We start from the raw sequence: 72089 nt of genomic DNA, 5'->3' as shown, positions 1-72089 counted from the left end.
ACCTATTCCAGAATGGAAATGGGAAGACATCGACATGGATTTTGTGGTTGGGATACCTTGAATCCCTAGTGGTAAGGATGCCATAAGAGTAATTATAGATTCGTTAATTAAGATTCATTTTACCAGTCAATACTATAGAGACTCTGAGCAAACTTACTCTATTGTGAGAGAGATAGTTAGGTTATACAAAGTGCCTAAGACATTAGTATCAGATCGAGACCCAAGATTTACATCTTATTTTTGGAAGAGTTTACAAGTGGAGATGGGCACTAAGCTTAAATTTAGTAGTGCTTACTATCCCCAAACCAAATGATAGTTAGAAAGGACCATTCAGACGTTGGAAATCATGCTAAGAGTATGTGTATTGAATTTTAAGGGATCTTGGGAGAGCCATGTCCCACTCATTGGGTTTGCATATATTAATAGTTACCAGACGACCATCCAGATGGTCACTTACGAGGCATTATGTTGGGATGAAATAGGAGAATCTAGAGTGATTGGACCAGATATTTTCCAAGAGATGACAGAACATGTCAAACTTATATGAGCACAGATGGCTATGGCTCAGAGTAGGTACAAAAACTACGTTGATGTGAGAAAGAGAGAGTAGACCTTTGAGGAAAAGGATTGGGTGTACCTCAAAGTATCACTTATGAAGGGAGTTAAAAGATTGGGTTAAAAGGAAAACTAAACCCTCAAGGTATGTTGGACCATTCCAAGTAATGGAAAGAGTAGGCACAGTAGGGTATCGAGTTCTGCTACCAACAAAATACGAAGGGATTCACGATGTATTTCATGTTTTCTCATTAAGGAAAAATTTCAAGAATCAGCAACATTGAATATCACTTATGTAGAAAGACCGGTGCGAATCATAGACTAGAAAAAGTAGAGATTGTGATCAAGGTCGTATCCTTAAGTAAAGGTGCAGTGGGGAGATGCAAGAAATGGGGAGTTTACTTGAGAAACACATGGATCATGTAGGAACAGTTCCTAAATTTATTTTAGTCGTAATGAGTACGCTTTAATGCTCGAGGCTAAGGTAAGTCAGTCAAATTTAGAGCCTGAGTTAAGGCTATAAGTAAGCCTTTAGGTTACCCCTTTGGACCAAAACACTTAAAGCCCTTAAACTTGTAACCATGGTGCGAGAGAAAAGAACTGCATGAAGGGCAACTGTACCTCCCAAAATAAACCAGCGGTTCTCCGAAGCCGAATGCCAACGAGCATAGGAGGAACACCGCTGAGTCTCGAAGGGCAAGAGCACTAATAGTGGAGATGCTGGATCACGACAGTATGACTAGGGCACCTCAAGGAGAGAAATGAGTAGTTGTGAAGCTTGATGAATGAGAAATGGATAAGGGTGAGGATTCACTAACCTCCTATAATGTTGAACCTAGCTGAGGAGCTAGAATACGAGAGAGCACAACCAACGAAAGACGCGACATAAGTAGTCGGAGCAAAGAGCTAGTGCCCCATTAGTGGACAGTGAATATTCGCTGATAGATAGAGGTAAGGGAAGGGATGTGCTTCAAGCGGTGTCAATAAAGAACACCGAAGAACACCCCACCTCATGAGCCTCCCTTGGAAGGCTAGATTAAGGGAGAATCCTCACCAAGTCTCGAGGATGAAATTCCTTATAAGGAGGGGAGGATATGAGGACCTAGTGAAAAAGGGCAGACCACCATCCAGGAGCAAAAAGGAAGGTGAATAAGAAAGCCTTTCCTTGTCGAGTGGAAGGCAAAGATGATCATCCCTCAACTTGGTGGAAAACAAGGCTATGGTGGTTTTCAGAGTGCAGCTAGTCCAACGGAAGGTGGAGCAAGCACCGAGGTGAGTATGTGGGGCTGAAGAGACTCACAGTTCTAGAAAGGTGTCTTTCATACAAAGGCAAAAAATGAGCTTAATGAGAGCAATGATGAAGGACATGACCCTTGCAGACGTGCGAGCTTTTCGGGATCACACGAAAATACTCAGAAGGTGGCAATGTCGTATGCAGAAGCCCACATTCTATCTGAAGAGTCACATCCAGAGTGGTCTTGTAGAAAGGATACTCAGCATATCATATCGTCTGAACCCAGAGGTATTGTCCAATGCTATGTGGGAGATTCTCACTCGAAGAGAGAGGATTGAACTTAAGATATGTTGTAAGGACATGCAAACCATGCTCTGCTAGTTTGTCTTTGTCATCCTACAATGGGATGATCGGGACAAAAGGACCCATATTCAAGCACGTCTAGAGTCAAAAGAACATCAGAAGAACACCTGACGAACCTGTGCTATAAAAGGCTTAAGGTAAAAGACTTCTTACTTTTGAGATCGTAAACACCTGGGAGCCCTTGGAGTCAGATTCTATGAAGAATGCAAGCAACTTCAAAGTAGGCGTGGGCAGCAGGGCCCCGCCCCCGTGAGGCTGGGAGGATCACCATGTTCGGCAGATGCGGGGGGCGGGGCCACCCGCCCGCATCTGGGTCTCCCTCCAGGGGCGGGGGGGGGGGAGGATATAAAAAAAAAGCTTCGAGCATATTTGAGTTTATATCAAGCTCCCCCGGCCCTCCGGCCCTCCCTCCCGAGCCCTCATCTCCTTGGACCCTTGCGCACTTCTAGGGGTGTAAACTCAAACCGGAAAACCGGTCCGGACCGGACCGAACAGGACCGGTTTTACCGATTTTAAACCGATCCGGTCCGGAACCGATTTTTAAAATGTAAAAACCGGCCAGTTCCGATTCCGGAATTTTTTGGCCCGGACCGGACCGGTTGAAATAAAAAAATAAAAAATAATATTTTTATATATAAGTTTTATACAAAATATTTTATATATATTAAATATTAATATATATAAGTTTTATATATAATGTATAATTATAAATTTTTATGTGAAATTTTATATATAATATATATATTCATATATGAAATAATTTCTTATCATAATTTATAAATTATTACATAAAATGTTAATACTAAATCACTAAAAGTTTATAACTAATACTACTATATAACTTATAACTATACCAATAGTCTAATATTAATACTATTATATAGTCTAATATATTAATAAAAGTATAAAACAGTTTTTTTTTAAATCAAAATTTTTTTTTATAAACAAATTTTTAATGACAAATTGTGAAACTTACATTTTAAAAAAACCGAAAAACCGGACCGGACCGAAAACCGGTAAAACCGGAAGTACCGGTTTAGGAGGGTAACTGGTGCGTAATCGGTTTTGAAAAATACAAAACCGGTACATACCGGTCCGGTCCTAAATTTTATCCAAAACCGGACCGGACCGGACGGGTTACACCCCTACTCACTTCTCCCTCGCTCAGTCTCTCCCTCTCTCTGAGTTCCTAGCCTCCCGCACCCGGTCCCTCTCTCTTCATCTCCGTCACCGAAGGTAAGAAACCCTAAATTCAAAATTTAATTTTTTTTATGATATATATATTTAATGGAATTTGGAGGAAGGATGGGTTTAATCGGAGATAGAAGATGACATTTTGTGAATTGTGTGCTGTGGAGCTTAGATTGTACATGTGATTTAAACTTTAAATGACTCCCGTGAGTCCCGTTTGTTTGTTTTTATTTTTGTTTGCATTATGTAATGTGTGTGAATCACTGAATTATGATATTATTTGTGTCTAATTAATTCGGATTGGATCCTTAAATTAATTTAGGACTCCAATCTGAAACCCTAAATTAATTTTGGGGTTTGAAAGAAAAAAATTGTTATGCACTATGGGTTTAAAAAATTAATTTAGGAGTTTAAAAACAGAATTTCATGTTCCCTACCAAATTGAACAAAATAATAATAATAATAATAGAATGCACTAGGGTATTTCAAAATACAATATAATTAGTTAAAATGAAATATATATATATATATATATATATATGAATGTCAAGTGATACTTTTTTTTATTCTACTTTTTATTATATTCATTATATCGTTGCTATGCTTATAGTCTTTCAAGTCTAAGAAACTATCTTGTTAATATACTTTACTACATATATAACGAAAGTACTCAATATTTTTTATTTTTTTATCATGTTTTCGTAGTAGTTCTGATCCATTCAATCATGATATTTTTTATTTTTTTTATCATGTCCTAAATTAAAGATCATCAGGATGTTAATTGTTTGGCATGTTGCTATATTTTCTATAATTTTAGATTTCTTGTTTGCTTGAGTACATGGATATGCCAGCAGATTCTAGTGCGAGCTCTCATTTCCAGGTCGAGGGCACCCCTGCCCCTACACCTACACCTACACCTACCCCTCCTACTCATACCTCTACCCCTAGCCCTACGGCACCTTGCCCAAGCTCAGCAAAAAACTTGCTTCAATAGTTTGGAGTCATTTCACCAAACTAGAGGGTGGTGACCCAAGTAACCCCCAAGTCAAGTGTAACCAATGTGAAAAAATTTATGGATGTCACTATAGGAAACATGTCACCTCACAATTAAAGGTGCACTTAGAAAAGCAATGCAAAAAAAGTCCAATATTAAGATCATTACAAGAGAAAAGTCGATCTAGGCTAGAAATTGGACTTAAAAAAATGGAGGATGAGACTAGTGGGGGTGCAAATTTGAGGGGGTATACTAAGTATGATCTCGATGAGTGTAGAAGACACCTAGCTTGTATGGTCATCATGGACGAGCTACCTTTTCAACTTGTTGATAGGAAAGGGTTCCAAGCGTATTCTTGCTACTTAGAACCAAGGTTTAATATTCTTTTTCGCCACACAGTGGCAAAGGATGTAAAAAAATATTTTTACATTGAAAATGAGAAGTTGAGGGGTTAATTGGCGGATCAATATGTTTGTCTCACCACTTACACTTGGACATCGATCCAAAATTTTAATTATATATCTTTGACTGTACATTTTATATTGTCATTGGATATTGCAAAAAAAAAATTATAAACTTTTATAAAATCACTGATCATAAGGGTGAGACAATTAGGAAGTCTTTGGAGGCCGCAATAAAGGAATGGGGGTTGACCCGAGTTGTTACAGTCATAGTCGATAATACATTGTCTAACGATATCGCATTGGGACATTTGAAGACCTATCTTAGAGAGGCAAATAAGACATTAATGGGTGGTGAGTGTCTGCATGTGAGATGTGCGGCACATATTCTGAATCTGATTGTCACTGATGGTTTAATGGATCTTTATGACTCAATTGCTCGGGTTAGGACTGTTGTGAGATGGGTGAGATCTTCTCCTTTGAGGTTGGAGAAATTCAAGGTTGCTGCAAGATCTGTGGACCTAACCCCCGCCCCCCTTTGTACTGATATGCCTACATGATGGAACTCAACATTTTTTTATGTTGGAGGCGGCCTAAGAATATAAGCTGGCATTTGCATTATTGGGTGACAAAGACATCCAATATATTAAATATTTTGATGATCACGGGAGATTGGAGAAACCCGTAGATGACGATTGAGAAATTGTAGCTATTTTTGTAGAGTTTTTTAGGCTTTTTTACGATGTCATCACGAGGCTATATGGAACTTTGTACCCTACATCCAATGTTGTATGTCAATAAATATTTAGGGTAAAAGAAGAATTAGATGACATGGTCGCAGGTGGTCACATTAGGTTGTGGGAGATGGCATTGATTATGAGGACGAAGTTCGACAAGTATTGGGGAGATTTAACTAGGGCTAATATTTTGTTATATGTAGTTGTCGTCTTTGACCCGGGATATAAGTTGGATGGCATGATATTTGGATTGGGCCTTACGTACGGGCAAGTATGGGATGAGCTTATTGCAGCAAGGGTTCGAAAAACCCTTAGTAGATTATTTGATGAGTTTTCCACCCTACGGGGTGACAATATTGCGGCACCTACACCTACCCCCTCAGCCTCAGGCTCACAGTTTCCTGAAGTTGAGGATGGAAAAAGACATAGATTGGAGTGAGGTGAGAGGTATGAGCAGACCCATTCCTCCGGAGTTCTGTAGAGGCTCAGTCAGAGAAAGACAGATACTTGGCAGCAGAGATTTTACCATTTTCATGAGATTTCGATATATTAAGTTGGTGGAAGGTGAATGCTGTGAAATATCCCATCATTGGAGAGATAGCTCGCACACTTTTGGTCATCCCTATTAGCACCGTAGCTTTAGAGTCGGCCTTTAGCACCGAAGGGCATGTATTAGATTCATTTCGGAGTTTATTAGCTCCTACCACTATGGAAGCTTTGATTTGCACGCAGAATTGGATCAAGGGAACTCCAATTCATGTTCTGGATGTCTTGAGTATGAGGAGGCCGTTGTCAAGGAGGAGGGTGATGATCAGCCTGGATCTAGTATGTATTTTAATTTCATTTTCTAATTTCTTATTTTAATTTATTTATTTTCATTTAATTGGTATTCATTAATTTGATTTCAAATTTGATACTTATAGTGATACATGAGACGGCGTCTACGGCTACCTCAGATGCAGTATGACTTTGTATTGGACTAACTATTGCCATGGTTTGCACAATTTCTCTCTTAATTGTTTTTTGCATTTAAAATTTTGTTTCATCTTTATAACTTTTTAATTCTAACTTGTTTTATTTTTAATTTATTAATATTTCAGGTTTTATAACTTATTAAATTTTATGATCTTGATTTTCAGTCTCACAGCAGTCGACACACCTCACCACTCAGTGAACTCACCGCTACGGCTCCACCCCAAAATCAAATTGATCAAATTGAAAAATTATGATTTTGTTAAGTTACTATTAATTGTAATGTTGCTACAATAGTTAATTGTACAATTTGTAATATTTTTTTTAGAGGAGTTTGTAATAGTGTAATAGTTTATTAGTTCTCTTAATTTTTATAATTGTAAACTACTTATTTTAGCTTAGTGCCTTAGTGATAATTATTACTTAATTAGTTAATAGTTAAAACTTAATATATACTTAATAGTTCAATCTATATATATATATATATTTATATATATATATATATTTTTTTTTTCAATTTTTAAATTTATATATATTTTTTCAGTTAAATTATGGGCTCAAAGTGGCCCAAAAATAGATTCTAGGCCCAAAGTGGCCCAAAAACCAATTATGGGCCATTTAGGGCCCAAAAAACTGTATTGGGCCGAAGGCACAGTAGGGGGATGCGGGGGTGCGGACAGATGGAGGTCCACCCTTGCACCCCGGCTAGTGGACGGGGGTACCCCGCCCCCGTCCATGCGGGGGCGGGGTACGGGGAAAAATTTATGCGGGGGCAGGGGGTGGTAGAGGGGTGGCCCCACCCCGTATGGGGTGGGTATCACCCCTACTTCAAAGAAGACAAAAAAAGGAGGTGCACAATACCATCATAATTCTAAGACGGTGAAGTAGGTTAGCTTTTAAGATAGTGTCGAGGAATGGGAGGTAAATGTTGTATAAGAATGTTATGGAATTTTGGCATATGCATAATCATTAACCTCCCCATTTTCTAATCATGAAATAATAAATGTTTTGTCATTATATTTTTGAATTTTTTATCCCTTGTTTTATGAGATTTGAATGCATTTGTTTTCAGTGCTATCTTTGTGTGAGTAAACATATCGTGTGTCAATTATCATGGACGGGACAAAGGATTCCCCGGACCATTCCTGGGAAACGTCGCCATGAGCTTCACTTGAGAGATGGGATGAAGAATCCCTCGGGCGTATCACATATAGGTGTCTTCGAGTTGGTCGGTTGGGTAAACATTCCTTGGTGCAACAAGTATATCTATGTGTAAGAGTCGACCTATGTTGGGGACAGGCAAGTTAACTTGCACCATATTGGTTGGGTGGGAGAGATTCCTTGATTTTAAATGGTGGAGTGGCTCACCCCTGTTAGCCCATCTGGGGACGAATGTCTGTATGATGAATATCTATGTGATAACTTTGTACGTCTATGTGATTGGTATTACGTGTTTTATATGCTAGAGAAAAGGGTGATTCCTCACCTCTGCAACATGTACAATTATATATATATGTATATATATATATATTAAGATTTGCGTAGAGGGTAATTCTTTGGAGAGTGATTTCTCACCATTTATACGAATACATGTATTCTTGCCCGAAAGAATGGTTTCTCGCCACGCACTAATACATGCTCTCACGTACGTCATTACATGAAATTGTTCATTGCATATTCATGAGCATTGTTTCTCATTAGCGGTCTTGTCATAGCTGTCTAACCTGCCTATCAAAACCATAGATTTTGATGTAGAATTAGACCCAGGAGTGATACAAGAGGAGAAAGAGCCAACCTAGCCCGAGCAATAGGTGTGTAGGCCTGTTTCCTTTTGTAGAACTTGTTCATTTATGGGGGCTATATTTGTAATCATTAGTCAGGTGACCGTATTTGTTAGGTCGGCCTCATTTTGGGAACACGAATCAATTAGCTAGATATGTGTAATTACACGCCTAACCCGATTCGAGCCTTGGGTATTGCCAATTAACTGGAACCCTTGGCACCACGGATCATCACCAGGTCTTTTATCGAGGGACGATGTGCCACATCCACCGTAATAAAAGCGTATTTGGGTCTAATTTAGTTGAATAGCAAAATATGAGGGTATTAGGGTCTAATTCCCTTTTTCCAGGGGGTCTAATTTCATTTTTGCATAATACAATTAGACAAATACACATGTTCTGGGCTTCATTGTATCTTGGAGGTAAATTTGCTGGTAACCCTTGCTCATACCATTACTGGTGGGGACGAATATTGTTGTAAGGAAAACGATATTGTAACACACTTTGAAGCAAACTTTTTTATTACTATTTTGTATTTTCTTCTTTTATAGCCTCCTTTGCACCAATGATTTTAAGATAATATTTTATTTCCAATGGCACATAATTTGAGAAAGTTTGTTGTAGATTTCTTAAAACTTGAACATTTTAATGGAAACAATTTTCAATGCTGGCAAAAGAAGATGCACTTCCTCCTAGCCAGTCTCAGAATGGTGTATGCTCTAACCACTCCTAGGCCTTCTATGAATGAGGATGAGACAATCACTCCAAGTTGGGTAAGGATCAAATGAGAATAAGCTGACTATATCTGCAAGGAACATTTTTGCAATGCATTGTCTAATACACTATTTGACACTTACCAGAACAAAGCAACCACCAAGGATCTGTGAGACATACTTGAGGCTAGTATCTTTTAGACAATGCTACAAGTAAGAAATTTCAGGTTGCCAAATTTTCTACTTATAAATGATAGACTCTAGGCTTTCTTTTGAACATTTTAATGAAATTATTCATATTTTTTTATCACTTCACTCAACACAAAATGAAAATGGATGATTCTATATCAGTTTCGTCCATTATCGATAAACTTCTTCCGTTTTCATGTTGTGTTAAGTGAAGTGATTGTTGTCCAACATCTTCGTATAGAAGAAGAAGTCAAGCTTGGAGACAATAAGGAAGAGCATGGCCTTTAATTTCCAATATGCAAATGGTAGAAGAAGGTAAGGCCCACAAGCCGATACAATTCAATCAATTCGGATATGAAAACTGGAAGAGAAAGAATAACTTTGGAAGCAAACAAAATACTTCCAAGCCAAAAATAAAAAGAAACTGAGACTGAGGGGATGCTTACTTAATGAGATAAGATGAGATAAAATTTTTGTAAATAATAGTGAAATGATTTGAATTAAGATATTTTATTAGATTTTGGAAAAGTAGAGAGAAAAAATGAATAAAAAATATTATAAAGTTAAATTATTATTAGAATATATTTTTTAATATATTTTTTTTTAAATTTGAAAAAGTAGTATTATTTTTTATGTTTTATTTGGAAGTTTAAAAAAGTTGTAATAATTAGATAATGATTAAATGAAAAAGTTGAATATTTGAAATTAAAAGATATTTATTTTTGAGTGATGTTTAAAAAGAAAATTATGAAAAATTTTGAGATGAGATGAGATGAGATGAAGTGTATTTCCCAAATAACCCCTAAGAGCACTCTCATTGGCTTGGGCAAAGTCCAATGATAGCTAAACTTTAGCCAATATGTGCCAAAAAACCATCACATTGGATTAGGCATTGCTATAAAAATTCAGATATTAACTATACTGATGCAACAAATTTGTGGTGGAAATAGTAACTTAGCCAAATATTAAAATAATTATTTCTCACTCTAACCAAAATCGCGGGAATCCCTCCCGCTAGTGAAATCCCATTCTGGTAAAATCCTCCCCCTCACTACTGAAACCCAGCCCCTTTCTCTCATTCCCGAAATCCCTCTCCCCATTCTCTCTCTCACTTTACCACATTCAACTGCAAAAACCAATTTTCTTGTTTTGCATACATAAAATTTATTCTAAAGATAAACCTTTCACAACTCCTTCAATAAATCCTTTAGAAAATCAGAAAAAACACCAACCAAGTTCACAGGTGGCTAGAAAGACATTTGTTAGTAAACATAACCCAAGTAATGGTTGTCTCTGTATGGAATAGCCCATGTATTTTAACACGATCCGCTGCCACAGATAGATCAAAAGGAACATAAAACACCTAACTTTGACAAGCATCAAAGCTTGAAAATCATCTCTTGTGTTCCTGCTTTTAAGATGCATGTGAACATGTTTCGCTAGCGAAACTAGTTTAAAATGACATCAACAGAATGTGTTGAACCCCATAAGCATGTTCGCATGCATCTTAAATTTTATTAGAATTAGTAATTACTATTGTTGGGGGTGTCAGTTTAATTAAAGTTTATTTTTGTTTATAAACTTTTGTGTTCTTCTAGCGATACTACTTACGCTCTTTTCGTACACATCATCCATCTCAACAAGTATAAACTATTTTAATGCACAGTCATTACCTTTATTACTTATTTGTAATAAAGTTGCTTTTGTATCCAAGTTATTATTATGTTCAATAAATTTAATATTTTTTCATTCTTACTTGCGTATTTGTATTTTTCATGTTTACACTACCATTAAACTGTTTGTACTTGACTTTGGCTGTAATGTTGCATATATTAGAAACAAATACTTGCATTGCTATATTATCAATTTCTTAGCTATTCAACATGGATGATCCGAAAAACACGACCCGTGATCGTAAAATTTGGGGTGATGGCATGGAGGAGGTATTCATTGGCATGCTCTACTAGGACACCCTTCATAGTAGATTAAGGGCTGGAAAGATCACAAGTAGAGAGCATATAGTTTATGCTGAGCGGCTCACCGCTATTGGCGTAAAGGTGTTTGACGCGAACTAGATTCAGGGCAAACTCCAGAGGTTGAAGGGCCTACAATGTCTATTTACCAATCTAATGAGCCAAACCGAGATGAGTTGGGATCCCGACACGAAGACAATAGTGGCAAGATACAAGAGCTGGGAAAATGCCATCAGGGTAAAAATAAACTTATGATTTTATTATCTAACTAAGCATCTTTATTTCACCAAACACAATATAGTTTTTTCATTACTACATTTATTATTGACATGTGTTATTATGGAAATGTTAAGGTCAAATCGAAATGGGGGAGGTTTCGTACCTTTGCCTGCCCAAAGTATGAGGAGTTCTGCACCATATTAGGCGCTTCTATTGCATACAAGACTTTGCAACATGCGTCAGCACAACTTCCCCCAAATAGTGACGAGGAACGGCAACTTGATTCGGATATGAGAGCTCGGTGCCCTCCCGCATTGGGCAATCGACAGGGATTGCACATTGAGATTGATGACATGGATGAGTTGATAGGGATGGGGTCACCTTCAGGTGGTGTATCGACACATTCATCACGTAGGCATAATAAGAAAATCAACCAACTCTATCAAAACATCTATGCATGCCTCGAAGAGGTGAAACACACGTAGATCACATGACGTAAGCGGTATGAGGAGGTTACTGGTATGTGTTTACTGAAGCGCAACAAAGGATCAGAGCCTACTAAGGCCAGTGATGGGGCTTATAAATCCGCTGAGTCATTGTATGACATTGCTCAGTTAGATTTTCCTGAGATTGGAGGGGACAGTATGGTATCGTGCAGTGAAGGAGTTACTTGAACCTATTATGATGCGAGCCTTCTTGTTGATGGATATCGTCGGGAGGGAACTTTGGACCTGAAATTGTTGATGAGAACTGAGAATAATTGCTTTATCATCTATTTATTTTCGTGACTGCTACTTTATTCGTTTCATGAAACAATTATGTATGACTTTGATGAGTTTATGTTATTGCTAATTATGTTGTGTTAAAGTTTTTCTATGACATGCATTTGGTATTAATGTGATATTTATTACTAATATTTTTTCTTGACAAGTATATCTTGAATGGTTGATGAGAACAAGAATAAAAATATAGTTATGCTTTATGTATTAAAATATAATGTTGGAATTATACATAACTTAATTTCTAATGTTTTTCCTACGACAGTGTAGTAGAACTTGGTAGAGCATGGATGATGAGAATTGGTCAGCGGGAACTTCGTCGATGGATGTGAACCTTGATGTAGAGCTCATCTTCTCTTATGGGGGTACAGGTGATAGTAGTGATGAATTTACACAAGATACGGTTGAGATCATGAACCTTCTTGGGAATGTCCATCGCCGACGGGGACTGAATCTTAGACACTGTTACAACATAATATCAGCCTGTGGGAAAATCAATATATTATGGAAATTTTGAATGGAAATCTGACGAATTGTCAAAAGTTATTCCGAATGGAGGTTGAGGCCTTCCGTGCATTACGCTCAAAGTTACGGAACAATGGTTTTTTGAGGGATTCTAGACAAGGGTGACCATTGATGAACAAATAGGCATATTCAGCTCGGTAGTAACGGTGGAAAAGAACAACGCATTGTGGCTCAGCAGCTTCAACATTCAACAGAAACCATTAACCGACACATAAGAAAAGTCACACAGGCCCTGTGCGCGCTTGGGACACATCTTATTGGCTCAACACACACTACCGAGGTGCATCCAACAATCGCGGGCAACCTGCAAAATTATCCTTTGTTTGAGGTAAGTACTTCCCCATACAAAATAAAGTATCAATATTGATTATGTAGTAATTTTGATTAAATTATTTATTTGAAGTTATGCAATCATAATCAGATGGCTTATTCGTTTGCAGCAATGCATTAGTGCGATTGATGGGACCATGATTGACGTTGTTGTACCTGCTGAAGTACGTGAGGCATTTCGCAACCGGCATGGGCGAGTTGTCCAAAACGTCTTGTGTGTGTGTGATTTAGATATGAAATTCACATTTCTCTACACTGAGTGGGAGGGAACAGCACATGATGCTCGCTTATTCATTGATACTCGCGTATTCATTAATGCATTGAGTCAAGCCCAAAACCAATTTCCATGGCCTGAGGGTGGTAAACGTCTAATATTATTTAATTGTTTGACTTCATATGTATTTTGTTATATTTCCGAGTATATGGTTGGTAAGTAATTGATTTTTTGGTTGAAATGGGTTAGCAGATTATTATTATCTAGTTGATTTGGTGTTTTCATGTACTTGGGGATTTATGCCCCATATCCTAGAGAAAGATATCATAGGAGTGACCGTCAGGATCAGCGGAGATTTAGGGGTATAAGGATTATTTTAAGGGGTAATTACACTTTGCCCCTTGAACTTTTGCTCAATTCACAATGTGCCTCAAAAACTAATAATTGTATCAAAGTGGACCCGCTTACTTTCAAAACTTACCAATGTACCCATTCCGTCTACCACCAGTGTTAAATCTAACGGAAACTGCCTTCACGTGCTGCACATGTGCATAACATTCACTATAAAGATATAATTTTTATCTAATTTATTTATCATTGACCATATAAAATATAAAATAATATATACTATCAATTAATGATAATAAATTAGATGAAAATTATATTTTTGTAGTGAATGTTATGTACATAAGCAGCACGTGGAGGCAGTTTCCGTTAGATTTAACACTGGTGGTAGACGGAATGGGCACATTGGTTAGTTTTGAAAGTAAGTGGGTCCACTTTGATGTAATTATTAGTTTCGGGGGCACAATGTGAATTGAATGAAAGTTTGATGGAGCAAAGTGTAATTAACCCTTATTTTAATTATCATCATTCATCCATTTGTAACAATTTGGGGTCTTGAAATCACGGTTTAGAATTTTAAGACTCATGTATGTGTATTAAGTTAGGAGGCAAGGGCTCCTGATCACCTTATGCTATACGTTACACAATTTTATTAGAATGACGATGCCGAGCGACTTATTGTTCGAGCATTGGAGAATCGTGTAGCTCAATCGAAGTGGCCGTGCAGTTGGTGACGTCGCAGCTTTAGCATGTCATGCTGACATGACCGTGGAATTAGCCCGAGCTATAGCTACAATTAGGGATGACAATGTCATTTCTATGTGGGCAAACAGGGGTGGTCATTGAATGGTAAATTGCTCATGATGACATGTATATAATAAATAATTTCATTTACTTCAAGTCAAGTTTCTCTGCTAAATCTTTTTTTCTTTTTTTTCTTTTTCTCCCAATGGGTCGTTCGTTTTTTCACAAAATGACACTTATCTATTCAGATTCAAATACAATGTAAATTTACTAGAAAAAAGAAGGCAAGAGTAAAGGACCCAGTGTGGTGGAGGTACAGCTCAAGCGTATTGGAAGGGTACAAAATGATGTCTTCAAACCAACGAGTAAGATCTAAGAAATGTGATGACACCATTTCTGGAGTGTTTGTGTTCTTTGGCGCGCGATGAATACAAGCGGGAATGAGTATTTTATGGCCAAAATATGATTTAGCTAGCAACTTGGGCATGTTAGATTTGGCTAGTGAGTTTGGTGTTGGTTAAAAATACTGTACATTTATTGAGTTTGATATAGATATAATTTATGCAACTTAGCTAAACTTTCGCCAAAATTTGACTATAGTTATTTCACCACCAGTACTCTTAACCTGTCATAGTGCAAATAAAAGTGTGTACAACTAGGTGAAAGGGTTGCATGCTCACTCGTGGAAGGCATTCCCGTTTGTTTGCTTTTTACCAGCGTTGTTTCCTTTCCATTCCATATGGATTGTCTTGTTAGCTATTTATGCTGCTTGGAGCACTAGTATAAGATTATACATCTATATATTTAAATAATATGATCTTAATTTGGGTTGCATTGGATTATGTATATTTAAAATTTTGTATAGTTATGAATAATATTTCTACAAATTTGAAGATGCATTGTTCACTCTCTAAATTTTATTTTATTATTTTTTTTCTCTCTTCTCCCCTCTCTCTCTCCACCAACGGATAGAATTTTAGAAAAAAAAAATTCTAGTAGGTACTAAATGATAGAATTTACAATGGTGCTAATTGCAAAATATAAAAAAAATAAATAATAATATTTTGTTATTATTTAGCTCAAAAATATATAATTCAATTTGAGAATTTTTCTTGATATACAAAATCAATCTCCAAAAAATATAATTTTGTATATGCATATAAACAAACGAATGCCAGTGCTCCAACGTGCCAAAGGTCAAGGCATATGGCCTAATGGCATAAAACTCGAACATCTAAAATGGAAGTCTTGGATTCAAAACCCTTCCCTGAAAAAAAAAAAAAAAAGAAATTGTCAGTGCTCCAACTCTTGCAAAGGAAAAAGATGGGGAAAAAAAATTATGTAAACAATACGATTCTTTTAGAGCAATGTTATATACAGTCGTAGAATATATAAATATCGTATAATTATTTTTAAAAAAATAAGATCTATTATTAAAAAATTAATTTCTTTTATATAAATTTTATATTTATTTATTTTTTTAAAACAATTGTCCGACATTTGCACCAACACGACTGCATACTGCAAGTATCATTTGTCGTTCTTTTATTATTTTACAAGAGCCAAAGCAGAAGAGCAGAAAGCCAGGACGAAGACCTTTTCTTCTGTTACTCCCTTCTAGAAATTCGATGCTTCCCAAGCTACAACATTCTTCTACCTTTGCCGACTTTTTCGTTTAGTGTAGCTGATTGCAATTTTAGGTTCTCTCTCTCTCGCTCTCTCTCTGTATTAATGCTTTCGTTGCATGCAGACTTTTAGTTTAGCTGATAGCAATTTGCATTTCCTGATTCATTTATTTATTTGATCATTCTTGTTTACTTGGGTTTTGCTTTATCCGCTTTCATTGCTAAGAAATAACAAACTGGAAATTAATTGTTTTGGGTCCCTTGTACTGGATCAGTTGGTTTTACTGGGAAAAAGTTTCAATTTTTCCTTCTTTTCCTGCATTTTCTGGGGAACAATACAACACCTGATTCGTCCACTTTTTTGCTCGGTTGTTGGCTTATCTTTTTGCTTTACATAGTTTTTCTGCAATTTATATGTGTTTATCTCTATTTTCTTACACTGATTACGTTTGAGTCTTGCTGTGACCCATACGTATGAACTATGTCCATCACAAAGTGAGACAATCATTTTGTAGATATTTTCCCAAATAGGTAATATTGGTTGAAAATTTAACTATACGATAGAATAAGAAAAGACAAAAACACACCTTAAAGAGAATGCTTAGATCATAAATCTTATGTTCGAATTTTCCTCTTCTCATAAACTTAGCTTTTGCAATAAAGGGTAACTAAACGTGACATCAGATCTGAGATCCTAAATTTGAACCTTGACTCCATACTTACCTCCTATTTCAATTATATATTTTACATGTCAGGTCCATTAATGAAGGGAGAGTCGGACTCACTGTCAGACATGAGGAGTGTTAGATCATAAATTAAATGATTAAACTTATGTGTTCCCATTAGTTTTTAAGTTTTGAGATAGACGGTAATTTAACAGGAGGGAAGGTTTTGTAACAAGGTGTGTGAAACACATGGGACTCTGACTGCGAAATTACTTGACCATATGCTCTCAACTGTTTTGCCTTTGTAGTCCACTTGGAGTGGATATTGTCGGTTTTTACATTTGGTGCACTTGCGGTAAACTCCTCTTTGAGGGCCTATGCACTCTAGGATTAGTCGGGGCTTTGTTCCAGACATCCAGTGCCAATAAAAAAATGTTAGTCTATATGATCTACCTACTTTGGAGGGGTGAATAGGTCGATTGTAACTGCATTATCAATTCACATTATTTAAAACTAAAGAATGACTAAATAATACTCACTCTTTGAGATAGTTAATGCAATTTGAAATATTCTGTGATAATTAACCCTCGCTCAACTTGTATATTATATATATATATATATATATATATATATATCCCTTGCACATTGATAATCAAACATCTCCAGGAACCAATCATACAAATATGCACACCATAATCTTTGTGTGAAAAATGCAACCTAGAAAAAAAATACATGACCTAGTCCAATGTAAAAGAATATCTCTGCTAGTAAGTGATAAAAGTATAAAACTTTCAAGACCTTGTTACTGATTTACAGACTACCCAACCCTACAGAAATCTTGTTGTACAACTCACCTTTGTTCACTTACCGAATTATCACATCCCTTGTTTTTGTTTTTGCCTCAACATATTCTCCCATGGTCACCCCTCAGTTCCACACTCCAAACATTAGTCAACAATGTTTTTCCCGCACTATCGGGCATGGCGTCTTTGGATTTTATCATGGTTTACATTGCAATGATGAAAATGTAATTCTAAGTTTCTAATAAAAAAAGAAAGAATGTGGTTTTATGTGATACATCATTAAAATGGATGAGTGTAGGTGGTGTATGTGATCCCACATTGCTTAGGAGGGAGAAATTCTTGCTCTTTATAATGATTCCAATGGGGCTCCAATTGTACCATTGACTAATCATTTTGAGTGTGGCCCATATATGAGCCTTCCCCAGGGGTGTTACATTTTAAGTAAAGTCAATTCTAACCTCTTGATCACAGCATGTCTTCATGAGTGCATGTGATAAGTCTTCTATTTTTTTTAAGTCTTCAATCTTTAGATGATAGGATTCGAGAGACATAGGCTTAGGAGATTACTTTTTTTTATCAACAGAATAAGTCAATTCAACTTTATACCTAACATTATTTTTGGAATGAAATAAAAAAGATTAGAGAGAGAAAGGGAGGGGATAATCATTGGTTCATCATAAACTAGAAATAAACAATCTGAGAGTGTGCACCATTTTTTCCCTTTTGATCTTTCGTCACATTTAGGCCCTGTTTGGATACAGAAATGGTTTCATCTCATCTCATCAGTACAACTTTTCCAAATTTTCACAAAATATAATAAACAATTCAACTTTTTCAAATCCCAAAACAATAATAATATTAAAAAATAATATTCTAACAATATTTTATTCAACTCATCTAAAACTATCTCATCTCATCTCACCATCCAAACGAGCCCTTAATTAGTCATGCTCAATGATATATTGGAGAAGATCTAAAAGGGAGGACCGTATATATGAAAAACTAAGAACAATTCAATTGAATAGCAGTTATAATTTTCAGTATCAGTTCTGGAGTTTTACTCCATGGCCTTTGTGTGGTTAAGTACAGAGTGATCCTTTTAAATGATTAGTTCCATGTCTCACCAAATATGGGTGTTATGTAACATTGTTCTCAGTTTTGTTAAATTAACTTGGCATGAAGTTCAGTTTAGCTCTCCATATCTCTTTCTTAGAGATTTGATTTTGGAGTCGTCTCCAAACCTTTTCATGTCAAGGTGATGAAAACATATTTTTATTATATTAAAAAAACCTTGCTTTGTTGTTGCAAAGATTTCATTGGAATTTCCTTTAGCAGGATATGATCTTGTTAAAATGAAGTCTGGAAGGATAAATCATGATAATGTTCATACTGCATTAACCTGCGATGATGTCCTATGTGAGATTCTCCTGCGATTGCCAGAAAAATCTGTTTTTAGACTCATTCTTGTATCGAGAAAGTGGCTTCATGTGATATGTAGCAATTCTTTTCGTTCTAGTTACCACTCTCAATGGAGGGAAAGTTTCCATCTTTTGGGCTTCTTTGTATGCAATTTTCTATACCTTGGAAGACCCCGGGATGGCTTCCGTCGCCCCCCTTGGGAGCCTGCACTTCCATTATTGTCAACTTGTAAAGAAGGTGATGATTTGAAGTTTTCTGGGGTCCTCAAACAGCTTGGTTACTTTATTGATTCTTCCAATGGGTTTCTTCTTTGTGGCCGCCACCCAATGACTTATTATATATGGAGTCCCATAACCAGGAAACAATACCAACTCCCTCAGCCTCAGCAGTATTATCGAAGTTTGTGCATGGCGTTCATTGTTGAGGACTCCCATGATGATGTAATCTGCTATAAAGTTATTCGCGCCAAATGTGTATGCAAACCTGTTGAAGTCAACAATGTGTCCATTGAGACTTTCTCTTCAAAGACTGGTGCTTGGAAACAATCCACTCTCACTTGCTCTTCAAGTTTTGCATTATGTCCTCGAAGTGTAGCTACCGTGATTGGAGGTGTTGTTTACTGGTTTGCAGTACAAAAACATTTAGCTATTTATGACCCATATCTTGGAGTGAGGCGTCTATCTCTTATTAAACTACCAGCTGGTGAGTTGTCATTTGATTATGAAGAGTCTGTACTTGGGGAGTCCACTGATGGGCTTCTGCAGTATGGCCAGAGCAGTAAGTTGGGGATTGAGATATGGGTTCTTGAGAAAGAGCAAAGTGGCTACTCATCCATGTACAAGAGTGACACACATTGGGAGAAAAGATGGAATTTAAGATACAAACTGAATTTCAGAGAGATGTGGAAGCAGAATCCAACTTTCACTGACCGATTTAGCGAATCCCAAATATTGTCGTTTCTTCCTCGGAATTCTGAATCTGTATTCATTAGATCAGGGTCAAATATATTCCTCTGTCAGCTTGAGAGCAAAAGGCTGGACGTGGTTCGTTATCATGGCCGTGGCTCTTCAATTTCATGGGATTCCAGTAAAGTAGTACCATACTTCAGGCCATCATGGCCTCGTTCTTCTTTATGTCAGTGCATTAACAGTATGACATGATTTCCTACCAGTTTTATGTAGAAGTTTGTGAATGTGGTTCAAAAAATGCTTACTTGTAACCTTTCTGGTTTTTAGTAGTTGCCATGTAATAGACTGTAAAGCATTTCTCTCTGCTATTATATGTCGGTCAATGCTTTAATTGTTCATACATTTTCTGTTACTTGTTTCGTAGTGAACTCAAATTTTCTTGTACCATTCTTTCAGTGGGTTTGCAAAATAATTGTTGTATCAGTAGGCATAATGAATAAACACCAGGCATTCTCTAGAAATGATATAGTGCTACGATAAGTCCGTAAAGGCTGTTGAGTTCTGAATTTCACTGAGCAGCATCTTTTTATAGCTCGGTTTTAATTGTTTTTGAGTGGAAAAACTGCAGCTTTTAAGTGCGTTTATGGACTAGGACTTCAACTTAGAGTTCACTCTGTTGCTACAGAAGGGGAACTTGATATGAATTCAGTGTATAACACAAAAACTGCGAGGGAAGGGCACATTCTTTTCTTAAATGGTCATATCTCATGCAAACCCTTATAAAACCATAAACTTCGGTGTTTAGCTCTCTAATTTGAAGCTTGAATATCATGTTGTCTTTGTCAAAACCACAATATTCAAATTCGCAAAACATAATACGAGAGTTGTGGTCAAAAGTGTGCCCTTTTCTGAGCATTTCCTTCATTATATAGAACTATTTAAAACAATTAAGCTCCCTAATTTAAGCATCTGTTATAGATAGAATATTTAATTTCTCTAATTACAGCATGTACAATTAATGTGACCCCCCCCCCCCCCCCCCCCAAAATTGATGTCGGTGAAGAGGTCAGTTCTTAAAAGTAGCAATAGCTATAAGTGTATATACAGTCATAAGTTTTGTTACCGGAGCAAATGTCTCATCATAGTCAATGTCATATTTTTGATGATTGCCTAAAGCAACCAGCCGGGCTTTATATTTGTCTAATGATCCTTCTGAGTTGAGTTTGAAAAAATAAACCCATTTAAAACTAATGTGTTTGATAGAGATTGGACATGAGATGATTTCCCAAGTATCATTTTTCTATAGAGCATGTAATTCCTCCTACATAGCCTTTTGCCAACACTCATGTTTTATGGCTTGTGAGTACGAAGTGGGAATAGAAATGAAAGATAGTGTAGCAACTAAAGAGGTATGTGGAAGAGGGTACCTTTTAGGAGAGTATCCATACTGATTGGGAGGATGAGAATTGTGAGTAGACCGACGAGTAGGAAGCACTGTGACGGATTCAGGTACCAGAGGTGATTAGGAAGTGCTTCAACTGTAGATTCGTCATGCCTCATTTGTCTTTCATACACAAAATCAAGTCTGAACCATGTAATAGTATTAGAAAGAGGGGGCTCATTCTCAAAATCTAGAAGTAAAATGAGAGACAGAGGAGAATGATCAACATGAGAATGAAAAAAATATTGGTTTTCAAAAGAGACCACATTATGGGAAATTCGAAACCGATTAGATGAAGGATCATAACACAAATAACCCTTGTGATTTGGAGCATAGCCAAGAAAGCACACTTCACAGTTGAGCAGAAAGCTTGGTGAGTTCATTTGGAGGAAGAAAAACAAAACAAACGCAACCAAAAGATCGAAGATGATTGTACTCAGGTGTACGTTGATGTAGTCGAAAGTATGGGGAATGATTGGCAAGAGTAGATGAAGGAAGAAGATTAATCAAATGGACAACAGTAGATAGAGCTTCAACCCAGAATTTTGGAGGAACAAATGACGCAATAAGTAACGTTTGAACCACATCTAAAAGGTGTTGACTTTTTCTCTCGACAACACCATTTTGTTTCAGTGTATATGGACACGTCCTTTGAGAAATAATCCCCTTTTGTTGGAGAAAGTTCTGAAATTCTTTGGATGTGTATTCCCCCCTAAATCAGATCTTAAAGTTTGAATGTTGGTGGAAAATTGGGTCTCAATCAATGCCAAGAATTTTTGAAAAGCATCAAAAATTTCAGTTTTGCTTCTCAAAAAACATATCCACATAAACTGATTGTGATCGTCAATGAACATCACAAAGTATTTGTAATTTGCATGAGAAAGAACGGGAGAGATCCCCCAAACATCACTATGGATTAGCTGAAAACAATGAGTAGAGAGAATTTGATGAGTTGGAAATGGAAGAGTTTTACTCTGCCGAGTTTGCAACCAACACAATCAACTTAACATCTTTAATAGATATCTTATTTTTATTATTAATCAACCTAGAATTGAGCATGGAATGAAGGATCCTCGAATTGGGATGGCCTAATCGAATAGGCCACAATTGACATTGATTTTTTTACAAGAGAACGAAAAAAGGAAAATACACTTAAATCCCTAGGTAGTGCATGAAACTGAAGAGGAAAGAGTCGTCCACATTTAGGCCCTTCGCGATTATCTTCCCTAACACCTGATCCTGCACAATACAACCAGAACGGGAAAAAAGAATATTGCAATTAGTATCAACTAATTGGCCAATTGAAAGAAGGTTAGCAAATAGTTTTGGGGAGAAAAAAACATGTTTCAAGGAGGAAGAAGAGATATCACTAGTTGCTTCAATGGGAATACAATCCCCATTGGCTGTTTGGATTTGCAAGTTTCTGTCATATGGTTTGGTATTGACAAGATTAGCCAAAGAAAAAGTCATATGATTTGAGGTTGTGGAATCAAAGAGCCAAAGATCAAAAAGTGAGTTTTTGTTACCTGTGAGACCAAGAGCAGAAAAAAATAGAGAAGATCATTTGTTGAACAACCTCTGGTGTGAGCGAAGGAGCTATAGACTAGGAGGTCATGGGTGTGGTGGCTGAAGTCATAGGTTTAGAAACTGGTTCTTCCATAGAGGTATTTAAAGGTCGAGGATTTTGATTTCGTGGTCGTTTTTGACATTCAGAAATAACGTGTCCTTCGCCTTTGCAATAATTGCAAAACTTTTTTGACACTAAGTTGCAATATGACCAAATTCCTTACAACTATAGTATTGAATATTGGTCATGTCTCGACCCCGTTGTTTTCCTTATGTGGCATATGCAACATTTAGTGCTCTCTTGCTGTTCCAAGGTGACTTGAGTCGAAAGCCGTTGTTCTTCGTGAAAAAGCTCATTCAGACAAGTGTCCAAAGATAGGGATGAAATTCGGTTCATGAGATTTGAACGAACATTTTCAAACTTAGATCGAAGTTGCATTAGGAATTGATCGCGTTGACTGGTTTGATGAACATTCTGAATAAGTGGAAGAGATGGATTGGGTATGGAAGAATATACAATATTTGTATATTCAGTCCATAAGTTAATGAGTGTCGAGCAGAACTGTTGAATTGATAAGCTGCCTTGAGTCTAATTGGCCAGTTCATATTCCAATTGAAAACGATGAGCAGAGTTGTCTTGATGATAAACTTTTTTTAAATAATCCTACATAGCCTTTGTTGTCCGATGTGGTCATAAGTTGAGAATAATAGCAGGATCCATGGAGCTCAATATCCAGCTCATAATGTGAGCATCTTTTGCCTCCCATTCCATACCTTGGTGGGGTCAACAGGCTTAGGATCAAAACCATCGATATGCCCCCATAATTCTTTTCCCTTAAGATAAATCTGGAATTGAAATTCCCAAGCAAAGTAATTCTTACCCAAAAATTTGATGCAGGTAAATTCAGATTTCTCTATGATTGTGTCAAAAAAATAAGTCACAAAGAAAAAAGATCAGACTAAGATAATCCGAGTAACAATAAGACACACGAAAACACCAAGATAACTATCAGAAGACTAAGATGGTCAAAACCCAAAGAGGGGCTCTAATACTATGTCAAAACCACAATATTCAAATTTGAAAAACACAGTACAAGAGTTGTGGTAAAAAGTGTGTGCCATTTTTTGAGCATTTCCTTCATTATATACAACAATCAAGCTCCCTAATTTAAGCATAGACATAATCGCCTAAGAATATTCTCTCTAATTACAGTATGTATAATAGATGTAAAATATTTAAAATTATGGTATGTACGATAAATGCAATTTCTAAGCATCTTTGACAGTCTTGTAATCAAATAATCTCAACAATCATTTGATTTAGAAAAATGTTATTTGTATTTACAGAAAAATTTACAAAAAACCTACTTCTTCACATGTTAGTTATTAATATGCTAAAATTATGAAATTTGAAATTCAAAATTTGAATTTAAAAACAAAACTGACAAAATGAATCTTATAAGTAAAAGTATAAGTAAAAATTGTAAATATATGTAGCACTACTCTTTGATTTATGCGTATTGAGCCACCTCATTTAGTTCTACATTAAATGATTGTAAATTTAGTCATTTATTTTTAAATAATTTGAAAGTTCATATTAATAAATATTATACAAATTGAAATTTTGTAAGTATAGATCACTCTGCATTCATTCCTATATAACACCTACTCTTCTTTCTTCTATATCTCATTTATTACAGTTAGCAATCGAACAATGCCACATTAAAAAAACTCTATAATAAGGTTATAAATAAAATAAAAAATTAACAATTTTTCTGAGCTTCGAACGGGTATGCGACTTGTGCAAGTAGAAGTTAAGAACCTCTTTAAACAGGAGAGGGCGCTACATCTGTTATGTAAGGCTATACGCCGTTGATTTCTTTCCCTTCACCAAGAACTTGTTTACAAAACGAAGATTTACAACTATGAACTATATGTAGAAAGGTAATATCAAAAAAGAAAACGTTTAGAGAGTAATGAATATATTTTACAACTCGGTGATGACATTCCCAATAGAGGTTGTCTTGTAAATCTTCATCTCGAGTATGGAGATTGATAGAGGGAAAACCAATCCATTTCTGGAGCGACAGTGCTAGTCTGAACGTGGCAACAAGAAAGTGAAGCCTGTGTTCTCACGAATAAGCGGCGGTGATTCAACATCGGAGATGTCTATTTGTTCCATGGACTTTGATAAGTCATCAACTGAAAACGGAATACTGCACCAGAGATGGTAGTAGTGGCAGGTAAGTTATCATAACAAAGAATCAAACTGAAGCAGTCACAAAAGGAGAGGTTGATGGAATCATCACATAATTGAATGTTGTCACTAACCTTGAATCGTCATCCAATAGGAATGAATTACTTACTGCATTGTTAGAGTCTTCTGTCATGAGCACCCTCATACTGGAAATAACCTAGACAGAAACATTAAGATGGTAAACTCAATGTTGGTCAGTTTTGTGGAAATGTTTGTAATCTTGTGAAAAATGAAAATCGATAATCCTGTAGAGACAAAGATCACTCTGGACATAGTTTGGTAATGACATCCATCAAAAACTTACATCCGAGGACACGCTGTGCGTGCCATACTTATCATCCCAGTACATTGTACTGATCCGATATTGCTGCTGTATACTGAGGACCTGTAAATTGCAAAATTAGGTTCAATGAGATCCTGGGAAGAGGTGAAGTTGAATTACTAATTTTTGGCCAGTAACGGCAAAGTAGAATGAAGTATATCCGTTGCTTCTAATGCATTTCTCACTGGGCATAGATCATGGCTGATTTCATCTAGTGTTTTCTTTGGTTTTTGATGTATGACCTGAATCAGAAAATTGGATATTTCAGAAGACTATTAGTTGCTCCACCATTGTAATAAGCAAATCTGGTAGAAATGGAAAATAACCAAGAACAGAAGAAGGATACCAGAAACCCAATAGCCTGTTTAATATGCTTGAGCTCATCCCAAGAAGAACCTGCATACTGATTTTTTTTTTCCTTTGGTTAATTATTAGAGGTATATCACAATATCAGAGTATGTGGCAGTGAATTCAAGGTACCTCATCTGTGGCCGTATAACACCAATGTTCCAATTCAGCCAGCCCAGCTTTCACGTATTCACCATTACTGAAGGAACAGCACTCTCGCCTTAACAGAAGACTGTATAAAAAATGGTCTATGCTAAATGATAAAATATAAATTTCTACTAGCATTAGATTTACAACCCAAAAGCAAAATGAAATTGTGGCATAGACTCTACACCTGTTGAATAGCTGAACATTGATGAAAGAAAATATTTGTGTGAACACCTTACGAACTAAAAATGGGGGTACCTAGGAGAGAAAAGAAAACAATCTTAAGCAAAAGTTAATTTGCTGAAAGTACACTCAAAATGAAATTCAGTAAAACCAAATATATGAAATTCATGATCTACCAAAACAGGGTTTAGTTAATCCACCAATCATGGTCAGCAAAGCCAGAGTTGGCTCATCAGGGTCCCAGCCTACGTCAACTAGTTCCAACACTGACAAAATACTTCTATCTTATGGCGTGAAAAAAAGGAACAGAGCTAAATGAAATTCCACTAACATGATTTTCTTTCAAAGTGTTTAAGAAGCTTCCAAGGCTTTTCACTATCCCTTGCCAGTGAGCAATTAAAGCTCGCTGGGCTTCAGTGTTTGCAACAGAACGTGACCCCTTAACCAAGCTTACTCTGGATGTTCTTGGTGCCTGTTTCATCAGATTCAAATAATAAAGTTTTTAGTTTAAAGAATTTGATAGGAATAAAGCAAGTAAAATAATTTGATCAACCTGGATGCACAATCCAAGCAATGGAGAAATTTCTTTCTTCAAATTATCTCGAATCATTCCATAGATCTTTTCCACATATGCTGTAAGCTGCTGTTTAAAAAGCAAAGCTGGGTACTTGGCTTCAACTTGCCGTAATGTATCCACCCCACCATTCATGTTGCCATTGATTAAAGAAAGATTGATTCCTTGTGGAGCACCGCGGAAACTCTAAATGAAAATAATGCAAAAAACATGAATCAACTGAAGAATCGAAGTTCCATTAACAGCTGTAGATATTGACAAGAAACTTATAGTTACTTGTGTCATCCTCCCAAATAGAGTAGCTGATGAAGAACGGCGTCGTTGTGGAGCCATTCCAGCTGCACCACTTGCTTTCAATGTGCGCTGGAGTAGTAAGAGAAGTGTTGATGCATTGGATAGCCAATAGGCTAAGATATCATTGTTATCCTGGGTCTGAAATCCAAATGGAAACAATAAAGTTAAAACAGGTTTCTGAAAAACAAAACAAAGTACTTGGCGTATAAATTTGGGTGTTAAAAACCTCAATAGCATTGCCAATTGTCTGAATGATCCGATCAAAAACACTAGTTCTCTCAACTTCAAATGATCTCCAGTGCAGAAGGCATTTATATATGATGCAGGCAGCAATAGGCCTAGTCCCTGCAAAGCCGAGGTGCTGTGCAATACATCGTATGAGCAACTCTTGGTTTTCCTGCTGCTTCTCATTTAGGGATTTTTGGGGTTTCTCCTCTATTTCAGAAAGATCCCTTTGGTTTGTTGAAGGACTATGCAGATCCTGATTTATTTACCAGGTGATCAGCAATAGAGAAAAATCAAGCAGGAACACTCAGATAGCTCATATTACAAGTTTACTTTTATAATCTATATCTTGTTTCTTAAAGAGTATAAAATGAGAAAATGTTTTGGAGAGCTTTGCTTACCAAAGCTGCCCTTGCATCCATTCCAATATGACTGTTTTCAGGACCTCTCTGCCATACATCAAAGAACCAGATAATCTCTACGCTATCTGGGACAATTAGTCAATCACACATATTATGCTTAATTAATTACCTGAATGATTGATCTAGAGCGTCCTGAGAGGAACTTGTTAGGTGCCATGGATACAGCTTGTTGACGTAACACTTGATTCTCCGATTCTAAATTGGTAAGCTTCTCTTCTAGCCTAATCAATGAAATCTAGATGTCCAGTTAAGTACGAAAAATTAAGCAAGTGATGACTTTTTTAAAATCAAATTATGCAAGATAACTCCCTCTTTAGAATGGCCATGACGAAAATTGAAATTTTAAATATGTGAATTGGTGCTAGAAAAAGATAAATGCATTTTAATATGTTCCAATGGTTTCATACATTCAATAATGTAGTTTATCCTAAAAAGCCAATGATTAAACATTGGGGGTTGAGGGGATAGTAGGAATAACATGCCTTAAAATGGCTTGTCACAATCTTACTTATCATTTCAAGAACAGCATATTTTCGGTTCTTGCAGATTTTCTTTTGTACGTAAGCGTGCTAATTTGTATGGAGTGTCATATGCAATTTGAATGGCCCACTATCTCATATTGAAATCTGATCTTACAATTTACAGTCAGTGGTAATCTTTATGTTTTGTTTTGCAGCTTGATGAAGTAATGTATGAAGAAAGATAACGATCCTTAATCATAAGGACCACAGTTGGCATTGCAATAACTACTCAAATTTAACGTGGAAAATCAAATGGACCAGTAAACAGTGCCACTCAGATAGATGTTCATGCCAATTTTAATTGTTTCTGCCAAATGGAGTTTCCAAGAAGTAAGCATCCTATCATTTAGATGTCTAATATTCACTTTAGTCAAGTTCACCTTTTTTTTAATCTTTTCCATCTTTTCCTTAGTTTATTACATCTAATGTGTGACAGGTTTTGCAAAGAGGTTGTGAGTAAGTTTATTGCTATTATTACTATTGATAAATTGGCAAAAGGGAATCCATTGGGTGTAAGGGGAAGATTGAATGAGAAGAGGGAGTGACTGAAGTTAGAAGTCTGGAAGTGTAGGCCTGATCTGGGTTGAGCAACGATATTACCTGTAGGTGGAATAAAATGGTGCGTATGATTAAGTGATGCGGTGTGTTTCGGAAGGGGGCAACGATATTAACAGTATGAAGATCCAAAACGGTGCATAAAGGATTTAAGTGAAACGGTGCAAGAAGAGAAATAGATGCAGGGGCTTTTCAACTGTTGTGTTTGTGTAAATGGCTTGTAAACTACGTCCTTTTACTTCTGCATAGGAAACTTGTATAATAGACTGAAAATGCGAGTTTAGCTTTAGTTCTGAGTTATTGAGATTTAAGTGTACTTTGGAGGTTGGAGATTCCTCGAAAATCTCTTCCAAGAATAAGAAGGTTCTTGGGTTCCTTGTTCATTGTTTTGATTCTTGATTTTGTTAGTTTTCATTCTTGAAGTGGTTCTTGTTGTGTTCTTCTTACTGGGAAAACTGAGGAATACCATTACATTGGGTTTCTGTCTGGGTTTTTTTTTAATCACTCTAATGAATGAAAAAGCGTTACATCTAGAATTGAATTGTCTCATCAATCATTATTTAGATGTAACATCACTTCTAAAACTTAACTACAAAAAAAAAAGGGTAAAACACATTTAAGAATGTCAATATATATGCTTCTCCATTTGGGATGTGCTTCTAGTATCAACCATATTCGTCGAATAGTTGTGTGAAGATGCCAAACTATTTCAAGAGTCGTGATTTTTTTTAGGCATGATAAGTATGTGAAACTTTTATGTAAAACATGTGAAAATTTCTTTACATGTAAAATAAGTACGAGTGTGCCATTCTTGAAGAATCATATCACCTGGTCAAAGATTCCTGGAGCTGATGAACTTTGTTCTCTGTTTCTTGTAATTTTTTACGTCGCTCTTCACTAGACTCTTCAACTTCACTGTATTTTCTTTTAGAGTCATCAGCTCTTTGTCTCTCTGACTCCAATGATGCCTGTGTTGGCATGAGCCCAGTTTAGATCACTAGTTGAAATGGCCATGATATATCCTTATGTTTAAAATAACATATAGAATAAGAATATGTCCTTGTATGCATACAAAAAGCCAAAGAACTTTATGAACTCTTTGGAAAACTTTATTGTATCCATTCATTGAGTGACCAAAAATCTGCCATGGTGATGCCGAATAAATAGTGTAATAAATCAAATTGCAACATGTGACCATGTACCATGTCTTGTTACCTAAGTCAGTTAGCCATTTCATTGACAAAGCAGTGTAAGTTGCAGAAAATGTTGAACTTTTCAAATCTCAAATGATCCCAATGGAAGACGACACATTATAAATTTGACAAGATGTCACCACTTATTATCTGAAATGATTTTTTTTTTTTTTTTTATATCCAGCAACCTTTGTACCACATGTTGCCAGCTAGGTCGCCTTATCCATTTCAAAAATTGTTTAAAAATAGTACTTGAAAATTATCATTATTAAGGTTAAGTGACTTGAATCTATCAACTGCAAGAAAAAGTTAAGATTAGTGTTCCCCAATATTATTACCACTGTATCCTCCTCTGATATTTGGAATACCTAGTCTTGTAAATTTCGCATGGCACAAAAGAGATCAAACAAGTATTCATCTTAACAAACACAAGAAATGTGAAGTAACTTCTTCCTCTGTTGAATTGCCAGAAATATTCTGTCTTAACTTTGTAACTATCAACCATATACGTCAACCACAAAAGTTTCAATTATCATGACGTGACACAGTTATGTGAGATGCAGATTGTCTTTAAGAACTTTATCACCAATAGACGGGTTAATTTACCATTTCATGCATCATATATGATATAACCAAAAAACTAGTTTTATTTATATATCCCACAGAAGACATTAGCTGCAGTTTTTGGTAGGTTTCTAACCTTGAGGCTCTGCACTTCTGCTGTTAGAGAATCTATTTTTTGGGTATCTTCGACAAGAACTTGAGTTTCTTTGATAACAGGAGGTGCTTCTTCAATAGCCTGTTTTGCAAACTCTCGTTCCTTGACAAGTAACGCATTTGATTCATCAACTTTATTCCGCAGTTCTTGCAATGAATTCTGCAATTTTGCTATCTCCTGTGCTTTTGCTTCCTCTAGGTCAGTCTGCATATGTGACATTAAGGAATGAGATAATATACATATAGAAAAGCAGAAATGAGTGTCTCTTCTTCAGATGGTGAAAGGTCAAACAAAAGTCACTGAAAATCTTTGAAGTCTCAAAGCATATTTTAATAGATACAAAAGCAAACGGTGCAATAGCATAGAGCTTCTTTGCAAGGTGTCATAGTGTATGCTTCTATGCCTAAAACTACCTATCTGTAGAAAATCAGTATTACCCTTAAACGTTTTTCCAATTGTAAACGCCAAGTGAGCTCCTCCACTCTTTTTTCAAGCTTATCCTTTGCTTCTTTAAGTGCACCGGTTTCCCTTGCAGCCTGGAAAAGATTGCCCATAGATGTTATATATAAAAGAAGATATAGGATATATAAAAGAAGATATAGGATATAATTAACAAACAGGGTTTAAAAATTTCTCAATGTAGAGAAAATTTACTTGGTATTACCATGCATGACAATAGTGGGATCAACATTCTTTTATGTCAATTATTGAATTAGTCAAATAGAACGGAAGAGACAAACAGTATGAGACTGCACTATCACACACACATGCTAAATAGCTCCATAATCTTGAAAGATTTGATATTACACCTCAACTTGTTTGAATGAGTATTTAAGAGAACGATCATATTTCTTAATGGAAAATGCTAGTGGAGCCCCTCAAACTTACCGCTTGATTATTTTAATTTATTTATTTTTTACTTAATGGTTAAGGAAGTGACTATTAGTGAAGTTGTGTATTTTTTATTTTTTTTCTTAATGATTAAGAATGTTAAAAAAATGTTGAAAAGAAAATAGAAGAAAAAAGAGAAATTTTAAATACACTAGCGGTACGCCAAGCAGTAACTGCTGGGCAGCCTGCTAGCCAGCACCCTTCTTAAATTCTATCTTTACTATAGTTGGGAAACAGAAGAAATAAGATGATGATGACTATGATGGTTACAACAAGAAATAACATGATTCAACCTTTTAAGATGCCAAGGATGACATAAAGAGTCACTAGTTTTTTACATTTCCATTGTATCTTTGATCCTTCCAGTATCATTTACACATACGTATAATTTTGGAAAAGAGCCCTGGTGTACGTATTATGCTGTATACCATCCTATCATCAAGTCAACATGAGTGCATGTATTATGACTGTGATGATATCTATGCCTATGAAATCTCACTTTCTTGTTTGTTATCTTCCTTGGATGAAAAAAGTATGACTTAAGGCACCGAATAGGAAATCTTATCTTGGGGGGTCAATAGAAACAATAGGCCAAAGTATGAGCTTTTTGACATAATGTATAGTTTCACATATAAATAATACAAAAATCTTTTCAACATACTTGTCAACCTAGGCATATAAAGCGCATGTATACGATAGTGAAAGATACAAGTTACAAAGCTGACTATTAACCTTCAGTAATTGAGAAAAAATCTGTGCAGTGAGATGAACTCTTTTTTACTTTGTATTTTTTAAATTTGTGCAAGGATAGTGCCATGCATAACCTTCTCCAGATATATGTTTTTATATGATATTGCAGGAAAATGTATAATGCTAACCATTTTGAGCTTTCGTAGTTCTCTCCTTGCAATTTGTCCCCTCCATCTGCATTGTGTGACTATTGAACCTCTCTTAAGCTTCCTATAGTATGATGCAGCTTTATGACAACGCCATCTTGCCTGCATTTTGTTAGAAAGTGAGTTTTCATTTTTGGACAGTGATAACAGTATACGAGTAGATTTCCAGGCGAAATAAGTTTTGAAGTGTATGACCTGAACAAATATAGCAGCTTTAGTTCGTTTTCTGAGTCTGAATTCTTTACGAGCAGCCAATGCCCTTAAACCTGTTTGCAAGACAAGCATAGAGAGATGGAGATTGCAATAGGTTTTTCTGGCTTGGTATCTTCGTATGTGCTTCTGAATTTTCACAGCAGTTGCCTCCTTTTTCAAGAACTCAAAAAGTTTGCAAGCCAGTCTTCCTACAAGTAAATACCAAATAAATAAGAATATCATTCCATTAAGGGGACTATAAAATTAGCATGTTTGGATGTTTGGAGCATCTCAGAATTTTGTGAATAGTACTGAAATAGTTTGAGCGAAGATGTTTTATTGGGTTATGGGAAAGGAGAGAGAAAAAGTTGAATAAAAATATTTTTTAAAATAAGTATTGTATTGGACTTTGTGAAAGTGAATAGATGAAGTTAAAAAATTGTTTGAATATAATTTTTTAATATTATTTTTATTTTGAAGTTTGTAAACATTGTATTGATTTATGTGTTTTTTTTTTTTTTTTTTCAAGTTTGAAGAAATTGTATTGATTTTTGTATTTGGATAATGATTAGGTAATGATTAGATGAAAAAATTGAAAATTTGAAATTGAAAAATGTTTTGTATTTGAGTGATGTTTGGGAATGAAATTATGAGAAGTTTTGAGAATTCTAATGTTTGCCAAACATCCCTAATTCTCCCAAGAAAAATACTTCATATAGTTAAAGGCTCACCTCTACATATAGATTGCAAATCTATTGTAGCCTTCCGCAGTGCAACAAAATGTCTACGAGCAATATGAGTTCGAATGCGCCACTGAATAGTTTTTGCCGCACGACTAAGTACCTCAGCCCTCCGTGCATCGAGTTCAGCCATCTGACCAGCTCTTAGGAACACTTTTGTTTTGCCTATCTGAAAAACCATTTTGCCCCATTCAACAATGCCTTTGGCCACAATATGGGATTAGATCAATGGACATTCATTATAATTAGAAACATATACATCCATGCATGCATGGCTTATACATAAATAAAGCCCTGCTGCAATGCGCAGTGCATGGGCGTATGTAACACTGAGAAAGCTTAAGTAATTATAGAAGCGTGTACGAGATTGAATGAAAGAGAAGCAGTAATACTTTATCAGCAGTTTCTAAAATCAGCAAAGGTACTCCATGTTTTACCTGAAACCCTTTAAGCCCCTTCTTTTCCAGAATATTTTTGCAAACAACCTTTTCGTTGTTTCTGCACATAATGAAACACATCAAGAAAGTAGAACTCTCATGCAATTAATTATATGTAACGAACGTCAAGAGTTACAGGTCATAATTTCTTTTAAACATGAATGGAAATATATGCGAAAAGAGTGTACTTACGTTCCTTCTAAGACCTCTGGAGCAAGAAGACCAAATCGATTTATGAATTCAAAGAAAGGACGACGGGTCGGGTATCCAGCACAACTGATTCTGATTGCCTCTAAAACACCCTACAAGGACAAACATCAGTCCAGCAGAATACAGAAAGGGAAAAGAACAAAAAAGAAATAAAACTAAGAGAGATGGATATGTTTTCAGAACACCAGCTTGAGAGAGAGAGAGAGAGAGAGAGATCAAATTTTACTCACACCACAACGCAGTTGTTGCATGATGCTGACATTCTCAAATATGGCAGGTTTTAGAAGGTTATTTGGCTTCACACATCTAATGTAGTGAGGTTCAGTAGAGTTTAATGTTTCCAGCAATTGCTGTAGTTGTACCTACAAACGTTAATCAAACAAACTTTAGTTATCAAGTTCTTGCAGCATAAAAAGGTTTGAAGTGTTAAAAGAAGCGAGATGAGCTGATGCATGCAGATGCATTACTTCAAGTGTAGTATAGTTTCAGGCATATCTACAACCTTAACCACCAAGATCACAGAATCAAAGTACCTTAAAACGAGAACCAATAGAAGAAAACTTTGAAGATTTAGTTGTTTCTTCCGGAAGTGGAGGGAAAAGGCCTGCCACAAAAGGACATGTGGAAACACCCAACAAGTCTTGATGTTCAGGGACCACATAGTCCTTGTTTTTGTCCAAAAATTGGTCGGATTGATATAGCACCTGAAACAAAAACCAGGGTAAAAATTACTATGCCACAGTAGCCCACACTAGCCACAATTGATGCCTTGGTAGTCAATCATACCTCTCCAGCATAATGAGCAATGGTGAAATTCGTGCGAGATAGTTTTGGCTTTATGAAACGCTTGTGGTTTTTAAATGTTTGATACAGCTTGTTTGCAAATGTCTCATGTGTTGACTTCGGAAACATGCTGAAAAAGAAAAGGGACGACTTAGTAAGAATGAAATGAAATATCTATCTGGTGTTCGACTAGGAGTTAATCTGGAAGTTCAACATAATACAACAAAAACTTGGGCATTTCTTAGAATTTTCTACCCAAAAAGAGAAATGAAAACAGCAACTGAACTAATGTAAACTTCCTTTTAGAAGAAAAACTAAAGCTTCATAGAAGAAGTGAAAGAACAATATATTACCAAGCCTCATCGAGTAGAGCAATGATTCCACCTGGTTTCTGCAAAAGATAAGCATTACAAGTAGAAGACATGAGTTAAATACTAGCCCTGAAGCAGATATTCAATCTAAACTTACACAATGGACCCAACAAGCTACTCAAAACTAGTGAAAGAGCACTGCAAGCTGACATGTTTAGCATATGCCTGTCTACTAATAAAAAATTTGGAAAAAAACATTCCTACAGAAAATTACACTGTATGAGTTTGGAGGCACTATTACATCAGAGCAATTGCCATGATGGTTTACCACTCATCCACCTCTATGGTGATTTAGTTTGAAGATAGAACAGTTTATATCGTATTTTTCTCAGGAAAGAGGTACCCAATAAGGAAGTGTTTACAAATACACTCGAAAGTAACCTTTTGGCTAGATAAATGAAGTGTGGACTTGGTTCCTTAATGATATCATGTCCAGACTGGATCAGATAACAAAACAAACGGTGAAGGTTGTTAATGGAAGGAAGGAAGATTGACCTTTTCAATAAGATCCAATACATCTTTATTATCCACAAACTCAATGTAGCTCCAATCTATCTCCTCTTTCGTGTATTCTTCCTGTTCCATCTTGAAAACGTGCTGAAAGTAATCACCAGAAAGAGTTAAGTTAAAAAGAATGAATAAACTGAAGCACAAGTACTCGATTTGTTCTAGAGACATTACCTGGTTGAAATGTTGCTGCAACTTCTCATTTGTGAAATTAATGCAGAACTGCTCAAAACTACACATTGTATGGTAATATCAAATTGTAATGAAATGTGTAACTCATAAGAATTATTTGCTTGAATATCCTCAACAATATATGCACGGATGTACATGTATGTGTATGTATAACTATATCTATCATACTTGTGAGATGTTACCTGTTAGTCTTAAAGCTCTCAAAACCATAGATGTCGAGAACCCCAATCAAAGATTTTGAATTAGGATCCTGTCCAATTGAGACATTAATTTTATCGACCAACCTGCATATAATCAGAAAGTCATGCAGCATTAGATGAATATCTAAGTTACCATGTCCATAGTGTTTCACATAGTGATCAAGAACCATTTTGAAAACCTGGTGATAAATCTGAATGTATCACCACAATAGATATTGTCTTACCAGTCAAATAGTCGAGAATATACTGTCTTAGCTAAAGCATCTCGGCTAATGGCTGCACTTTGAGGATCAAGGCTGCGTTTTATGACTTCTTCTGGGGTGATCATGACACGCTTACATAATGCATCTTCCAAGGCCACAGCATCACACCTGAAATAAAGAAAAATTCTAACATTCCAACCGAACGAGAGGGAACATATAAGAAAATGGACCATGGTCATATTATTAGGATGAAAGTACTACATGAGAAGCTCTGCAGTCATTCTAAGATGGAATTTGGCTTGGTCATCTTTTGGAACGGATGAATCAACTTCCTTCCCCTTAGCAAACTCAATATTGCCAAGATGAAGTATTGCAGCAACCACTCTGAAAATTGCTTCCTGTGAGTGAGAGGTGAGTGGTTAGAAGATATTCTTTCTTATCTATGCAATAAGCAGTTAATGTTTCCTTTTGAAAAGGCTGAACCTGTTCCTTTTCACTAATCCCAACAATGTCCATTGCTCTCCTTGTGGCAAGATAATCATGAGCATCACTTACACCAACCAGTTCATAACAATTTGACTGGTTAAGGTAGCGAAATGATTTAGGGTTTCCCAACTTGTACTTCTCAATTTCCTGTCAACAACATAAACGACTTTAGACGAATGTTCGAATCAAGTGATAATTTGAAAACCACATGAAATCTTCCATTCCAAAAGGAGAATACCTCCTGTGGTGCAGCACAAAGAAGGTAGAAGCAGTGGTAGTTGCGTTCAGGATCAGAAATTTGGCAAACACGAGACCTCTCCAAAAGGTAAGTTCTGATGGCTGCGCCTGAGATTCTTCCATGCTTATCAAACTGGATCTCTACAAACTTTCCAAAACGGCTGCAACAACATTTATTTATAGAAACAGGATCAAACCACTCTGACTAAGGAACTGACTATGTGTATTGTTAGCATTATTTAGATTAATGGACCTACATAGATTAGGAATTTCACATTGTATAATTGCCTAACATAAAGTTTGGATAATATTTGTAAGGCCAAATAAATGTGATCAATAAAGTAACATAACTAGGCCAACACATCTCTTGAAGCCCATGATTTTGGTCAGTTCATGAGCATAAAGTGGTACGGGCCCAATTCATGTGTAGAGACCCATTAAGGACTCATGTAATTCCATTGTTTTACGATGGGCAAAACTGGAATTTTAGAGGTCATATATATAAGGTTATGGTCCCCACTCCAGATTTACTTTTTACTTTACACATCCCATCATTGTGAGTTTTTACCAAAGAGTGAATATTGGACGTGGAAGATCATACTGCTGCACTCTTCCATCTAATGGCTACAGGTACGCACTTTTATTATATTTTTCCACATGGATTTGACAAGAGATCTTGGAGTTTTCGGAATTTATTCAAAATCCAACAAGTGGTATCAGAGAAAACTTGTCAGATCTGTGCGGAAATGAAGTTTTTATTTGTGATATACGTTTTTTGTATCTTGCAATTTTTTCACCACTCCAGTTCATATTTTTTTTTGATTTTGGAGTTCTTGGTGAATAAGTTTTTTGTACAGTTTATGTTTTTCTGTGGCTGTCGTTGGTGTGTAGCCCACCGGAACTGTCAAAAACCGTCACAATTAGTGGCTAAAAGTGTTTATTTTTATTTTATTATTCTCGATTTTTTACTAAAAAAGGGACTGCCGGAGACATGGGAGGCCGCCAGAATGTTTTCATCGGCGTCCCCTCATCAAGATCTGACGGAAAATGGTCTGTTTTGACCGGAAAGGTGGCCGGAATGGTCTCTGGAACAGTGGCAGCGCCGGAGTCCTTTTACTGCTACAGGAACTCGGGTTATTGAGTTAAAGAAATCAGGTAGGGTTTTTGGTCTGAATTGGTCTATGTTTAAAACAAGTCTTGGGCTTGGTTTTGTATGGTCCAATTCGTGGGTATGAAGAAATAAATTTAATTGGGTTTTATAAGGCCCTTGGACCCATGTGTAAGGCATTATAGAAATCTGTGGGCTAAATTGACAAAGCCCATGCGTATGAGACCAACCCAATTACTTGGTTGACTCAAAATAGTTGACTTGTTGACCAACCCATTTGACTAATTGACCAACCCATTTGATTGGTTGACTAACCCGGTTTGACCCGGATCCGACAGTTTTTTTTTTTTAAAAAAAAAAAAAAAAAATCTTAATGGCAATTCATACATGTGACTTGGAGAAACTAAAGTGATATGTCACCTAAGTGATTATTGTCATAAAATTTTCTCCTTAGTCATATAAAAGTTTAATGAGTTGCATCAAGTTACATCTATATTCATGTGAATGACAATCAGCCCAAAGGAAGGTTGTCATTTGGCCGGATCTTAGATGGTATAAGGTGATTATTTGTGAATTGCATTTTTTTTTCTTTTAAAATAAGCATATGCATTCAATAGTCGGCCCAAAGGAAGATTATTGTTTGACCAAGTTGTATAAATATTTATTTTAGGGATTAGCCTATGCATTCAATAGTCGGCCCAAAGGAAGACTATTGTTTGGCCAGGCTAATTTTGCATTATTCACAATAATCAGCCTTATAAGGAGAGGACCACTTGCATGTTGTAATTATTGTCCAAAGACTTGATTGCAATGATGCACTAGGTCTCTCATAAGGGCCCACTATTATAAACCATTTTTTTTTTTTAAATTTTGTCATATTATCTAATTGATTTTGTTGTTCAATTGGATTAAAGTTTGCATGACAAAATTATGGTTTATTTTTCTTTATATTTTGTGATTAATGAGATATTTATTTATTGTGAGTTTCTTTTGTTTTCTTATAGTGAATGCATCCTCGATATCTGCCAATTTGAATAACATTTCAGTTCTTACTGGATCAAATTTTACAAAATGGAAAGAGCATGTTACTATTGTTCTTGGGTGTATGGATTTAGATTATGCGCTACGGGTTGATGAGCCTCCCAAACCTACTGATCAGAGTTCTGCTGATCAGAGGATAGCTTATGAAAAGTGGGAGTGCTCTAATCGCATGAGTCTTATGATAATGAAGCATTCTATTCCTGATTCTATTCGAGGTGCAATGCCTAAAGAGGAAAATGCCAAAAGGTACCTGAGCCAAATAGCAGACTGATTTGTTGTATCGGAAAAGGTAGAGACAAGTACGCTTCTTAGCAAACTTGTCTCAATGCGCTATAATGGCAAAGGGAACATAAGGGAGTATATTATGGAAATGTCCAATCTTGTTACTAAATTGAGAACACTAAAGTTAGAATTTTCTGATGAAATTCTTGTGCATCTCATTCTGATTTCTCTTCCTGCACAATTTGGTCCTTTCAAAATTAATTATAATACTCAAAAGGAGAAATAGACTCTTAATGAGCTCATTGCTCATTGTATGCAAGAGGAAGAGAGATTGAAACAAGAAATGACAGAAAGTGCTCACATGGCAGTTTTTCCTCATGGAAATCAAGGCACCAAGAAAAGAAAGAGGAATGATAAAGTTAAGGTAACTGCGGATGCTGGAACTTCACAGCCAATTGTGCAACAAGAACAGGATAAGGTTTCTACCTGTTACTTTTGCAAAATGGATGGCCATTTGAAGAAGAATTGTTTCCAGTATAAGAAGTGGCTTGCAAAGAAAGGTGATTTTTCTATCTTTGTTTGCACAGAAATAAATTTGGCTATTGTACCACCTAACACTTGGTGGATAGATTCAGGAGCTACTATTTACATAAGTGTTACTATGCAGGGTTACCTAAAATGCCAAAAACCAAGTGATGCAGAAAACTTTATTTACTTGGGGGATGACAATAAAGTTAAAGTTGAGGCAATTGGAGTCTATAGATTAAAATTGGAGTCTGGTTTTTATTTGGATTCGGATGAGACTTTTTATGTGCCGTCATTTAGACGGAGTTTAATTTCTGTTTCTTGTTTGGACAAATCTGGTTTTTCTTGTTCATTTAGAAATGGGAAATTTAGTCTTTTTCAAGATTCAAATGTTGTCGGTACTGGCTCTTTAATTGATAATCTTTATTTACTGGACTTGGATGCCTCACACTTAAAGACAAACAAAACCTTGCATGTAAATAGTTGTGGTACAAAGAGGAGATTGATCAATGAGAATTCCTCTGTATTGTGGCACAAGCGATTGGGACATATCTCAAAAGAGAGAATTGAAAGGCTTGTGTCAACTGGAATTCTTAATCCTCTTGATTTTTCAGATTTTAAAATCTGTGTTGAATGTATAAAAGGAAAGCAAACAAATATAAGAAAAATAGGTGCCAACAGAAGTTCAGGCGTCTTAGAAGTGATACATACTGACATTTGTGGTCCATTCCCTACGGCATCTTGGAATGGTCAACAATATTTTATCACCTTTATAGACGATTATTCTCATTATGGGTACCTATTTTTAATAAATGAAAAATCACAAGCACTCAACCTTTTTAAGGCTTATAAAGCTGAAGTTGAAAATCAGCTTGATAAGAAAATTAAGGCCGTTAGATCTGACCATGGTGGTGAATACTATGGTAGATATGACAGATCAGGTGAACAACGTCCTAGGCCTTTTGCAAGGTACTTAGAAGAATGCGGCATCGTTCCTCAATACACCATGCCAGGGACTCCACGTCAAAATGGTGTAGCTGAGAGACGAAATGGAACCCTAAAAGACATGGTTAGAAGTATGATATCTCATTCTTCTTTACTAGAATCACTATGGGGAGAGGCATTAAAGACCGCAGTTTACATTCTCAATCGAGTACCTAGTAAAGTAGTAGCTAAAACCCCTTATGAGTTATGGACTGGAAAGAGGCCTAGTATTAGGCATTTACATGTCTGGGGTTGTCCAGCTGAGGCTAGGCCCTATAAGCCAAATGAAAAGAAACTAGACTCCAGAACAGTTAGCTGCTTCTTTATTGGATATTCTGAGAGATCGAGGGGTTTCAAATTTTATTGCCCTTCAAGTAATACCATTATTGAGACAGGTAATGCCAAATTCATTGAGGATATTCAGGATAGTGGGAGTTCACAACTTAGAAATATTGTATTTGAAGAGGAACATGTTGAAATACCTCTGACAAATACTGAAGGTGATGAGATGGTCACACCTGTCTTAGTACAGGATGCGGATGCGGATCATTAAATCATTTCTGAGTTGCCTCTAACTAATACGGAAGAATCTGAACAACCTCAACAAGAAGTGTCATTAAGAAGATCAAATAGGGAGAAGAGATCGGCAATTGCAGATGATTACATTGTTTATCTCCAAGAGCATGAGTTTGATATAGGATTGGAAGATGATCCAATCTCTTACAATCAAGCCAAACAAAGTGCTAACTCCCAAAAGTGAATAGATGCAATGCTAGATGAGCTAAAGTCTATGAAAGACAATGACGTTTGGGACCTTGTCGAATTGCCTGATGGTATTAAACCAATTGGTTGCAAATGGGTCTTCAAGACCAAGCAAGACTCTAAAGGCAATACCGAAAGGTATAAAGCACGTCTAGTTGCAAAAGGCTTTACTCAAAAGGAAGGCATTGACTATAAAGAAACTTTATCTCCAGTTTCATCGAAAGACTCTTTTAGAATTATTATGGCACTTGTAACTCATTATGATTTAGAGCTTCATCAGATGGATGTAAAGACTGCTTTTCTCAATGGTAACATTGAGGAAACAATATATATGATGCAACCAGAGGGCTTTGAGACCAAAGAATCGAGTCATTTGGTTTGCAAATTAAAGAAATCCATCTATGGTTTAAAGCAGGCATCTCGTCAATGGTATCGAAAGTTTTATCGAGTAGTTTCCTCTTTTGGTTTTAAGGAAAATACTGTGGATCAATGTATCTATCTTAAGATTAGTGGGAGCAAATTTATAATTTTGGTGCTATATGTCGATGACATTCTACTGGCAAGTAGTGACATAGGCCTGTTACTGGAAACCAAGAAATTTCTTTCAAAACACTTTGAAATGAAAGATCTTGGTGAAGCATCTTTTGTGTTAGGCATTCAGATTCATCGTGATAGATCACGTGGTACCTATCACAGAGGGCGTATGTCGAGAAAATACTCAATAGGTTTGGCATGCAAAATTGTGCATTTGGGGATGCACCCATTGCAAAAGGTGACAGATTAAGTTTGCTCCATTGCCCAAAGAACAACATTGAAAAGAAGCAAATGGAGGATATCCCTTATGCATCAGCTGTAGGGAGTCTCATGTATGCTCAAATTTGCACACGCCTAGATATTGTGTATGCAGTTGGAATGCTTGGCAGATATTTGAGCAATCCAGGCATGGATCACTGGAAAGCTGCTAAAAGGGTAATGCGGTACTTGCAAAGAACAAAAGATTATATGCTCACATATGGGAGGTCAGAACATCTTGACATCGTTGGATACTCAGGCTCCGATTTTGCTGGTTGTCTCGATAGCAAGAGATCCACTTCAGGGTATGTTTTCATGTTGGCTGGAGGAGCCATGTCATGGAAAAGTGTCAAGCAGACACTTATAGCTTCTTCTACCATGGAAGCAGAATTTATTGCTTGCTATGAGGCATCCAATCAAGCAATATGGTTGCGAAATTTTATCACTAGTCTTCAAGTTGTGGATTGCATTGAGAATCCACTAAAGATTTATTGTGATAATAAGGCCGCTCAGTTATATTCCAAGAACGACAGGAGTTCGTCAAAATCTAAACACATTGACATAAAGTTTCTTGTCGTGAAAGAAAGGGTTCAGAATCATCATGTGTCAATTGAGTACATTAGTACAAATCTCATGGTTGTGGATCCGCTCACTAAGGGCTTACCACCTAAAGTGTTTAAGGAGCATGTAGCTCGTATGGGAGTGGTTAGTTCTAGTGACATATTTTATTAAGTGAGAGTTTGTCTATTATGTACTTGATTTATTTGATACTTGTTACGATCGTGTTTTGGTTTATTGATGATTCTAAGATTGCATTTCTTTCAAATTGTGGTAATACGTAAGGCTTGAAAGTATAATGCAGGGACCAGTTGGAAATGGGCATGATAAAGGATCACATTACATGAAATTTCCATGCTACACATTTGTACTTGATCTATGTTATTGATGATGTTTAGTTTTGTGACTATGGATGGGTCCTGTCACGATAAATGTGACAATGACCGCCATGATCCTATACTAATATTATTCGATGAACCAGATTGTTTTGAGATGATATCCATAAAGTCTGGCAATTATAGTTTGAGCTCGTAAAGTTTATAATGTTTGATTTTTCAGAAATCTATGTGGTCCAAGTGGGAGATTGTTAGCATTATTTAGATTAATGGACCTACATAGATTAGAAATTTCACATTGTATAATTGCCTAACATAAAGTTTGGATAATATTTGTAAGGCCAAATAAATGTGATCAATAAAGTGACATAACTAGGCCAACACATCTCTTGAAGCCCATGATTTTGGTCAGTTCATGAGCATAAAGTGGTACGGGCCCAATTCATGTGTAGAGACCCATTAAGGACCCATGTAATTCTATTGTTTTACGATGGGCAAAACTGGAATTTTAGGGGTCATATATATAAGGTTATGGTCCCCACTCCATATTTATTTTTTACTTTACACATCCCATCATTGTGAGTTTTTACCAAAGAGTGAATATTGGACGTGGAAGATCATACCGCTGCGCTCTTCCATCCAATGGCTACAGGTACGCACTTTTATTATATTTTTCCACATGGATTTGACAAGAGATCTTGGAGTTTTTGGATTTTATTCAAAATCCAACATGTGTGGCTTGTTATATATGACATAAAAGGGGTTCGCTCAGGTCAGACTGATAATCGCACCATCAGTGAGAAATCTGGCACCAGATATGCAGCTATTTGGCTAAATACTTATTTTCATTACATCGGCACAGTATTATGAAACATCTCTGGATTAAAAACCTCTGAAGTTAAAGTTAATTGATTAGTTGGATGTGGAGGGGAATAAAGTCTGCATGTAACCTTATTGCTTAAGTGGAAGAATGTCTCACCTGGAATTGTTATTCCTTACAGTTTTAGCATTTCCAAATGCCTCAAGGACTGGATTTGACTGCAGTCAGATCATTAAATGCAAAATGAAAGAAATGTAAACAATAGTAGATAACATGGAGTAATGGGAATTTCATTTTAAAATGAGATCTAGGTTATTGAACATACTTCAAGAACTTGTTGCTCAACTGTCCGTCCTTCAGTAGCAACCCGACCTCCTAAAAATGCAAGGTATCGCATAAGCATTTTCGTGGTCTCAGTTTTACCAGCTCCACTTTCACCACTGACCAGAATTGAATTGCTTTTCCCCTCATTGATCATTGCCCTGATTTTAGTATAGGCATTACCATTGAAAGCTGGTTCGCTGATAAAAGAATCAAATGCCAAAAAAAAAAAAATGGAGAATGGGGATAACCTGTATGCAACATCAGCAATTGCAAAAACATGAGGGCTTAGTTCTCCAAATGGAGCTCCTTTGTATTGTTGCATCATGTGAGCATCATAAATATGAGGAAGTCTTTGGAATGGATTTATGGCAATTAGAATATTTCCAGTATAAGTCTGGCACAACATAAAAGAGATGCATATTGTTACGGAGACCAAGGTTTCATAGAAAATAGTGATTGCTGAGAATGATAAGTTTTTGCTTTACTTGATAAATATGGAGGGAAGGAAAGCTTACATAGATTTCATTCAGTTCATATCTAATTTTTAAGTTCTGCAGAACTCCAGGCTCATGCAAATAAGATAGCTTTGTCATGTCATCAACTCCACCAGCAGGAGCTTCCATATCTTTTGGATAGATCTTTGATAGGTTTGCAACAACCTTAGAATTATCAAAATTGAAACATGAATCTCAGCATCTAGAACAGTCTTAAGTAAAACATATAAGTAATAGAATTTTGTTTAAAAGGATTACTGTGAAGCTAAGATCTGTTTTCTAGTTGATACTACAACTGATACCAATAGGCAAAGTAGGGGATAACTATGACTTACAAAGTTTTCTCAATGTTGATTGTAGAGAAAGAGAAACATGTTCATTCATTGTTGTTAAAAGGAAAAAAGGGATACCTATGACTCTCAAGGCAGTACTTAAAGTTGTTTGAACTGTTTATGGATCATGAAGCACAAGCAAGCCAAATTACATGAATGAGATAGAGAGAGATTTTCTTATGAACATTCCGGAAAACTAAATAAAAAAATTTAATGGATATGGCTTGAAAATTCAGTAGTCAGTAATGTAATGCTCAACGGTGGACAGAAAAGAAATGCTGCTAGTGCTAATATAGAGCTCCCTTTTCTGTGCATCTTTACTTTTTCTTTCCCTTTCCTCATTCTTTCCAGTATCTAACTGGGGGCTATAGACAATTGGCAGGGGCAAATGGTAGATAACCAGAAAAAAAACCTCATTAAGCCATCCAAATCATTGATGGGGACATAGCAAAGAATCCATTGTAGTCACCAACTATGATAAAACACGCAACTAGAAGCTAGTTCTTTGTATGGTAAAATTTAATTGATGTACAAAATGGTGAAAAACAAAAAGACACCTGTTCCTCCACCGCAACCCATAATATAAAGTCAAAAATGCATATTTAATTTGTCAACATGGGGGACTAAACATCAAGGATGCAATTATAATGTTAGACTGAAGCACCAGTAACAGCTTATTTCTATTCCAATCAAAGAACACAGAAAGAAACTAAATGTAACTGGACACCTTCTTCCCATTGGTAGTCTGGATCTCAGCTTCCTGTCCATTAATCTTTGACACCTGCCCATCAATCCAAGCTAAATCTGGGTCTTCAACCCAGACATGGGAACCTACAATGATATTCACCGGAGTTCCCTACAAATGCATGCAGTTATCAGAGCACGAAATTATTGTGTAAGAAAGTTTATTTAAAACTTAGTTATAGACAAAAAAATAATAATAATAAATAAATAAATAAAACTTCAACATAGCTCTGAATATAATTATGAGAAATTTTACTCTGTGCTAATAGAAACTTTACATTTACGTTAAACCATGTATCAGGTGTTTTAAAAGAAAGTTTTAACTTTTTCCAACACAGTATTGTCTTCAGAACACATGACCTATGCAGTTTTCCACATATAGCTTCAAGCTTAATATGTGAAGAGTATAGACAGCTAAATGGTAGAATACCCGATTGCAAAATGGTACAGAGAGTAGCTGGCTTATTAAAAAACCAAATCCATTGTTCATTACAATCCCATTGCTTCAATGCAACCACATCTGAATTTCCCAACACCATCTGATTTCAGCTAACCTTGTTTGCCCTCCTCGTCTCTCTTTTCTTAAACCTCTTTTCCTCCTCCTCTTATCTTATAGACTGATTACAAGTTATATTATTTTGAGTTACCAAAACACGCATTATGAAGAAATTGTTGGTGACTACATCTTCATTGGAAATGAACTTTGGCCAATCTACCAATTGCAGGTTACGCCTCTCAATCCTTGAAATTTGTTAATACTTGGCTGTAAACCACCACACATTAAGGAGGTTTTTGTTCCAAAACCCATCTTTCCAGTATTCATATATATTATTAGTCTAAGAATACAGCATTAGTTTTAGCTAAGAAAGCATAGGAGCAACCTCACGATCAAAACTCTTCATAATCTTTTCCCAAGAGTCGTATATTCAGTGTTCTCCAGGATGTTAATCCTTTATCATTATCTTTAACTGCTGGTATTGTTACCCTTTGGCAAAAGAAAGGACGCTCTGAAACTTTCTATCAAGTATGTTACTTTAGATCAAACCCTCTTTATGGCTGATTGATCAGCTGGTTCCCTTCAATGGTAAATGCTAACATCTGTTCTAAATCCCACAAGCTAAGTTTTTCCAAAAATATGCAAATTAAACAATCATTCCTCACCGTTTGTTCTAGATATTAGTGTATGGGAAGGGTTTGCTCCTGATTTTACTCAATCTGTTATATGGGTGGATAATCATCGTTTGTATTGATACTTCTGTTTTAATGGAATTGTTTCTTATAAAAAAAAAAAATTACAATCGCTCCTTATCGTTGTAATTATGTATTCTCATGCTGTAAAGTTTCAACATATAGTTGTCTTAAAAAGGATAATGCTCCCATAAGATTTACCAAACACAAATTAAGGAGAAATGATTGAGCATTAAAGTATACTGAAAAAGTAAAGACGACTAATCATATTTAGAAACTCGTAATAACTATACCAGTTACAATTAACGGGGGCATCCAAAAAAGTTCAACAGTATAGTTTACACCAAAATAATTAACTAAAACAAAATGGAGCACTTAAGCGCAGCAAGCATACCATTTTTAAGATTTCGATCAGAGCTCAGCCACGCATAAGCTCTCGCTTCATAAAATTCATCGGATTGATTCAAACATTCTTAATCACAGGAAACAAAAAAGGAGCCCACCATCTTGGCGAAAATTGAAATATAGTCAAGTATGGTAAAACAAAACGCAGGGAAACGCCAAACTTCTTGATCATCGACACTACAAAAGGCAATGACCCTTTCGACGATAATCAATAGAAACAAAAATGGACTCAAGAATGGTCGAAAAGAAAGCCGAGAAATGCCATTTTCTGGGAAAAATTGGCGAGGGAGTGTGGGGGAGGGGGAGAGAGAGAGAGAGAAAGAGTAACCCAGATGTATGCGTGGTTTGGGAAGGGAATGGCGGGATACCATCCAAAATGGCTTGTGGGGAGTGACATTCTTCGAGAATACCATTAAGTTCGGTTTGCTTCCCTCTCGTTTCGCGCCAATTAGTGGCTACTAACCAAGTCCTCTCTCTCTCTCTCTCTCTGAGTATGCCTTTCTCAACGGAATGTGAAAGTGTTTCTGTACAACGTCTCGCCAGTCGCCACAGTGCAACTGGTTGTACTCCCAGCTTTTAAAGCTCATCCGTATGGCCGTTGGATTGGGTCCTAGAATATATCTTAACAATTTCTCAACATCTCATCTCACAGATTTTAACGATTTGCTCTTTTTCTTTTTTAAAAAATAAAATTATTATTATTGGTTTTGTAAATTTCAGAAAGAATAATAAAGAGAAGTTTCTGAATTAAAAAATCAATGCCAAAACCAGAGAGGTCGAAACAATGATTGAACCTGTTTAGTATTGTAACACTCACCGAATGTTACGTACATTTGTAGCGCAATGTCCACGCAAGATTTGCATGGATTAACAGAGATTCATAAAATAAAAACTAAAATGTAATAAAGTAATATAAACTAGTTCTATGCGACAAAATTACTTATTCAAATGTCTAAACATAACTAAACACATGTGGCAATAACACTTATTCAAGCTCTAAGTCTTTGGAATAATAATCTACTCTTGCTCTGTATTCACGCAATCATAATCTGGGATATTAAAACATAATAACAAAATAACAAACGAGTCAAAGACTTAATAATAACGCACCATATTATAAACTTAACTTAGCTTAACATTTGGCTTGACTTTGATAACTTTCATGCATAGCCATACATACAGTGTTACATCCCATTCTCCCATTGAAATCTTGGAAACGGTGCGCTATTAAAGTTGACTTAATTTTTTTTTTCCTTAACGGAGCGATAGATACAAAAGATTTTATAAATAAATAAAGTCAAAATTTATTAAAATACTTGAAATCTAAAAGAGAGTTTGTAATTACCCACCAGAAATTTAATGAATGAATTTCTTTAGATTTTAAGAACGTCGTGAAAATTCCAGAAAGGTGTGACGAATCAAGCAATCACGTGGGTTTTAGTCTATCAGCTTAGTCAGTTCTTACCCACTTAGGTGATAGAAACATGATTTTATTTATTTAAGGTACTTAGGAGTATAGGATTGAGAAATAGTTTGGGCCATTAGTCTTAGATGAATATTTAGGATTTTACGGCGCAATAATACAATTTTCGTTTTCTAGATGATAGTTGTTTGAAAACATGTTTTTATTCGAGGTGCTTAGAAGTTGAAATTTGCGAAATGAATTGCACTATGAGTTTTGCAGAATTATTTAGAATTTTATGGTGCAAAGCTACTTTCGCCATTTTCAGAGTAAATAGTAACACCAGTGTTATAACCTAGTCTAGTCATTTTCAAATCACAATGTAGATTGTCCAAATCAGTCTAAAAAAGTTTTATTTAGACATTTATTTGGCAAGATTTAGTCACACTTGGTAAAAAGTATAGGACACTTAGCACCAAGAGGAACCATGAGATGAAAATGTGAAGGAAAATCAAGCATTGTGATCATGCCACCTAAGCCAAACACTATTTCATCCAATCATTCATTTTTGTGTCAAACCAAAAAGGGTTTCAACCATAGTGAAATCCCAAATCTTTGAGATACAATTGAAACCCCGAAACCTTAGTGAAAACCAAAATCCTAAGAGGTTTTCCCAAACTCCAAATCGTTACCCCAAACCCTAAGTGTTGGCCAATTTTAGCTTAGTGTTTAATCACTTGATTAAATCACTTATACAAGCTATTAATCATTCAAATTTATCTCATTACACCCTTATTTATTCTTTCATATACCTTGGTAATTTCAATGGGCTAAAATAAAATTGGATTTGGGCTTGAACTTAACCGAAACCCCAAAGTGAAGCCCAGGAAACCTCAAAACTAGGCCCATCGGTAAGGCCCATCTTAGGTCCACCAAAAGCCACCACCAAGGGAGGCTTCTTGAGGAAGTTTATTCCCCCTCCCAAGGTCTAAACAAGGGCTGACACCAGCACTCATTTTAGCCCTCAACAGTCATTTGATAGAAGACATAAAGTGTAACATCCCGCCCAGAAATTTAGTAGATGAATTTGTCTAGACTTTAGGAATCTCGTGAAAATCTCATAAATATTTCATGAATCGAGCAATCGCATAAATTTTAGTCTGTCAGCATAGTCAATTTTATTACTCATTATGATGCCACAAATTCGATTTTATTTATTTGAAGTACTTAGGAGTGTAAGAATGAGAAACAATTTGTGACATTAGTCTTAGAAGAATATTTATGATTTTAAGGTGCAATAAAACGATTTGTATTTTTCGAAAAACAATTGTTCGAAAATACGTTTCGATTTATTTAAGGCACTTTGGAGTTGAAATTTTCAAAACGAATTATACTTTGAGGTTAGTAGATTATTTATGATTTTATAGTGCAATGTTTATTTTTTGCATTTTTCGGAGTGCATAATAACTTCTGTGTTAGCACCATGTGGCAAGTAATCCAGTCGTTTTCATATCACAGTGTGGAATGTCAAAATTAGTGTAGAAGAGTTTCATTTGGACACTTGGCAAGATCTTAGACACACTTGGTGAATAGTTTAGGATACTTGGCACCAATTGAAACTATGAGATAGAAATGTGAAGGAAAAGAAGGACAAATCAAGCTTTGTGATCATGCCACCTAAGTCAAACACTATTCCATCCAACCATTTATTTTTGTGTCAAACTAAAGAGGGTTTCAACCCTAGTGAAACCCCAAATATTTGAGATCCAATTGAAACCCCAAATACCTTGTGGAAACAAAAACCCTAAATAGTTTCTCAAACCCTAAATGTGGTTGGATTTAGCCTAGTGTTTAATCACTTGATTAAATCACTTCTACAAGCTATTAACTACTCAACTTCATGTCATTACACCCTCATCCATTATTTTATACCATAGAAACCGAAACTCGAAATCAAACCCTATTGAAACCCCAAATAAGACCCAATCAGTTTAGGCCCATTAAGGCCCACCAAAAAGCTCCACCTATGCACAAATTCTTGAGGAAGTTTCTCCCTGCCATGAATGTACTTTCACTATCTAAGTCAACCCCAAATAATGGTTGATGGGCGGGCAATCAGCCACCTCACCACCACCCCATCACACGGCAACTTCAAGTCTAAAAATCGTGTTGTAACCCATGGTTTTGGCTGACAACACATCACCAAATGGTCATCCTCACATCCCCCCTCAGCCTCTCCAGCATTATATGAGTCGTCCATGGCATGTTCCTTTGGTTTTTGTCACTTTTGATTCACTTTCTTAGAGAGAACTCAAGGAGAGACTTTAGACAATTTTTTTGGGCATTCTTGCTTGATTTGTTCGAAGCCTTTGTATGTAGATTCTCACAGAAGTTTGTTGATAAAACTTGTTCCACTTTGAGTCTAGTTTCCATTGATATATTTTATGTGATTTTGCGTGAAATTTTGATTGGTGAAAAGTCTATTTTTATGTTTAAATTTAATATGTAAGTATGATGTGGATTTGTTACATGTTGAAAGTTCGAAACTAGAGATGTAAAAGCAATTTTTGTTTTGAGAAAGTTTGGATCTTTTGTTATGGAAGCATGTTCTTATGGTCTTGATATTCACATATTTTTTCTTAAGATTTTGATCTATGTGTTAGGAAGTTATTTTGAAGATTTATGATTGTGATATTGAGGAAATGAATTTCTATGCATACTAAGGTCCGGTTGGAATAGAAACTTGAGGCTCACGGGTTGTGTTGTGTTTCTATGCAATTTTTGTCATGTGATCTTGAGTATAAATCTTAGATCAATTTTAGGACTTGAATATGAAGCATATTATGTCGTTTCTTGAAGGTTTACTTCGTGGAAAATTTAGATCTAGTGTTTTGATAAAAAAAAAAAAAACCAAAACTTGTAGTACTCGGTTTGGAGTAAATGTGCAAACTGATTGTGTTGGATGATATTTTGTGACTTTTGTGGTCTTTGATTTATTTTCTCAAGCATGATAATCCTTATGATTGATTTATGAACATGTTAAGAATATTTTTAACTTTTGAAATTATTGGAGTTGATTTGAATAAGGATAGACCAAGAACATTAATGATTATTCTTTGTGGTAGAAAACCTTCATGTTTTGGCATGAAGGAAATTGTAATTTTTATGATATGTGTTTTGTTAATGTCCTAGCATAATATTAAAGCATAAAATATGATTTCTTGTATGTTTCATGATTCGGTTTTAGCATGAAAGTTAGAGTTTGAAATAATTGAAACAAAAATTAAGAATTTTAGCATTTATATGTTTTGGCCTATGCTTGGTTTCATTCCTATGTTGTGTTTTAAATTTTTCTAACTAGATATTTAGATTTAAAATAAAATTTACATGATAAATAAAAATTTTGATGAGTTTTGGAGATAAGATGTAAAATCCTTAAGTTATAGACAAAATAGTCATTTTCCACATATAGAGGTATTAATCGAGCAAAATGGTCATTAACCTTTATAAATATTTTCTTACAATTTTTGTTATTTCGCATTTTATTACATCATGCTACAATTACTGTAACTTAGCATCTAATTTACTTTCAAGGAATCTAAATGTGTATGGTGGTAAGAGAAACTATCATTTATGTTACTTATGCATATGTATATGTTACGTCACGCTACAACATCACTAGTCTCATGTACACGTCACGTCATGTCATGTTATGTCATCTATCATTTCATTCACGTCACGTCATGTCTCGAGTATAGAATATGTCATGAAAACGGTATTTTCAAGCCAATCAAGTCTTTTACGTTTGTCATGACCCCAAGTGTTAAGATGTGGCAATATCCTAGTGGAACTCTATTATTTATGCTGGAGTGTTTAAACTAGTGTGAAATTTTCTAGGTTGACAAAGTACAATCAACAGGCTTCAAATGAGGCCTAACTAACTAGTCGTCGGAGCGGAGTCAGGCACCAACGATGATGGTACCAAACCACAATTCAATTTCATGTCATACACATTCGTGCAGGTGCAGATACCAATCATGGGATGCGTACTTTACTTACTCACAGTGGGTGCAGATACCCGTGGTGTGATGCGTATGTTAACATACTCATAGCTGGTGCATATACATGTGATGTGATGTGATGTGATGTTAACATACTCATAGCTGGTGCAAATACCTGCAGATACTCACAGTTCATGTTTAATTAATTAGTTATTTATGAACAAGATTTCAAGTTCAACTTCGAGTCTCAGTTTTATGTTCAGTTTTCATGTCATGGTATTTTATGTATAGTTCAAATTCATGTTAATTCAGTTCAGTTCATGTCAAATCAGTTCATTTCATGTCAAGTCAATTTATGTAAGCACATATCATGTTGTCTGCCAAGTTACATTACGTTTATTCATGTTCACATTAGTATTCATGTTTTTACTATCATGCATGCATTCTTACGCTGTCAGTTTAATTTAATTATTAATTTGTTGAGATTTGTAATCAAATCTCATTTGTTAGTCCCAACTACCATTCCTCCAGACTGGTAGTTCATGTTCCAGGATCAGGAGATGCAGCAGATGATCAACTGGAGGAGGTCGATTAGACAACAATTCAACAACGCGGAGCTCATCGCTTCGATGCTCTGTTTTATCGATAAGATTTTGGCTACCGGGGCCAAGTTGTGTGAGCTACTTGATGGGCTAGCCTAATAGTTATATTAGTTTTTGTGTGCACTTAAGGAGCATCATCTCCAGTACTCATGATGTTACAGATCTTTTGGACATACACTATAACTTTGAATGTCCGTTATCTTAAGATTATGAAAAATGTTTGGACATTTGGGATATATCTTAACTTCTACATAGTATCGCTCAGAGAAAAAAAATTATCCTCTTCGAATATTACATATTATTAGATGCATGTTAGATGCATTGGATCTTTATTTGTCACAAACGAGGGCAGTTAACTTTGTGTTGCATATTTTGACTCTTCAAAGTTCGTCCGATCCCAAGCGGAATTTGAGGGCATCACAGTTGGGACTACCAAGTGAGATTTGTTTACAAATCTCAGCAAGTAAACTTTCAGGATACCAACAATATACATATGAATGCATGACAATAAAATGACATGGATGCATCGTGACATGAACGTGAATATGTGTGATATGATTTGGCAAATAGCACAACGTCTGCTTGACTAGAAAAATAATGTGACTGACATGACTTGATTGAATTGAATTTGGCTGAACTGAACTTGTCATGAACTGAAATTGACATGAACGTGAGCTTTGACATGAACTGAAATTGACATGAATGTGAGATTGACATGAAATGAACTTTGTTAATAAAATATAAATTATTGCAAGATCTTGACAATCATAATAATTTTGCCAGGTGTTTCGTCATGAATGTTCAAACAATCAGAATGATTCCGCCCAACATATTCCGTCAGAAATACTAAGACAATCAAAATGATTACGCAATGAGTATTTTAATGCACATACCTTAACAATCAGAATGATTACACCAGAAGTACCTTGTGATAGTTTTAATGAAAATACTTTTACAATCAGAATCATTACGCCATGAGCATTCTAGTAGTGGTATTCTAACAATCAAAATTATTATTCCAGAAGTACCTTGTATGACTTATCAATGGAGATACTCGAACAATCATAATAATTACGCCACGAGTTTGTCATGCATGATTGACTGAGAAAATATTTCTTAATGGACTCATGTGACTCATGACATATCTCCATGGCATGTAACAAATAACTATGTGACCGGTGACGTGACATTCATGGCATGTAATAGATATACATGTAACAAACATGATGACATGGCATTCGTAGCATTTGATGGATCAACATGTAACAGACATGATGACATGGTATTCACGACATATAAAATATAGATCTATAATAGTAATGATAACGTGGCATTCGTGACATATAACAGAAAACATGTAACAATAATGATATTCAGTAACAAATGCTTTGGCATTCGTGGTATGTAACAATGACATGGCATTCATGTAACAAATAAACGTGCAACAAATAAATATATAACAAATAAATGTATAACATATAATTGATGACACGACATGATATTTCACAACAAATACAGTTAGCATAGTGACATGAATATAAAAGGGAAGTCTTACCACCACACATACATAAATATTTTGAGATTAAGTTAGAAGCTAATTTACTGATTTTTTTGCATAAAGTAAAAGCATAGCGTAATTAAGCGAGAGTAAAAAAAGTGTGAACTGAAATAAGGTATCTTCTAAAGGTTATATCTCATAAATACTTAGCGAAGATTTATTGACTCATGGCTAAATTGCAAATTTAGCCCTCTACTTCTGAGAAATTACATATTGCCCCTAAAATAACGATTTTGCATACTAACTTCAAATCTCACCAAGATTTACATTCCTCATTTAAATATTTTCATAAATCCTAATATTAAATCAGAAAGTTTTAAAACTCTACACAACTATATATGAACTACACCTTGGACGATTCATATACATAGACAAAAACTTGATTTTTGTTGCAATTTGACCAATCCTTGAACCAACATGCTTAAAATGATTTTTGCAACATTAAAAAATCATATCCTATGTTCTAAAATCATTCTAATACATCAAAATATACATTTCACAAAAATCTCACTATCTTTATCAATAAAAATGCAAAAACACCAAGTTTAGGTCAAATTCGACCAACTCTTGATGTTCTTGGTCTAATGTTTTCCAAATCAAATCTAAAGATTTTAAAAGTCCGTAATCACACTCCTAACATGTTCATAAATCAAATCTAAGTGATATCATGTTTGATAAAACTAAAAAATACAAAAAGGCAACCTATACATTCAGTTTGCAATAAAACACCAAAATTGTGTACCTCATGCTTTTTACTTGGAACAACATCACTAGATCCTTGATTTTCATGAAATAAAACTTCAATAAATAAAACCATATACCTCATATTCAATTTCTAACTAGATCTAAGCTTTAAATCTAGCATCACATGACAAAAGTTTCATCAAAACTTAACACATACCCAAGAGCCTCTAGATTGTGTCCTAAACAAACCCTTACATATATAAAAATTATTCTATCAAGATCAAAATCAATAATATCTAAAAATAAACTTCTAACACATAGATAAAAGCCTTCATAATATCATATGTGAAGATCAAGTTTCCACAACCAAAAATTTCAACTTCACCCAAACAAAAACTGTTTTGAACTTTCAAGTTTCTAACTTTCTAAAATCATGCAAACCAATGTCATAAAAATATTAACATGCTACAAATCCAAACCTAACATGCATATTTAACATGTTAACAATTCACCATAGAACAATCTACACAAGATTCCACCAAACAATTCATCAAAATATCAACGTTTCACACAATGCTAAAACTGTCACCTAGTATAACCTTTGCTAGTTCCAACCAAATGTTCACAATCAAAACTCCATGAAAAATTATTCAAAATATACCAACAGAAACAAGACTCAAAAAGGAAAACATTACTTGAAGAGAGTGACATGAGAATCGACTTACAAAGTCCTAGAAAATGTAAGGAAAAAACTGCAAGAAAATCCGTCTAAAGCTCTCACTCGATTTCTTTCTTGAAAAGTGAGGGGAAAAACAAAGTGTGAAATAAAAATGAGGGATGCATGTGGGCCTATAGGAGGGGTTGTGATGGGATGTTGGCAGCCCAAATGTGGGGGACAAAGGGTTGAAGTGAGGGCTGGAAAAATCTTTTGCAACCAAATGGGTGAAGGGAGGTGATGGGAAGTTGTTTTGACTATCCATCAAGTGACTTTTGAGGGTAGCCATTGAGTGGCATGTCAGCCCTAGCCTTGACCTTATGATGGGGAAGAAACTTTGTAACGCCCCATCCCTGAGGGTCTGAAGAGTTAACTCATATTACCTGATAATCAACTCCAACGTTGCTAATACCCTTCCAAAAGTTTCAAATCAAACGTAAACACTTCAAATTTAATTAACCACACATACTCGTATATAAAATCTCCAATACAGTAAGCCCAAAAATTACCAACTTCTCTACATGTCACTTAAACTCATATTTCAATAATATAATTATCAAAAATCACCAATACACATCTAAAACTTTCTATTCTTAATCCACTATTCTTAAGTCATCTCACCCAATTCTTCTCAGTCCTGATCCTCAACTGAAATATCCAAAAATCATCTGAAAATATTGGAGATAAGAGGGAGTAAGTTATCAACAACTCAGTAAGCAGAGAACATATACTAGTATGCAAACATGAGCATTTACAGATTTCAAAATGTAGAACAAAACACTTTATTTTCAAAATGCAGAGTCAGAACATGTTATCAAAAATATCAGAGCGAAAGTTCAAAAATATTCTTATTCAAATTCTTTTGGTATAGCATAACTGACAACCATCATACCAGAACATCATATCACATCAGAGGCCATGTTTAACCCCCGTGGTAGGGTTGTACAAACCCCAGTAACTAACCGAGCAGAAATAGAATGTGAATCTTCCTCTTATTTATTCTCGGAGCCCCGAGTGTGCACACAGGAAGAACCGCCAGAAAAATCACTTTGTTTCCAAAGTGGGTGCACCAAAAACAGAACAGTTGGTACCAACCCAAACAGAAGCCACTATTAGCATCCGTGGTAGGTCAAATAGGTCACCATCCACAAACCACATCCCGATTCAGAATGTCATGTCAGAAGTTTTCAGAAATTACATCATATCAGAGTACAGAACATCTTCAGAACAGAACAAAGTTTTCAGAAATTACATCATATCATAATACAGAACATCTTCAAAACAGAACAGAATCATATCACAAAACATAATTTTATGCACAAACTTTCATATTCGCTCTCTTTTGCACATTTCAGAAGCAAAATGTAAAATAACTCATGGCTACACCAGTCATGATAACAGTACTTTATTCTTATACAGAACTTCATGAGTCATGCAGAACGAATAACTAAGGTTGTTTCAAATTTTTTTTCATAACAAAACATGCATATTTTTCCAAAAAGCAACCTCAATCCATTTTATTTATTTTTATACAAAGTCTAGCATAGAAACCCCGCTTACCTGGATGACTTAGCTTTTCAGAATTTTCCTCAAAAATGTCGAATCGACTATAAATCGTCACCTATAAAATAATCACATAATTTCCGTAAGTTTTCAATCATTCAGGGATTTCGATATTTAAGCCTAAACTTCTAAAATAACCTATTTTAATTCCTCAAAACTTAAAACCCTCATAATTCCAAAATATATCATCACTTCCTAAAATCACCAATATCCATCATAATCAACGTCAAACTCAAAACACCAATATTTAAACCCAAAACAGCCAACAAATCTCATAGCACAAACCAATCACACAAACAACTCCATCATCCAATCCAACCGACCCCCTTACTCCTCGGACTCAGTCCGGCACAACCACTCAATTCACAGTAAATATGAGTTAACGCAAAAATATATTTAAATCTCAAAAGTTCTTTGGGAAAATACTTACAATGCTATAATATAATTTTTGAAAGATCACGGAGGTGGTAGAAGTGACGGCACATCAACGGAATAGTGCAAAATGCATTGTGGCCTTGGGTCTCAAAAACCCACTTTTGAACGAGGACAAACCAAGACCCAAGATTGATAGGGAATGACTTAGGGATATCGATGAAGCTAGTGGTGGTGGTGGTTGGCCGTGGGTGGCAGCGTAGTGGTAGATCGGGGCTGAGGATGGGTGCATTAGGTTGCTAGGAGGTCGAGGATGATGTGGTGAAGAAATGGTGGCCGGAGGTGGCATGACAGCGGCGCTAGAGCGAATAGAAGGTTGCGGCTTCAAGCCGTGCGTGGGGACTCACGGTGGCGCAAAAGGGGCTGGGATTGAAGGGGGTGGTCACCGACCAGTGGGAAAGGGGAGGAGAGGGGCGGTGTCAGTCACAACGGCGCGCGGCGGTGGGCTGGGTGGAGAACGACGCACGGACACGGGGAGAGAAGGAGACCGCGCAAGAGAGAAGAGAGAGAGAGGAGAAAAGAAATGGGGGGAAAAAGAAAAGAGGAAGAAAAAAAATTAGGAAAAGAAAAAAAATTAGGGAAAGAAATGAGATACAATTCTCACAATTTGGGTTACAAAATTGATCCAACGAAAATTATTTCAAAACAACAGTTTAAATAAAATTAATTTAAACAGAGTGACTAAGTAAAATAAAATAATTAAATCCAACAACAGAATAATTTTAAAACCCACAAAAAACTAATTTAAATTAAGATAAATTTAAATGCAAAACAATAATTAATATTAATAAAGCATAACAAAATAATTTTCACAACTTAAAAAAAAATCATAAAATAAACCAACAAGAAATCCCATAAATCTCAAAACAAGAGAACCAATATTTAAATTAATTAAAATAATCCTTTAGTTAAAATACATTAAAATATGGGGTGTCACAAACTTCCTCAAGAAGCTTCTATTGGTGGTGATTTTTGGTGGGTCAAAAAAATAGGCCTGACTGTTGGGCTTCAATTTGGGGTTTCGGTTATGGGTGAGTCCAAATCAAAATCTTCTTGGCCCAATTTAATTACCAAAATGTAAGTGAGTAGTCAAGGGTATACGAGTGAATAATCAAGTGATTAATAGCATGTGGAAGTGATTAATCCAAGTGATTAAAAACTTAATCAAAACCGACCACTTTAGGGTTTGAAATCAAAGTTTAGGGTTTCGACCATCATGAGGGTTTTAGGGTTTCAATTAAAATCCAATGGTTTAGGGTTTCACTAGGGTTGAAACTCTCTTTTGGTTGATTACAAAGTGTTTCAAGTGGTTGGAATAGTATTTGCATAGGTGGCATGATCACATGGCTTGAATTACCTTCATTCCATCACACTTAACTCTCTAAGTGACAAGAGTTCTAGTGCTATTCCAATGAGTGGCTAGGAATGTGCCAAGTGTCCATCCAAAAAGTAATCGTAGTGATTTTAAGTGGATTTTGACATTCCATATAGCAATTTGGCAATCATTTGAACCAGTTGCCACGTGGCACTATCTCGAGTATAGTCTAGGAAAACGAGGAGTTTACATGGGACTGCAAGTGGGTCTTGCAGAAGCTATCTCCCTATTTATTCGATTTGCAGTAACTAAGTTGGAGGGCATTAAGTAAGCTTGGTCAATTCAAGGGCAGAAACACAACTATAAATAGCCTTCGAACTACCTATTATAGTCACAACACTTAGAACCCCGAAAACTTCATCACGATGCTAGAAAAGAGGACTGCACGAAAGCCACCCATACTGTCGGAAGTAATCCAGTGTTTCTTCATAAGGCAACATGGAGAGAAATGTACACTCCAATATCATGATGGAAAAATGGAGGACAAAGGTGAGGTCTGACCGGTGTCTTATGACATCGAATCTAGCAGATGAGGTAGAACAACAAATAGTAGTTGTGACGGAGGCTACAAAAGTAGTCAACGAAGAATACAACGGGAGGAAGCCCTTGACCCAATGGCAGATAATGAGGGTCAAATGGTGGACAAAAGATTGAGTATGCTACCACCAAAACCGGCTTCGACAAAGATGGATTAAGGATACCCCACCGAGGGCACTTACCTTGCAATTTTGTCGCGAGGGTTAGTCTTCACGAAATTTTGAGGATGAAATTGTCATTAAGGGGATGATGTTAGGACCGTGCCAAAGCAAGGGAAGAAATTCCCTCTTGTGGACAAAAGACAGGAGACTAGAAAGTAGCCTAGCGAGCAAATTGTAACTTGTCCATAAGAAGGGTGAGCGACACTATGTAGAAACCACCAAAAGACGTTTCTACCCTTTTCTCTCTACATAATAGGGTTTCTTGCTGCCGCTGTGTCTGGCCATTACGTGAGGCTGCATGGCAGCCGTTGATGGTAGCTCCGGTCGGCCTTCTCTTGCCGATTTGGTGGCTGTTGTCCCTCAACCTATACCTGAGATGTTTCTTGCTCCCAGACCTTCGAAGATGGTGGAAGGAGAGGTTTACTTTCAATTCACTAAAGAGGAGATCGCACGTTCGGTGGAGCCTTTCCGCTATTCGGTAGTGCTAAAGTTTCTGAAGAACAGACCTTCGTTGGATGCAGTGAGGGCTTTTATTCACAGTCGTTGGGGTCTTACGGCCATTCCTGTTGTATCATCCATGAGGAGGCCTCGTAATGTATTCGTCCGCATGGCTAATGAAGTTGATTTCACCAAGGCTTTATCGCGGGAGGTTTGTGAGATAAATGGAGTATTCTACCGTGCTTTCAGATGGTCACCAGATTTTAATGAGGATGCAGAGCCTTCTAGGTTCCCGGTATGGGTTACCTTGCTGGGTCTCCCTCCAAATTTTTATCAAGAAGCGTTCTTGAACATATTGATGGCACCTATTGGCAATTTCATCCGCCGTGACAACCCGACCCGGTGTGCAACAAGAACGGATGGTGCACGCCTCTGTGTGGAAGTGGATGCTGCGAAACCACCGCTGTCTCATTTCTGGATTGGAGCGCCTGGGTTGCCTTCAAGTCGTAGGCAGGAAATTATCTATGAAACACTCCCGGCATATTGCTCTTCTTGTAATATTCAGGGGCATAATGCAAGGACTTGTAATCCTGGGAAAGTTGGTAAGATTGGGGGAAGAAAAGTGATTAAAAAAGTTCATCCAGAGACAAAGATTCTAGCAGATGATCAGGGGGTGGAGCAATCTGTTGATAATGTGGATATTCCCTCGCTGGTTGTTGTGGATAATATTGTTCATGCAGAAAATAGGAGGAGGATGGAGCAGGAAACAGAGGATGCTGGGGTGAGTAAGGAGTCGGAGATAGTTGCTATAGATCAGGTGCAGTTGGTTCCTGAGACGGAAGTGTCTTTGCAGTTGGGAGATCAAATGGTGCAGTTGATTCCTGAGAAGGAGGAACAATCGATACACAAGATTGATTCTATTCCTCCTGTGAATAACAGTGTGGTGCAAGTGTTGTATCCTGAGGAAACAGAGGCGGATACTGAAGAAGTATTAAATGTTGTTGATCTGAATGGTGCTGGGAAGATTACGGGTATGGGTTATGTGGAGAATTCTATGGATGAGACTCATGAGTTGCATGCGGAACGGATTGACAATGCTGGTCTGGAGCAGAATAAGTCAGTGGTGGAAGAGAAATTTGATGAGGAAGGTGCAGAAAAAATTCTGTTGGATGAAAATTGTGTTTCAGAACTGGAACTAGAAATGCAACCAGAGGTATTCTCACAAGTGAAAGACTATTTTACTGAATCTGAGGTGAATGAAGGTAAAAAGAGGTACAACAAAAAGAAATTTATAAAAATGCGTAGCTCTTCTCGGGTGCTAGCCCGAAATTCTAACATTGATTAATGATTGATTCCATCTTGGTATGGAATATTAGAGGGGTTGGTACCTCTAGAATCAGATTAAAGAAGTTAGTGGGAAGATATAAACCGAAAATTGTTGCTCTTTTAGAACCTTTTCAAAATTTAGAGGGTGCCCGTAAGTTGGCTAGAAGTCTAAATTTTGATAAGATTATTTCTAATGAGATGGAATGGGGGAAAATATGAATTTTGTGGAGTAGTTTGTATAAAGTGCAAGTTGTCAGGATGGGGATGCAATTTATTTCAGTTATGATAGAGAATGGTATGGAGAAATTTTTTCTTCATGTGATTTATGCCAAATGTTCCTGGGTGGAGAGACGCTATCTGTGGGAAGAACTCAATATTAATCAGTTGGGTTTAGATCCTTGTGTTGTTGTAGGGGATTTTAATATTATCCGGAATGATTCGGAAAGGAGAAGAGGAAGGCCTAGACCGATTGTGGCTATGGATGATTTTAATGATTGGATTCATCAAGGGGGTCTTATGGAAATGGCTAAAAAAGGGAGTAGTTTCTCTTGGTGTAATGGGCAATCGGGTTTGGCTCGTTCATGGGCTCGGCTTGATCGTGCTCTAATGGATAGTTCTTTCAATATGTTGTTCCCTAATTCTATTTGCTCTTATTTGTCTAGATCGACTTCAGATCATGCTCCCATGGTTATTGAGTTCAAGAAAGATCCGTTTTCTTATGGGCCGTCTCCATTTCGGTTTCAACAAATGTGGGTGGATCATCCGGATTTTCTGGATTGTGTTCGAGCTGCTTGGAGTTTACAAATGGAAGGTTCTTCGATCTTGCGTTTAAGTAAGAAATTAAAACTTACTAAGGTGATGCTTCGCGAATGGAATAAACGAGTATTTGGTCACACACAAGGTTGTATTGAGGCCTTTGAAAAACAGGTGGAGGAGATTGAGATTCAGCTTCAATCAAATTGGGAGATTAACTTGGAGATTGCACTTAATGAAGTTGTCTCAAATCTAGCTGGTTGGAGAAAGCGGGAAGAGATGAGATTGGCTCAAATGGCTAAGCTTAAATGGCAGTTGGAGGGGGATAGTAATTCTAAATTTTTTCATGCTTGTCTTGCCAATAAGAGAAGGAAGAGGGTGCTTGATATGAGTTCTAATGGGGTTAATTATGAGAGTCCGGAGGCTATACACCAAGGGGCGGTGGAGTTTTTTCATAATTCACTTCGTGGAGAACCTCCTTTAGAGCAATCTAATCTGGAAGGTCTTATTGAGCCGGTTATTCTTGAGGAGGAGAATGATTTTTTGCTTAGACTGCCCACTTTAGAGGAAATGTTTGAGGCTTTATCTTCCATTCCTAATCAAAGCTCTCCAGGTCCTGATGGGTTTGGATCGGGCTTCTATAAAAATTGTTAGGAGGTGGTGAAGGTTGATGTTTGGAAGGCTGTTGTGGAATTTTTTATGACCAAGAATCTTCCCAAATTTTTCACGGCTTCATATTTGGTTCTTATACCAAAGATGGAGTCTCCTACAGGTTTTGATAAGTTTCGTCCTATCAGTCTTTGTTCAATTTTTTATAAAATTTGCTCCAAGATTATTGTTTCTCGATTAACTGGTTTTTTACCTCGCCTAATTTCTTCTGAGCAAGGTGCCTTTATTCCTGGAAGAAGTATATTTGAGAACATTAGTCTCACTCAGGAGTTGGTGCAGTCTATCAATAATAGAATTCATGGGGGTAATATTTTGTTAAAAGTGGATATGGCGAAAGCTTATGATCGGGTGGATTGGGGTTTTTTGATATCGGTTTTGCGAAGGTTTGGCTTCTCCTCTCAGTTTTGCGCATTGATTTATTCTTGTATTTCTAGCCCTTGGTATTCTGTCATGATGAACGGCACTGTTAAGGGTTTTTTTCCGGGTGGTCGTGGTCTACGCCAAGGTGATCCTTTATCTCCTTACTTGTTTATTATTCAACAAGAGGTCCTTTCCCGTTTGATTCATAGGAGTGTGCAAGGAAATCAGTTTGGCCTTTTCTCTCAGGCCCGGGGTACGCCTATTATCTCTCATTTGATGTATGCTGATGATATCATGGTTTTTTCTAATGGAAGCCAAAGATCTGTGCAGGTTCTTCAACAAATTTTGATGCAATATGAGAGGTGGTCGGGTCAAAATATTAATGTTCAGAAATCTGCCTTGTATTGTTCTAATAAAATTCCACATCGGCATAAGCAATGGATTTTACGTCAAACGGGTTTTATGGAAGGGACTTTTCCTTTCAAATATCTAGGTGTGCCAATCATTCAAGGGCGGTTGACTCAGGCTCATCTAGAAGATATGGTGAATAAAGTGAGGCAAAAGATTAGTGGATGGAAGATGAGGCTTCTTTCTTCGGGAGGAAAATTGGTTCTTTTAAGACATGTTATTTCTAGTATGCATATTCATCTTCTTGCTGTTTTACAGGTGCCTCAAGTTACTATTGCCAAAATTCATAGATTGATGAGCTCTTTTTTCTGGGGAGAAACTGATGGGCGGAATAAAAAAAAATGGTTGGGTTGGAATAAGATTTGTAAGCCTGTGGACGAAGGAGGTCTTGGGTTACGAAGCCTTGGTGACATTCAGAAAGCCTTGCATATGCGTTTTGCTTGGAGCCTTTTTCAAGGTAATTCTTTATGGGCTAATTTTTTAAAAGCCAAATATGTTGGAAACCGTCCGTGGTCGCTTATTGGTAATAATAAAGGTTCTCGTTTTTGGAGAATGGTTGCTAATTGTATTCCGTTATTGTTAAATAATTCTAAATGGAAGATTAAAGATGGTGATCTTTTTTTCTGGTATGACAATTGGAGGGATAATGGCCCTTTAATTAATGAGATGGATATTACGGGTCTTCCTTTTTTGAAAGTAAAAGATTGTAGGCTTTCGGAATTTTGGGATGTGGAGTTATTGGAGGAGTTGGTAGGGCAAGATAAGGTGGATGAGATTGTCATTGCTTTAGCTGGTTTGAAGAATGGGAAGGATGTTCTAATTTGGACTCCGATGGATTCAGGTTCGTTCTCTACTAAATCTGCATGGAACTGTATTCGTGTGAGAGGTGATGTTATGGATTGGCATGCATGGATATGGCATAAAACTCTACCTTTAAAAATGTCTATCCATTTTTGGAGGTCATGGTTTATGGCCTTGAGTGTGGATGATAGATTACGTCACATTGGTATCCCGCTTGTTTCTAAATGTGATTGTTGCAATCGTGGTCATATAGAAGATATTAATCATGTGCTTTTTTAGGGTGAATTTCCTCATAGAGTGTGGTCTTTTTTTGGTTCTCTTATTGGAATACCTCTTGGTAGGACTTGGAAACAAAATGCTGAGGTTTGGTTTAGACGTGCTAGCTCTTCCTCACAGGTGGGTGTTATTGTTGGCATTATTCCCATTATTATTACTTGGCGTCTTTGGAGGAGGAGATGTCTTGCTAGAATGGAAGATATCTTGGAATCTCATAATACTGTTGTTCATTCTATTTGTGGGTGGTTAGGGTCACTTTCTCAGGTGGCTAAGCAAAAGAACAAGTTATCTCGTCGTGATGGCTTGATATTGGAAGCCTTGCGGATTATTCCGGTGATTCCGAAAGCTCCATGTTGTAGAGTGGTGAGGTGGGAGAAACCGCCTTTGGGGTGGTTTAAACTGAATACAGATGGTAGTAGTATTGGTAATCCTTGTTCTTGTGGCATTGGTGGGGTTATTCGGGATGATTCTGGTGGGATGGTTCAGGCTTATGCTTCTCATATTGGCTTTGGTTCGAATAATAAGGTGGAGCTTGTAGCTCTCTTACATGGATTGAGAAAATGCAAATCTTTGAATATCTCAAATGTGATAGTTGAAATGGATTGTATGGTAATTATTTCTTGGTGGCTCAGAGGAAGATGTGGAGTGTGGTACCTTGAGGATTTCTAGAAGGAAATTGTTGATTTAACATGCTCGGTTCAATGTCAGTTTCAGCATGTCTTTCGTGAAGATAATAGGGTGGCGGATTGGCTAGCTAAGGAAGGGGCTTCGGGTTCTGATTGGGATTTTTTTAATATTTATAATTTGCCTCGGGTTCTTAGAGGATTGTGTCGTTTGGATACTTTGGGTTTTCCTTCGTTAAGATGTTAGTTTCGGGTTTTGGTATTGTGTTTGTTTTTGTTTGAGTTTCTATTGGGTTTTGCTTTTTGTTATTGGTTTGATTAGGTTATGGGCCACGTTTATGGTATTTTCTTGTTTCCACGGTATTCCTCCGCTATAAGTGAGGGTATTTTTAATAAATATTGGGAGGGGTCACTATTGGACATGTGACTGCCTGCTCTTCTTTTAAAAAAAAAAAAAAAAGACACTATGTAGAAAGCCTGGCAGACACATAAGTGAGCAAATGATGTGCTGACTATGCCAAAGTGACCAATGGGCAAACGCAAGCTCGATGCATATGTGGGAACTCTTTGAGATAACACAATGGTGTTTAGAGGGCAGCAAGTGTCTACGACAAGGCCCATACTCCATAAGACCAGAGGGCAAATGGACGGCTGAGATTGAAGGTCTCTCATTCAAGCATAACTGGAGTCATATGGATGTTAGAACTATGATTGACAATCCCACGGTATAAAAGGCAGTGGACAAAAACAAAATCTCACTGTTAAGATCGAAAAGTGTTTACTCTCTCTACCAGTTAGATTCTTCAAGAAAGCAAGGGACGTCAAAGCTTGCAATGGAAGGATCGGCACTAGCACTACTGTAATATTCGAAGTATTGTTCAGGTAGGTTAGCTCGTACAACCGACTAGAAATATAGGGTAAATGTTTGTGAGTATGTTTTAAATTTTGGGTTTGTATATTCTATAAGTCACCTCCTTCTTACATGAAAACACATTCTAGAGTACTTATGACAATAAAAAACCAACTCTATTTTTTTCTCCCCTAGATAAATCTCAGGGTAAGTTCTACCTTGGAAAGATGGTATTTTCATTTTGATGCTCTCAATGTCTCTATCTACACCATCCTGACCCCCTAGGTTCCCCTCAAGTCCTCTTTCACGCCTAACTCTTTTATGTCTACTCGACCCAACTTCAGATGCTAAGTCATCCTCATCCTCACCATCTCCTTCTTTCTCATACTCATTTTCAACCCTAGGCTCATGTTGCCTCCTATATCTCCCACCTTACAAATTTATAACCGCTGCTTCTTGATTATCCATCATATCCCTCACTTCACCCAACACAAAGTTCAACCACTCAAACTGTTGTTGCATGGCTTGCAACACAAAGGATGAGTTATCTGCCCTCCCCCTTGGTGATGAGCCACTCCGGTGAGACATTGTAAGGTGCTGCACAAAAGAATGTTAGTGGTAAAAATAAAAACCTCACACACTCTCTTACGTGTTTACACTCAAGTAATAGCACTCCACTCGTGTTTCACTTTTAATTGGCATTTTATCCAATAATAGTCTTACACTCTCTTGCATTTTTACCTCAAGAGTTTTCTCATTCAAGTTCTTTAAGAACTAATTGAACTCAAGCAAGACAATGCAATCTTATTTTATCCCAACTAGTAATTAGGCCTAAGAAACAAGAACAAGAGAAACACGGAATGAATAAAAAACGACACGAGAAACAAGAAATTTATACGAATGAAAGAGTAATAACTATGCGATAAGATACCAACTAGAATGATGAAAGCAGCCCTTTGATGATAAGGCTCAAGAAAAAAATTTGGATTTTTTTTTTCTGGACGATTTCTTTTTTTTCTTTTCTTTTCTTTTCACCAACTAATTTGATCACAATCAAAAGAATAAGCAATTGACAATACCCTAACAATAACTAAAAAATCCTAGGATAGGTGTGGTATACGACAACCTCTAGAACAAGAGATTTCAGCCAACACAAATCCTAAAACAATGAAATTCAAAAGCCCTAAGAATAGTGAAGAAATTCGGCAGCCACCTCTTTTTTTTTTTTTTTTTTGTAATCCTAGAACAATGAAACCCTAGAATTAAACATGTAAGAAATAAAAGATAGAATCAAACCTGATTGAAAACCTTGCTCTAAATGCCAAAAGATATGAACCCCATAGGAATGGAATCCCTTGAATCCACAATCCATTTGAAAGCCTTCAATAATGATAGGCCCAAACAATAATTCTAAGTTATGTCTTCCACAACTTGTACCAAGTAGATCAAAACTGGTTCCCTTTCGTTCAAGTCCATCTTGAGTGTTGGGCTCTTGCTAGTTTCATCTCAACTGGATTGCACCAAACCTTGCATTGCTTCCTTGATCTTATTGGCTCTTGATCTTGTGATTGACCCATCTGAAACTTGCAAATGATCTTTAAGACTAGGCCCACTTTGATTCCCATCAGATCTCGAACTAAATTTGATCCTAGAGCTCGAACTTGCATATTTCTTGGTTATCCTTTTGGCATAAAAAGTTACAAACTTCTTGATTTAAAAAGAAATCAATCTTTTATTTCAAGAAATGTTGTTTTTCATGAACATATTTTTCCTTTTACTTGTCAAAAAAATACTAATTTTTCTTCTATTTTTCATAAACCAGTTGAATATTCAACTTTAGATTCTTTAATTGTGCCTTCAACAACATCCTTTGTTGATTCATCTTATAGTTTTTCTTCACCTTCTCACCCAAATGATTCTTCACCATCTGTTGGTTCTCCAACTTCTCATTCCAATGATTCTTCACTTTCTATTGATTATTCTTCCCCATTGCCTTCTAACACTGTTCCATTACCTTATTATCTTCCTAGAAGATCTTCTAGAATCATAAAAGTACTTGGTTACTTGTAGAATTTTCATTGCAATTCTTCTTCTACACACTCTACATCAGATCCTTCAACTATTTCTTATTCATCAAGTTCTTCTTCATTTTTGCCTTCATCTCTCTAATATGATATTTTCAATTTTTTATCTTATGCTAATATTTATCCTTCACAGAAGTCCTTTGTCATGTCCATTTCTGCCGATACTGAACCTGAGTTCTATCATCAAGCTGTCAAGCACTCTCTTTGGAGAGATGCCATGTCAACTAAGATTATAGCCTTGGAAATAAATAATATATGGACTGTTACTTCTTTACCTCCTGTTAAGAAGCCTATTAGTTGCAAATGGGTGTATAAGATCAAGTATCGTGCTGATGGTTCAATTAAAAGATATAAGGCAAAGTTGGTTGCCAAGGGTTATACTCAAACTGAGGGGTTGGATTATTCTGAAACTTTTTTACCTATTGCTAAAATGGCTATTGTTAGAACTCTTTTGGTCATTGCTGCTGTGAAAGGTTGGCATCTTACACAACTTGATGTGAATAATGTTTTTCTGCATGGGAATTTATCTGAAGAAGTATACATGGTCTTACCTCCTGGTTTCCATATAAAAGGGGGGTTCTCAAGTTTGCAAATTGAATAAATAACTCTATAGATTGAAACAAGCCTCAAGGCAATGGTTCTCCATGTTTTCTCAACTTCTATACTCAATATGGGTTTTCAGCAATCCAAATATGATTTTTCCCTTTTTACTAAGACTGAATGTTCCTCTTTCATTGCTCTTCTTGTCTATGTAGATGATATTATCATTGCTAGTAATGATATGAAATTTGTTGAGCTTTTCAAGTCCTTGCTTCATGAGAAGCTTAAGCTTAAGGACCTAGGTAAGCTCAAATATTTCCTTGGTTTGGAAGTGGCTCAATCTCCTGCTGGTATTTCTCTATGTCATAGAAAATATTCTTTGGAAATTCTTCAAGATACTGGTTTACTGGCTTCTAAACCAGTTGCTTTTCCCATGGAACAAAATATTAAGTTGATTAAGGATGTGGGAGACTTGTTGCTTGACCGTACAGTTTACAAAAGACTTGTAGGTCGACTTCTTTACCTCACATTAACTCGGCCAGACTTATGTTACTCTGTCAATAGGCTTAGTCAATACATGGCTCAGCCTAGGCAGCCTCATTTACAAGCAGCCTACAAAATTTTACAACACATCAAAGGCACTCCTGGCCATGGTCTTTTCTTTCCTGCTGCAAATACACTTTCCCTCAAAGCCTTTGCTGATTTTGATTGGGCTTCTTGTCCTGACAGTAGAAGATCTACAAGTGGTTATTGTGTTTTTCTTGGGGATTCTTTGGTTTCATGGAAGACAAAGAAACAGACCATTGTTTTTAGGTCTTCTGCAGAGGCTGAGTATAGATTCATGGCTTCTACTACTTGTGAACCCATTTGGTTTTTCACTCTCTTACCTGACTTTGGTATTTCACATCCTCATAGTGCTCAACCTTTTTGTGATATTCAGGCTGCTCTACACATTGATGTCAATCCAGTCTTCCATGAAAGAATAATGCACATTGAGCTGAATTTCCATTTCATTCGAGAGAAAATTCAAGTTGGCATTGTCAAGGCTTTCCACCTAGCTTCCAGTCATCAACTTGCTGATGTGATAACAAAACCTCTTGGTTTTCAACAATTTCATCATTTAGTTTCCAAGATGGAGGAGTTCATTCTATATACACTCCATCTTGAAGGGGGTATCAGCAATTAGACTTATTATTTTCATCTTCTTATTGTTATATTCTTTTATTCACTTTGTTATATTCTTTTATTCGCTTTATTCTTTTTGTATCACATGTTATTTTTATTTCTTCATGTATTCATATAAATAGGACTACTGTACACGGATATAAATACTTTTACATTTTTACTTTTTCACTTCAATTCCAGAAGCTTCTTTCCCTTTTTCTCTCGACCTTTGGTCTGCTAGAGTTTTCACCCTTTTCGTGCTCTTCTAGGGTTTGCTTTACGCATCCAACACCACAAACTCGATTCACTCAAACTTGCCGCAATGTCAAATTTGTGGCCGAAATGGACATGAGTAATGCTAGATGCAAGTTTTAAATACATAAGTTCTATGTAAGCCCTTTGTAAGACTGTAGGTTCCATTAAAAAAGAATATTTTTTAATATTTTTTTTAAGTTGGAGTCCACTTTTTTACAAAATACTACGTGAAACTTGTCTATTTGAAATTTGTACAAATCATTTCTCACATATGGCTATCAAGTGTTGGTATGCATACAACCATTGCTATGAAAACAAAGAGCCAACTAACATGTTTCTCAAGCACTTGAAGCCCTAACCACCTTTGAGATTAAGCCCTACAAGAAGTGTTTCATCTCATCTCATCTCATCTCATCTCATCATTACAACTTTCTCAAATTTTTACACAAAATATAATAAACAATTTAACCATTTCAAATCCTAAAAAAATAATAATACTCTAACAATATTTTATTCAATTTTTAACTTTCATCTCAACTCATCTCAACTTACTATCCAAACTACACCTAAGAGTTCTGACCCAAATTGGTATATGGATATGGTTGGCAATGGATCTTTTCTTCCAATTTCACATGACATCTGATCCTGGTTACCTCCATCATCCTCAACCAAACACTGGTCACAACCATGTTATGGTTGGCAATGGATCTTGTCTTCCAATTTCACATACCGGTAACACAACTCGGAAAACATCTCATGGCAATTTACCTCTTAAATAATGCTCTCAAATAATTTTTGGAAAACTCACTAACGATATCTCTTGTGCTATTGAATTTATCTCTTCTGGCTTTAAGATCAAGGACAGAACCACCGGTACTTCTACTTTGGCAACGAGCCATAAAAAGAATGGTCTATATGCCTTCCAAGAAAATGGCACTATTGCCGCTCTCCAAGCATCCAAGCACCCGAGTTCTTATGGCATCCGAGGCAGGGCCATCCTAATTCCAAGCTCTTGCATATTTTAAATTCCAAAAACATTAAACATTGTAGCATATGTAGTAGCTATCAAAAAGCCAAAAGTAGTCGTC

At 36.3% G+C, this 72089-nt stretch overlaps 2 protein-coding genes across 2 annotated transcripts; one reads left to right on the top strand and one right to left on the bottom strand.

Moving 5' to 3' along the window:
* Positions 1 to 15772: 15772 nt before the first annotated feature.
* On the top strand, positions 15773 to 20126 carry LOC109000367 (F-box protein At5g03970). Its single transcript, XM_018977209.2, has 2 exons — positions 15773 to 15959; positions 18688 to 20126. The coding sequence occupies exon 2, from the start codon at positions 18705 to 18707 to the stop codon at positions 19929 to 19931; it is 1227 nt and encodes a 408-aa protein (XP_018832754.1). The 5' UTR covers positions 15773 to 15959; positions 18688 to 18704; the 3' UTR covers positions 19932 to 20126.
* Positions 20127 to 24472: 4346 nt separating this feature from the next.
* LOC109000365 (myosin-11-like) lies at positions 24473 to 47941 on the bottom strand. The gene is made up of 37 exons (XM_035682878.1): positions 47414 to 47941; positions 45815 to 45943; positions 44777 to 44920; positions 44510 to 44655; positions 44263 to 44419; positions 44097 to 44155; positions 36792 to 36951; positions 36551 to 36700; positions 36329 to 36465; positions 36089 to 36235; positions 35847 to 35948; positions 35647 to 35704; positions 35461 to 35562; positions 34948 to 34985; positions 34598 to 34724; positions 34345 to 34515; positions 34042 to 34173; positions 33794 to 33903; positions 33602 to 33662; positions 33156 to 33333; positions 32215 to 32633; positions 30883 to 30981; positions 30428 to 30649; positions 29363 to 29502; positions 27568 to 27679; positions 27438 to 27485; positions 27038 to 27292; positions 26794 to 26949; positions 26497 to 26703; positions 26275 to 26415; positions 25948 to 26018; positions 25746 to 25845; positions 25612 to 25668; positions 25451 to 25507; positions 25248 to 25328; positions 25018 to 25100; positions 24473 to 24902 (listed from the first exon to the last, which is right to left on the bottom strand). The coding sequence occupies exons 1-37, from the start codon at positions 47414 to 47416 to the stop codon at positions 24779 to 24781; spliced, it is 4683 nt and encodes a 1560-aa protein (XP_035538771.1). The 5' UTR covers positions 47417 to 47941; the 3' UTR covers positions 24473 to 24778.
* Between the last annotated feature and the right edge of the window lie 24148 nt (positions 47942 to 72089).

The sequence above is a fragment of the Juglans regia genome, chromosome 11, assembly GCF_001411555.2.
Source record: "Juglans regia cultivar Chandler chromosome 11, Walnut 2.0, whole genome shotgun sequence".
Lineage (NCBI taxonomy): Eukaryota > Viridiplantae > Streptophyta > Magnoliopsida > Fagales > Juglandaceae > Juglans > Juglans regia.
Note: the sequence above shows the minus strand (reverse complement) of the source record. Positions and strands in the feature narration are given on the sequence as shown.

What these genes read in the sequence shown, in the direction of transcription:
- LOC109000367 (XM_018977209.2), top strand. Translation starts at nt 18,705, where the DNA reads ATGAAGTCTGGAAGGATAAATCATGATAATGTTCATACTGCATTAACC.
- LOC109000365 (XM_035682878.1), bottom strand. An exon ending in TTGCTCATTATGCTGGAGAG is followed by an intron (nt 34,516 to 34,597) that starts GTATGATTGACT and finishes TTTTTGTTTCAG; the next exon opens with GTGCTATATCAATCCGACCA. An exon ending in AATGTTCAGCTATTCAACAG is followed by an intron (nt 25,846 to 25,947) that starts GTGTAGAGTCTA and finishes TTTTTTATACAG; the next exon opens with TCTTCTGTTAAGGCGAGAGT.